This window comes from Equus przewalskii, chromosome 1, assembly GCF_037783145.1.
Source record: "Equus przewalskii isolate Varuska chromosome 1, EquPr2, whole genome shotgun sequence".
Taxonomy (NCBI): Eukaryota; Metazoa; Chordata; class Mammalia; order Perissodactyla; family Equidae; genus Equus; species Equus przewalskii.
In genome coordinates this window covers 89,189,856-89,259,599 of record NC_091831.1, presented here as the reverse complement: position 1 = coordinate 89,259,599, position 69,744 = coordinate 89,189,856, and the positions used below count along the sequence as shown (strand labels likewise).

At 47.6% G+C, this 69,744-nt stretch overlaps 3 protein-coding genes and 1 long non-coding RNA gene across 8 annotated transcripts; 2 read left to right on the top strand and 2 right to left on the bottom strand.

Annotated features, from left to right (window-relative positions):
* The first annotated feature begins 26,640 nt into the window (after positions 1-26,640).
* SFTPD (surfactant protein D) lies at positions 26,641-38,082 on the top strand. Its single transcript, XM_008543651.2, has 8 exons — positions 26,641-26,938; positions 29,275-29,476; positions 34,057-34,173; positions 34,445-34,561; positions 34,871-34,987; positions 35,373-35,489; positions 36,104-36,187; positions 37,593-38,082. The coding sequence occupies exons 2-8, from the start codon at positions 29,278-29,280 to the stop codon at positions 37,967-37,969; spliced, it is 1,128 nt and encodes a 375-aa protein (XP_008541873.1). The 5' UTR covers positions 26,641-26,938; positions 29,275-29,277; the 3' UTR covers positions 37,970-38,082.
* A 753-nt stretch (positions 38,083-38,835) lies between these two features.
* On the top strand, positions 38,836-41,647 carry LOC139082969 (uncharacterized). Its single transcript, XR_011539376.1, has 2 exons — positions 38,836-39,420; positions 39,694-41,647. It is a non-coding gene; the product is annotated as an uncharacterized lncRNA (long non-coding RNA).
* Positions 41,648-50,165: 8,518 nt separating this feature from the next.
* LOC103567060 (mannose-binding protein A-like) lies at positions 50,166-54,161 on the bottom strand. Of its 2 annotated transcripts, none has more exons than XM_008543648.2 (5): positions 53,829-54,161; positions 52,744-52,936; positions 52,210-52,326; positions 51,277-51,351; positions 50,166-50,622 (listed from the first exon to the last, which is right to left on the bottom strand). In XM_008543648.2, exons 2-5 carry the CDS (start codon positions 52,925-52,927, stop codon positions 50,249-50,251), a joined length of 750 nt encoding a protein of 249 aa, XP_008541870.2. In that variant the 5' UTR covers positions 52,928-52,936; positions 53,829-54,161; the 3' UTR covers positions 50,166-50,248. The 2 variants fall into 2 exon arrangements, with proteins under 2 accessions (XP_008541870.2, XP_008541871.2); XM_008543649.2 differs by having other exon boundaries at positions 54,047-54,154.
* Positions 54,162-59,780: 5,619 nt separating this feature from the next.
* Positions 59,781-64,284, bottom strand: LOC103567059 (pulmonary surfactant-associated protein A). 4 transcript variants are annotated; one of them, XM_008543647.2, is made up of 6 exons: positions 63,995-64,149; positions 63,448-63,540; positions 62,960-63,154; positions 62,561-62,680; positions 61,766-61,843; positions 59,781-61,272 (listed from the first exon to the last, which is right to left on the bottom strand). In XM_008543647.2, exons 3-6 carry the CDS (start codon positions 63,129-63,131, stop codon positions 60,896-60,898), a joined length of 747 nt encoding a protein of 248 aa, XP_008541869.1. In that variant the 5' UTR covers positions 63,132-63,154; positions 63,448-63,540; positions 63,995-64,149; the 3' UTR covers positions 59,781-60,895. The 4 variants fall into 4 exon arrangements, with proteins under 4 accessions (XP_008541869.1, XP_070473076.1, XP_070473097.1 ...); XM_070616975.1 differs by having other exon boundaries at positions 62,960-63,370; positions 63,995-64,091; XM_070616996.1 differs by lacking the exon at positions 63,448-63,540 and having other exon boundaries at positions 63,995-64,284.
* Between the last annotated feature and the right edge of the window lie 5,460 nt (positions 64,285-69,744).

Below are 69,744 nucleotides of genomic sequence, written 5' to 3'. Positions count from 1 at the left end.
GCCATCAGCCGGAGAGCCCTCTGCTCAGCCGGGCCCACAGCAGCAGCACTCTGCGCAAACCCCCAGCCTCCTAGATGAGCTGCTCGCAGTTACAGAGCTGCAGGAAAAGGCACAGCCGTTCCTGAACGGGCATCCGCCGGCAGAGGAGCCTCCGGGAACACTGAGGCTCCCTCAGCGAGGAGGAATTTCAGGCTCTGCTCGACATGCTGCAAAGCTCACCAGGGCCTCAGATTTAGGGGCAGGAAGGCCTCCTTTCCCAGACCCGCATCCAAGCCTCCTCTGCTGGGGGGCCGAGCCAGCGTGTCGGGGAGGAGGAGGGGCGAGGAACACGCATCGTGCTCTGGGGTGAGGCCAAGGCAGAAAGAAGTGTCCTTCCCTCGAGAACCCAAAGGCAAGTGCTCCCCTCTGTGCCGTGGTGGCACTCGACTGCCTCAGGGACTGTTGCCGAGATCCACAGGGCCACCGGAGGCTCCATGGGCACCAGACAGGGCACAGCCTCCCTGAAGTCTGAAGGAGCAAAAGCTCTGTCGGGAAAAACGGCACCTCCTCCCTGCCGTCATCCTCTCCTCGGCCATCAGGGACATCCCAGGACGGGAACCCAGTCGAGGCAAGGAGAAGAGTCTAACAAGGACTCATGCACACGTGTTGGCCTTCCAGCAAGACGGCAAGCCCAATATGACCTCGGCATGGCACGTGCTCAGAAAAGGAGAGGGGCTACATTTCTTGAACAAGTGAGTCCAGGAAAATGCGTTTCCATCCTCGCTCCGAGTCTGGAAAGCGGCCCTTGGATCCGACTTCGCTCGCCAGCTATTGACGATGGATTCAAACATCAAGCCCAGAAGACCCTGGAGGCTTTGCCTAGGAGTTTCCTTGGGGAGCACCGTAGACGGACAGAAAGTGGCAGGAAAGGGACAGTAGGAACCCCAAGCCATCACTCCGGAAAGTGCATGAGTCTCCCTCTTTCCTTCCTTGTGACATTTGTGTATGTGTGGGCGTTCAGAGCTACCGATCGTCTTCCCTAGTGTTTGACACAGAAAGGCCACCTTCTCCCTGAGCCCCCTGGCGGTCTTCTTTCAGCCGGGTCTCGTCCCGTGCCATCAGGTGCCCCCTTTCAAGAACACATCCTGGGTTTATAGGCTGTATGGAGCGTCCGTTGGGTACAATAAAGATATCTTGGAAAACTCAATGCGCCTTCTTGGTGGTGTTTGGGTCCCTTCGCCTTCTGTCGCATCTTCCCTGCACTTCTTCAGAGATGCGGGGCATGGCTCCTTTGCCTGTGACAAGGAGGGAAGGTGGTCGGGGGCGCCCAGCTACAGTTCATAGCCTCGATCTACAAAGACACCAGATTCCAATCCGTAAGTTGATCCCGCCACGAACCACTCTCCCTTTGACTCGGGGTGCCTGATGTGCAAGGCTTCCTCAAGGCTGTAGACATTGAGCACACGTGCCAGCATCCTCCCAGCACACTCTTTACGACCAGGCCATATTCAGCAGAGCTCATATCAACTCCTAGTGCGGATAATATTACGAGGGCCATAAAATCGACCCCTAGACTCTCATCTCTCTCTTTATCTCTAAATCTACCCGTCTCTCTCTCTCTCTCTCTCTCAAACATACACACACACACACCCCCCCCCACGCAGACCGACTCACACAGTCCTACTAATATGGGCACAGATCCACCTCAAAAGAACGCTTAAAACAGACCCAAAGCACTTGGAGGCATAGGGTGAATGGCAGGAGCTATTTCCTTGATTTTTTCATTCTGTTCCCAAAGGGCTCCCTAGTCCGCTCTGAGGTGAGAGATTCTGGGCACAGGAGTTTCATGCCCGTATTTCCAACTCCTAAGTGATTAGACTCTGCCTGTATTGAAACAATTCTGACCTGGCCGACTGAATGTCCATACACCTCTCTCTCGCTCTCTCTCTCTCTCTCTCTCGCTACATCTGCACCCACCTCCAGAGGTCTACAGAGTGTCCCTCTCTGTAGGTAGATCTCGTCTTGAAAAGCCCTCCCCAGCTCTCCTCCGCCAGCTTCCCCTCTCTCCATAGCTCTCCACAGACCGATCTACCCTTCCTGTCTGCAGACCCAGGGAAAGACTGTGTTTCCCTGGCTGCACGCGGTGGAATGCAGCTTCTGAAACACGAGCCGGGCCACGGTGGCGCCAGGACAAACGGGACTTGAGCTTTGGCAAGACAGCCCCGTGCAGGATGGCCCTGTTAAGAAGGGGGAGGAAGGCTGTCTCAGGGCGCCCGGAAGCCGTCCCTGGCCTTGTGGGCGGGACTTCCGCTGACCCTTTCGCTAGAGCCGAGAGGCCGGTTTCAGCCCTCTTAGCGTGCAAGGCTGCCCACCCCGAGAGCCTCAGAGCCCGGGGCTGGGCATCGGAGCCCGCAGTGTCAAGCGATGGCCTGTGCGAAGACGGTCCTGGGCGCTGTCAAGAGGCCCTGGCTGCCGTGCCCGCAGACGGCGGCTGCCGCTCAGGGAAACCACCTGCAGACGAGGCGTCCTGGTGGCAGCGGTGGAGGCGTGGGCAGCTGGTGTTGGCGGTGGAGGAGACATCTAGGCGCAGGCTCCAGGGCCCTTTCTCTGCAGAGACATCCGCGCCCAAGCGGAAGAGCCGCCAGGAACCCACAACATGGAGGCATCGCCCTCGAAGCTGCCGTGCCTCATAACTTGAATCTGGGACCCAAATAGCTTTTCGACATCCGCCTGCAACTTGCAGGCTGCCTCTAGCGCTCTTGGCGTCCAAGCATGGGCGCCTCCTAGTGAGCACCTTCATTCCGGGCCAAGAGTTTAAGAAACAAAAATGAATGCATCAATGCATCAATGAATAAATAAATCAAGAAGTAAATAAATAATCTGGAGACACCCTAGCAGGGAGATTGACCCTTTGGCCTCTGGAAGCAGGGCTTAGCTTTTCGACCGTGTAGGGGATTCTAATCTTTTGAGGAAGGCTACTCGGTTACAGCGTCATCCCCCAAAACGTCCTTGCGCCCTTGTGGACTCTCCCTGCCCACATGACACCTTCTGCCTATGGCAGCTCTCGAACAGCATCCGGCTGAAAACCTCGGGGCGACCCCACCTACAGACTGGGAAGGATCCCGTGGTTGCAGACAGCACTCCTTTGATGGAAACGAAGGGTGTTTCTTCTCTGTCAAGCGGGCGGTCTTTCTGCTACCCACACGTACACACGCATGCACGAAAACACAAAAGCACACCCCTACCCAGCACGATTTTCAAGTAACTGAAGGCATTTAGTGTCTGTTCGAGGTAGTCCCGTCTTCGCTTGATTCTCTATCAGCTTCTCGTCTTCATCTTAGCACACAGGGTTGAGTTTCACTGGCTCGGGTGACATAAGCAGACACCAGAGTTGGTTGGTGGCTGGGGAGTTGGTTGGTTGGTTGGGTCCACATTGGGCTTTCTTACAAATTCTCTGGATCTATGGAACACTCCATCCGGAAACAGCAGAATACACATTCTTCTGAAGTGCACACCGAACATTCTCAATGATAGAACATAAGTTGGGAAACAAGGCAAGCCTCGAGAAATTGAAGAAGATTGAAATAATAACAAGCATCTTTTCTGGTCCCAAGGCCAGGAAGATAGAAATTAATTACAGCAAAACAGCTGAGAAGGGGACAAAGTTGTGGAGACTAAACGGCATGCTATCAAACAACCAATGGATCATTCCAGAAATTAAAGGAGAATTAAAAAAATATCTTTAGACAAATGAAAGGGAAGACATATCATACCAGCTCATCTGGGATGCAGCAAAAGCAGTACTAAGAGGGGAACTCATCACAATACTGGCTCACCTTAGCAAAAAAGAAAAATCCCAAATAAGCTATCTCAAACTACACCTTAAGTGAATTCAACAAAGAAGAACAAACAAAGGCCAAAGTCAGCAGAAGTAGAGAAATAATAAAAATTAGAGCAAAAAACACATGCAAGTGAAACACAAAAGGCGATCGAAAACATCAACGAAACAAAGAATAAGTCCTCTGAGAAGATAAACACAATGGACAAACCTCTAGCCAGACTTACAAAGAAAAAGAGAAAGAAACCTCTAGAAAAATAAAATTAGAAATGAAAGAGCAGAAAGAAGAAGGGATACCACAGAGATACAAAGGACTAGAAGAGAACACTATGAAAAGCTATATCCCAACAAAATGGACATTCTACAAGAAATGGACAAATTCTTAGACTCTTGCAACCTCCCGTGGCTGGATCCAGAAGAAACAGATGATCAGAATAGACCAATCACAAGGAACCAGATTCAGACAGTAAGACAAAGCATCCCCCCCAAGGTAGGAGGCCAGGACCAGACAGCTTCCCTGGAGAATTCTACCCAACTTTCAGGGAGGAATTAATGCCTAGCCCTCTCAAGCTACTCCAAAGAATTAGGGAAGGCGGAGTGCTTCCTGACACATTTGATGAGGGCAACCTCACTCTGATACCAAAGCCTGACGAGGACAACACGAAAAAGGAAAGTGTAGGTCAATATCACTGATGAGCAGAGATGCAAAAATTCTCAACAAAATATTGGCAACCCGAATACAGCATTACATCCAAAATGTCATACATCATGAGGCAGTGGGATTTATGCCAGGGATGCAGAGATGGCACAACATCTGCAAACCAATCAGTGTGGTACACAACGTTAAAGAAACGAGGTATAAAAGCCGCATGATCACCTCTGTAGATGCAGAGAAAGCATTTCACAAGACCCAACAACCATTTATGACAAAAATTTAAAAAAAAAATACTCTTAACAGGATGCGGATAGAAAGAAAATACCTGCCGCTCAGGGAAACCCCCAGTGGAGGAGGCATCCTGCTGGCAGCGGTGGAGGCCTGACAGCTGGTGCAGGGGCGAGAGGAGCCGTTCGGCGAGGCTCAAGGGACTTTTCTTTATAAGGACCCCCGCATCCAACCTTGATAGCTGCTGTGATGCCACAAAGCGTTGCTTCTCTCATTGTTCTCATTGATCTCCCACGCCTGAAAACTATTGTGCTGCATTTCCACGTCTTTAAGAATCCTCCTGGGACTTACGGTTCGGTGCTCTTGCAGTCCTTGTGGCACCCATCTACCTCTCATTTCCACCTTTGTAGTTTTGTCAGCGCTTGTTCTTTTGGCATTATTTCTACTGGAGTAAGCATCTTTACTCATGATTGCCGAAACTGGGAAGCAACCCAGATGTCCTTTAGTTGGATAACTGATAAATAAACTATAATACACCCATGCAGTGAAATATTATTTAGCACTAAAAGGAAAAGGAGCTCTCAAAGTATAAAAAGGCTTGGAGGAAACCAAGTCATATTATGCAGTAATAGAATTCACTCTGAAAAGTCTACAAACTGAATGATTCCAAGTATATGGCTTTCTGGCAAAGGAAAAATTTTGGAGACACAAAAAGAGCAGTGCTTGCTGGGAGTTAGCAGAGAGGGCTGAGTGAATAGGCAGTGTTTGTCCAAGCCCATAGAACGTACAACACCAACAGTGAACCCTAATGTCAACTATGGGCTTTGAGTGACAATGATGTGTCAATGTAGGCCCATCAGTTGTAACAAATGTACCACTCTGGTGTGAAGTGTTGATAGCGGGCAAGGCTGTGCATTTGTAGATGCAGGGGGTAGTTTAGAACTCTCCCACTTTCCACTCAATTTTGTTGTGAACTTAAAACTTCTCTGAAAAACAACATAAAGTCTATAAATAAAAAAGTAGGTAAAAATTTCAAAAATCAATGTTGTTGAAGAGACTCTCTTTTCTCCATTGTATGTTCTTGGCAACTTTGTCAAAGATTACCTGCCTGTAGATGTGTGGTTTTATTTCTCGGCTTTGAGTTCTGTTCCATTGATCTGTGTGTCTGTTTTTGTGGCAGTAGCATGCTGTTTTGATTACTATGGCTTTATAGTACATTTTGAAGTCAGGGATTGTAATGCCTCCAGCTTTGTTCTTTTTTCTCAGGATTGCTTTAGCAATTTGGGGTCTTTGGTTGCCCCATATGAATTTTAGGATTCTTTGTTCTATTTCCATGAAGAATGTCTTTGGGATTCTGATTGGGATTGCATTGAAGCTGTAGATTGCTTTGGGTAGTATGGCTATTTTAAATATGTTTCTTCTTCCAATCTATGTTCATGGAACCTCTTTGCATTTCTTTGTGTCATTATCTATTTCTTTCAATAATGTCCTATAATTTTCATTGTCTAAGTCCTTCACCTCCTTGGTTAAATTTATTCCTAGATGTTGTATTCTTTTTGTTGTGATTGCGAATGGAATTGTCTTCTTGAGTTCTCTTTCTTTTTGTTTGTTATTAGAGTTTGTTATTAGAGTACAAAAATGCAACTGATTTTTGTAAGTTGATTTTGTACCCCTCAAATTTACTGTAGCTGGTAATTATTTCTAATAGTTTGCTAAAGGATTCTTTAGGGTTTTCTATATATAAGATTATGTCATCTGCAAACGGCAAGAATTTCACTTCTTCACTCCCTATTTGGATTCCTTTTATTCTTTCTCTTGCCTAACTGCTCTGGCCAAAACCTCCAGTACTATATTGAATAAGAGTGGTGAGAGTGGGCATCCTTGTCTTCTTTCTGTTATCAGAGAGATGGCTTTCAGGTTTTTCCCATTGAGTATGATGTTGGCTGTGGGTTTGTCATATATGGCCTTTATTATGTTAAGGTAATTTCCTTCTATCCCCATTTTGTAAGAGTTTTTGTTATAAATGCCTGCTGGATCTTGTCAAATGCTTTCTCTGCATCTATTGAGATGATCATGGTTTTTATTCCTCAGTTTGTTGATGTGGTGTATCATATTGATTGATTTGCAGATGTTGAACCATCACTGCATCCCAGGCATAAATCCCACTGACTCATGATGTATGATATTTTTGGTGCATTGCTGTATTTGGGTTGCCAATATTTTGTTGAGGATTTTTGCATCTATGTTCATCAGCTATATTGATCTGTAGTTTTCCTTTTTTGTGTTGTCCTTATCAGGCTTTGGAATCAGAGTGATGTTGGCCTCCTAGAATGTGTCAGGAAGCATTCTGTCTTCCCTAATTTATTGGAGTAGCTTGAGAAGGATAGGTATTCATTCCTCTCTGAATGTTTGGTAGGATTCCCCAGGGAAGCCATCTGGTCCTGGGGTTTTATTCTTTGGGATGCTTTTGATTACTGTTACATTCTCTTTATTTGTGATTGGTCCATTCACTTTCTCTATTTCTTCTTGATTCAGCTTTGGGAGGTTGTAAGAGTTTAAGAATTTATCCATTTCTTGTAGACTGTCCATTTTGTTGGCATATAGTTTTTCGTAGCATTCTCTTATAATCTGTTCTATTTCTGTGGTACCTGTTGTTATTTCTCCTTTCTCATTTCTAATCTTATTTTTCTGAGCTTTCTCTCTTTTTTTCTTTGTAAGTCTGCCTAGGGGTTTGTCCATTTTGTTTATCTTCTCAAAGCACCAGCTCTTTGTTTCATTGATCCTTTCTACTGCTTTTTTTTGTTTCAATAGCATTTATTTCTGCTCTGATTTTTATTATTACTCTCCTTCTCCTGACTTTGGGCTTTGTTTGTTCTTCTTTTTCTAATTCAGTTAGGTGTAATTTGAGATTGCTTATTTCATATTTTTCTTGCTTGTTAAGGTGTGCCTGTATTGTGATGAATTTCCCTCTTAGTGTGGCTTTTGCTGCATCCCATATGAGTTGGTATGGTATGTTTTCATTTTCATTTGTCTCCATATTTTCTGATTTTTCTTTTAATTTCTTCAATCATCCATTGGTTGTGCAATAGCATGTTGTTTAGTCTCCACATCTTTGTCCTTTTCTCAGCTTTTTTCTTCTAATTAATTTCTAGCTTTATAGCATTGTGATCAGAAAAGATGCTTGTTATTGTTTCAATTTTCTTAAATTTATTGAGGTTTGCCTTGTTTCCCAACATATGGTCTATCCTTGAGAATGTTCCATGCACACTTGAGAAGAATGTGTATTCTGCTGTTTTTGAATGGAGTGTTCCATATATGTCTAAGTCCAACTGGTCTAGCTTTTCATTTAATTCCAATGTTTTCTCATCGATTTTCTGTCTGGATGATCTATCCATTGATGTGAGTGGAACGTTAAGGTCTCCTGCTATTATTGTATTATTAACAGCTTCTTTTAGGTTTTTTAATAGTTGCTTTATGTACTTTGGTGCTCCTGTGTTGGCTGCATAGATATTTATGTGTCATTTCTTCTTGATAGAGTGTCCCTTTGGTCATTATATACTGCCCCTCTTTCTCTCTCTCTACCTGTCTTATCATGAAGTCTACTTTGTTTGACATAAGTATTGTGTCCCCCTGCTTTCTTTTGTTTGCCATTAGCTTGGAGTATCATCTTCCATCCCTTCACTCTGAGCCTGTGTTTGTCATTGGAGCTGAGATGTATTTCCTGGAGGCAGCATATTTTTGGGTCTTATTCTTTAATCCATCTTGCCACTTTGTGTCTTTTTATTGCAGAATTCAATCCATTTACAGTTATGGTGATTATTGATATATGAGGGCCTAATGTTGCCATTTTGTCACTCGTTTTCTAGTTCTCCTTCATTTCTTTTGTTTCTCATCCTGTGTATTTTGGTCTACCAGTCAAGTTACGTAGTTTATTATGTTGTGTTTCTTTGTTTTCTCCTTATTTATTATTTGTGTCTCTGTCCTACTTTTTTGTTTAGTGGTTACCATGAGGGTTGTATTCAAAATCTCATGAATAAGATAGTTGCTTTTTTGATGGCTTCTTATTTCCTTTGACTAAGCCGATTCAGTCTCTTTCCTCTTTCTCTCCTAAGTTGTTTTTCTCACGTCTTATTCCACCATGTGTTATGAGTTTGTGGTTAATATCACAAGATTATCTCTGTTTTTGTTGTTTTCCTTCCCTTTGTCTTTAATGCTATACTTAAGTATTTGTTATCCTGTTCTGATTCTGTCTACATAATTATCTCCTTACTCCATGCTTTGGAACCCCTTTCTCCCTTTTTCTTTTCATGTATGAGGGCCTTCTTGGGATTTCCTGTAGGGGGTGTCTCATGATTACAAACTCCCTTAACTTATGTTTGTCTGGGAAAGTTTTTATTTCTCCATCATATCTGAAGGATATTTTTGCTGGATAGAGTATTCTTGGCTGATAGTTTTTGTCCTTCAAAGATTTGATTATGTCATTCCAGTCTCTGCTAGCCTGTAAGGTTTCTGCAGAGAAATCCACTGAAAGCCTGTTAGGGGTTCCTTTGCAGGTTATTTTCTTCTGCCTTGCTGCCCTTAGTAATCTTTCTTTGTCATTCACTTTTTGCCAGTTTCACTACTATATGCCTTGCAGTAGGTCTTCTTACATTGACATATTGAGGAGATCTGGTAGCTTTTATTCCACACGGATTTCCATCTCCTTCCTTAGGTTTTGGAAGTTGTCTGCTATTATTTCTTTGAACAAGCTTTCTGCTCACTTCCCCTTCTCTTCTCCTTCTTAAATGCCTATAATTCTTATGTTGCATTTCCTGATTGAGTTGGCTATTTCTCAGAGACTTTCTTCATTTCTTTTTAGTCTTAGTTCTCTCTCCTCCTCTATCCAGAGCATTTCATCATGTCTATCTTCGATTATGCTGATCCACTTCTCTATGATGCCCACTCGAGTGTTCAGGGAATCCATATTTTGTTTTATCTCTTCCATTGCATCTTTCATCTCTAATATTTCTGATTGATTCTTCTTTATAGTTTGAATCTCTTTTGTGAAGTAGCTCCTGAACTCATTGAATTGTTTCTCTGCATTTTCTTTTACCTCTTTGAGTTTTTTGATGATAGCTAATTTGAATTTATTGTCATTTATATTATATATTCCTGTGTGCTCAGGACTGAGTTCTGGGTACTTGTCGTTTTTTGTCTGGCCTGGAGATCTAATATAATGTTTGATATTGCTAGAAGGAGTGGCTCTGTTTTTTTTTTTTTTTTTTTTTGCATCCTTGTGTTATTTGTTCTCAGTTACTGCCTATTGCCACTGGGTGGGGTCAACAGCCACATATTCTGAGTGCTTTGCATTCTGCCAAGATCCCAGGCAGTGGAGTTGGCCCGGGGTGGGTGAGGGGAGGGGTAGTTTCTCCTGTGTGTCCTCGGGGCTTTCTCACTCTTGCTATCTGCTCTCCTGGGGTGTTGGCTTGATGAGGTCACCCCCTTGTGAAAGCTTTCACCCCCATAGAGGTCTTCCCTATAGGCTGCAAGGGCACTAGGGAGTCCTTGATGTTCCCACAAAGGAGCATCCCCTCCCCTGTTCCTTCCCTCTTGGAGGCGTCCCACAGTCCCGGATCCCAGTCTTTAGGGGAGGGAGTGAAGTTTTCTCTTACTCTGTTCCACCTCCTCCAAGGGGGGCTCCAGCCTGTCTTCCCTCCATTGTATGGCTGTGTGGGTCTCTTCAACGTTTTTTGTGTTCTGTTTGGATGTCCTCTGTTGGAGTATCAATGACCTTTTCATTGTATGTTGGAGGAGAGAGATTACTTGCTCTGCCATGATGCTGACATCACCTCCCAATGAGCTGCTTTTTTGTTTGTTTTTAACCATGTTGCAAAAGAATTTTTATGTATGGACATCAAAATTTAAATTTCATACAACTTTATTGTTTCACAAAAGTTATCGTTTTTTTATCTCTATATAGGAAAATTTATTCTTTTTTCATCATTCATCCTTCAACAAATATTCATTGAGCTTGGATGTACGAAGGTGGATGCTGCAGACACAACCCTTGACTCCCAGAGTTGTCACTGCTATGGGACAAAAGTGCAGTGGGAGATAATATAACTAATCCAAAAGAAGTTATGTGATATCAAAAATTTTTAAAAGAGAGAAATGATGTCCAAAATGGGTTAAGTGGGGAACAATATATATTTCTCTTTTGCCCTATTCAAAATCATCCAACTAGATCAGTCAAGAGATAAATATTTTTAAAAAACAACCCACTAATTCTTGCAGTGGTAACATGATATCCAGTTAGTTTCAGACTTGGGTTTGTGCTGAGATCGCATAACTTAACTCATAATGAGTTATTTTCCAGAAAGTTTTTGGCTGAAAAGGGGAAAAAATGCAGCAGAACATCTAATATAACTCCAGACTGTTTCTTAGTGACACAATAATTGAGTATCAATGCCTAAATTTCCTCTGCTCTTCCTATGGAATTTCTTTTTTTAATTAAAAAAACATTTTTTTTTTTGAGGAAGATTAGCCCTGAGCTAACATCTGCCACCAATCGTCCTCTTTTTGCTGAGGAAAATTAGCCCTAAACTAATTTCTGTGCCCATCTTCCTCTATGTTATATGTGGGAAACCTGCCACAGCGTGGCCTGACAGGCAGTGTGTAGGTCCACACCTGGGATCCAAACTGGTGAACCCCAGGCCACTGAAGCAGAAAGTGTGAACTTAACCGCTGTGCCACTGGGCTGGCCCCTAATTTTTTTTTATTCGATACATTTATATGTTGCAAAATTATTACCACCATAGCATTAGTTAACACCTCCATTCCATCAAGTAATTACCATTTCTTTTTTTGTGGTGAAAACATTTAAGATCTGCTCTCTTAGCAATATTCAAGTATATAAAGCAGTATTATTAGCTATAATCAAAATGCCATACTTTCGATCCCCAGAACTTCTTAATCTTCTAACAGTAAGCTTATACCCTTTAACGAATATCTCCCCATTTCCCCAAACCCACAACCCCTGATAACCACCACTCCACTGTCTGTTTCTCCAAGTTCAGCTTTTTTAGATTCCACATGTAAGTGATATCATGCAGTATTTGTCTTTCTCCATCTGACTTCTTTACTTACCAGAATGCCCTCAAGGTCCATCTATGTTGTCAAAAATGGCAGAATTCCCTTCTTTCTCATGGCTGAGTAGTATTCCATTGGATATGTGTACATCTTCTTTACCCGTTCATCCATTGACAGACTCTTAGACCACTTCCATATGCTGTCTGTTGTGAATAACGCTGCAGTAACCATGGGAGTGCACATATCTTTTTGATTTTCTATTTTCATTTCCTCTGCATATATGCCCAGAAGTAGAATTGTTGGATCATATGGTAGTTCTATATTTAATTCTTCAAGGAACCTCCACACTGTTTCCGTTGTGTTTGAACCAATTTCTATTCCCACCAACTGTGTACAAGGGTTCCATTTTTTCTGTATCCTCACAACACTTGCTATCTCTTGTCTTCTTGAAGATGGCCATTCTAACACATGTAAGGTGATATTTTATTATGGTTTTGATTTGTGTTTCCCCGATGATTAGTGATATTGAGCATCTCTTCATGTACCTCTTGGATTATGTATGTCTTCTTTGGAAGAATGTCTATTTAATTCCTCTCCCATTTTTTAATTGGATTGTTTGTCTTTTTGTTACTGAGTTGTATGAGTTCTTTACATATTTTGGATATCAGCCTTTTACCCAATATATGAGTTGCAGATATTTTCTCCCATTTCAAAGAAAATTGGAAGAAAGAATTTTTTCATTTTGTTGATTGTTTCTTTTACTGTGCAGAACTTTTCAGTTTGATATGTCCTGTTTATTGATTTTTACTTTTGTTCCTTATATTTTGTTGTTCTATCCAAAGAGTCATTGTCGAGACCAAAGTTAAGGAGCTTCTTCCCTGAAGATTTAGTATGAGGATAAAGCATCTCAATATTTTTTTTATGTTGACTACACGTTGAAATGATATTTTAGATATACTGAGTCAAATAAAATATATGATTAAAGTTAGTTTCACATTTCCTTTTATTATTAGTGTAGCTATTAGAAAATTGAAAGTTACATGTGTAACTTGCATATTTCTATGGAATGATGCAGTACTGGATGGTAGTCGTGGAGCTGCTGAGCCTCTCTCATCTCCTTTGTATTAGATTCATCAACATATACCTCACTTCAATCACACTGCATTCATTAATACAGGAGTCCAGGAGCGTGTGTGTGCATATAGCTACATGTTATACATATTCAGTCACCTCAGATCAATTCTCCAAATCTTTTTCTCTTTCATAATCACTCACAGATTTATATTTAATGTCCATGAATTGTTTTGTATGTATTTTAATTCTTCTGATCCATGAGCGCAGGATATCTTTCTATTTATTAGTGTCTTCTTCAATTTCTTTCATAAGAGTCTTCTTTTTTTAGTACAGCTCTTTCACTTCCTTGGTTGAATTTCACCTAAGTATTTCATTGTTTTGATGATGTTGTGAATGATATTGTTTATTTGCTTTCAGATATTTCATTGTTAGCATATAAAAATGCAACTGATTTCTGTATGTTCATTTTATACCTGTATGTTATTTGTGTATGTTGAACCATTCTTGCACCCCAGGGATAAATCCCACTTGATCCTGGTGTATGACCCTTTTCACGTGTTGTTGAATTTAGTTTGTTAATGTTTTGTTGAGAAGTTTTGCATCAATATTCATCAGGGATATTGGCCTATCGTTTTCTTTTCTTGCAGTCTCTTTATCTACCTTGTGTCTCAGAGAAATGCTGGGCTATTAAAATGAGTTTGGAGTGTTTCCTCCTTTAATTTTTTGGGAGACTTTGAGAAGGATTGGCATTAATTCCTCCTTAAACATTTGATGAAGTCCACCAGTGAAATTGCCTGATCCTGTGCTTTTCTTTGTTGGAGGTTTTGGATTACAGATTCAATCTCTTTACTAGTTATTAGTCTGTTTGAATTTCCTACTTCTTCATATTTAAGTCTTGGTAAGTTGTACATGCCTAGAAATTTACCCATTTCTTCCAGGTCATCCAATTCCTTGGCTTGTAACTGTAGAAGTCTCTTATGATCCTTTGTATTTCTGTAGCATCAGGTATGATGTCTCTTCTTTTATTTCTGATTTTACTGAGTCTTCTCTCTTTTTTATTAGCTAGTCTAGCTAAAGATTTGTCAATTTTGTTTATTTTGAAAAAAGTATCTCAGTTTCTTTGATCTGTTTATTATTTTTTCTGTTCTCTATTTCATTTCTATCTGCTGATAATAAATATTTCCTTCCTTCTGCTAACTTTGGGCTTAGCTTGTTCTTTTTGTAGTTCCTTGAGGTGTAAAGTTAGGTTGTTTATTTCAGATCTTTCCTTTTTCTTAATGTAGGCATGCATTGCTATAAACTTTCCTCTCAAAACTGCTTTAATAGCATCCCATAGGCTTTAGAATGTTATGTTTCCATTTTCATTTGTTTAAAGACATTTTATTATTTTTTTGATTTCTTCTTTGATCTATTGCTTGTGAAAGAGTATTGTTTAATTCAACGTATTTATAGATTTTCCAGTTTTCCTCTGGTTGTTGATTTCTCATTTCGTGCCATTGAGGTCTGAATAGACACTTGGTATGGTTTCAATCTTCTTAAATTTTCTAAGACTTTCTATGTGACCTATCATGTGTCCTGTCCTGGAGGACACTTCATGCACACTTGAAAAGAAAGTGTTCTTCTGCTGTTGGACGGAATGATCTCTATGTCTCTGCTAAGTCTGTTTGTTCTAAAGTATCGTTCGAGTCCGATGTTTCCTTGTTGGTGTTGTGTCTAGATAATCCATCCTTTGCTGAAAGGTAGGAATTAAGTCTATTACTATTATCCTTTTGTGATCTATTTTCCCCTTCACATCTGTTATTATTTGCTTAATATATTTATGTGATCTGATGTTCAGTGCATATATATTTATGATTGTTATAACTTTGTGATGAATTGGTCCCTTTATAATTGTATAATAACCTTATTTGTCCCTTGTTATCGTTTTGACTCAAGTTCTGGTTTTCTCCCTCACCTGCAGGCTCTGAACTGCTTTCTGCAGGTGCTCCCCGTCTGTCAGAGCTCACTCTTGCACTGCCCTCCAGAGCAAGTACAGAAACATCAGCTAAGACTGGGGGACATGTGGGCTTAGCACCTAGTTCACTTGGGGTGGCCAAAGACCAGTTGGGGAGATCTGCAGGTGAGGTTTTCCCAATAACTGTGTTCTTAAGTGTAGCCTTCACATATTAAATTTATTCTATAGAATATAGTATGGAAATGAAAAAGAAGTCTCCTTTTAGTGAGGAAATATGGCAAACATTACTTCAGCCAGGTGATCAGAGTCAACAGCAACAGTGAAAAGTCATGTTGGTATTATGCCCCCTTGAAATGCTATGATGAAAATGGCAGTTTACCTCTGTAGTCTTCCTCCCCAAAAGCAGCAACCTCAGTCTAACCATGAGAAAACATCAGACGAACCCCAGAAAAGGAACATTCTACAAAATACTTGGCCAAAATTTCTCAAAATTGTCAAATGCATCAAAAATAAGGAAAGTCCTTGAAACTTTCGCAATCAAGAAGAGCCTGAGGGGACAAGATACGATTATTAAATTTACTGTTGTGGGATCATGAAACACAAAAATACATTCTGCACAAATCAAGGAAATTGAAAAAAAGTATGAATTATTATTAATAATAAGGTATCAGTATTGGCTCATTAATAATGACGAATGAACCATACAAATGCAAGATGTTAATAATAGAGGAAACTGGCAGAAGGGTATATGAGAATTCTGAACAATTCTTGCAATTTTTTTCTAAATCTAAAGCTGTTTTATAAGGCAAAGTTTATATTCTAACAATGGCATATTATGCATAAGAAAAAAGTAATGTATTGCAGCCCCTTTCAGTAATACAAATACATATACAGAATATTTTTTAAAACAGAAAAATATATAGAGTATGATTCCAAAGTTCAAAAATAGAAATTTAGACAATGTAGTTTGAGGATACAAACATACAAACTAACAAAATGAAAGAACACAAAGTGAACGATTAAAATTAAATTAGGATTGGGCCAGAGCAGTGGTTAAGTGCACACGTTCCCCTTGGGCGGCCCGGGGTTCGCTGGTTTGGATCCCGGGTGTGGACACGGCACCGCACGGCAAGCCATGCTGTGGTAGGTGTCCCACATATAAAGTAGAGGAAGATGGGCACGGATGTTAGCTCAGGGCTGGTCTTCCTCAACAAGAAGAGGAGGATTGACAGTAGTTAGCTCAGGGCTAATCTTCCTTGGGGAAAAAAATTAAATTAAATTAGGATAAAGGTTATATATGACAGAAGAGCAAATAGAATGATACTGATGAGGTGACCAGAAGTAATATCTGAAGTAATGGGTAGTAAGTTTATAGCTATTTATAGTATTATCCACCTTAATACCCAATGTTGATTTTCTGATTTGGATGGCTGAATTCTGGGTATGTAGGAGTTTTATTGTTGACTTTTCAATAGACTGTGCTGGAATCCATGTATTCCATTCAAATTTTGCCAAATGTCTCATAATATGTATGTTTTGGCTTCCTTGTCCAAGTCTAAAGCAGAGATCATGCGTTGCTTTTGGGTGTCATGTCTCTTTAATTTCTTCCTATCTAGAGAGTTTCCTTAGTCTTTATCATTGGCAACCAGAAGAGTGTTAAAGGATACAGACATTTTCTTTAGTAGGACGTCCTTCAACCTAGGTCTGTCTGACGCTCCGCATTCTCAGAATCAGGAAGAAGTTACGTTGTGTTCTTTTCAGTGCATCACATCAGCAGGTACACGGTGTTGACATCGGTGATGTCAATCTGACGTGATCACCTGATCAAGTTAGCGTGTGCCAGATGATGGCACTGCAGATTCATCGTTTTATGCTTCGTCATGTATAAGTATTTTATGGAAAAGTACTTTAAGCTAAAACAAAAATTTGTGTCTCATCAAACCTCCACCCGCTCAACTTAGCATCCTGCTCGATAGTTTCTAAATGACGATTTTTCTATTTTTGTGATTCTGTCTACATTTATTAATTGGAATTTTACACCAAGAATGCGCTCTCCCTTCTAAGCTATTTACTTATTTATTTACTCATATCAATATGGACTCACAGCTTCTTATTTTAATCACTGGGTTGTAATCTATTACTATCATTATTTATTTAGAAGTTCATATTGTCCCAAGTTAGACCAGCAGGAACTGTTTCAGATTATGTCCTTTGACATAGTCTGATCAATTTTTGAAGATGTCCTAACTTTCTTGAACAATAAGATTGCTCTTGCTCATCTTACACTTTTCCTGTCCTATTCTCTGGAAATATTCATTATTCAAGAAGCCAACATTCCTCTTAGTGTAGAATAGTATTCAGAAGCCAACATTCCAGTGGCCTTTAGGGACCAATATGGCTACTGGAGTGGTATTGCGTCTAGGACTGTTCAGTGAACAAAGATAGGAAATATATATATAGGCATACATAAATATATGTGCACACATTGATATCTATCAATATTTACTGATACTGACTTTTCCCAAGTATTTTATTAATTTTGATGCCATTGCAAATAGAATTGTTACTAAATTCATTTTCAGATTCCTCATTGCAGTGTATAGAATTAAATTATATTTTGTATAATGTTATGCATAATTATGTATGTATATTGATCTTGTATCTTGCAACATTGCTAAACAAATTTATCAGAGTTTTAATTTCTTAAGATTTTCTCTGTATTAGAACATGCCATCTGCAAACACAGTTTTACTACTTTCTCTCCAATCTTAATGTTTTTCTTGCCTAAATACTTTGAGTAGAACTTCCTGAAAAACATTAAATAGAGGAAGTGAGAGCAGTTATTCAAGTCTTGTTCCTGATGTTAGGGTCAAATATTTCAGTCTCTCAACATTAAGTACGACGCTTCCTGTGAGTTTTTATACATAGCCTTTATCAGGTTGAAGAATTTCCCTTCAATTCCTGCTTTGTTGAATATCTTTTTCATGAAAGAGCATTGGATTTTGTCAAAAACCTTTCTGTCTCTATTGAAATAATCATGCAGTTTTTATACTTTATCTAAAAAATGTTAAATTTATAACAAGTTGAACATATCAAACTTATAACAATCTAGTTTGGATGGAAAATAAGGTAGATATAGTACATAAAAAAACTCCTGCTATACAGACCTGTTTCTAATTTATGTTTTATTGTCAAGTTGTAAGTGAGCAAAAGTGAGGCCATCTTGTTACAGTATATGGCCCAGCCCCTCCTTTGCGTGACTACTCTCGGCTTTGCACGTACTCTAAAAACTTCACATGCTTTCCTGATTTGTGTCCTCCACTTACGTATGTACTCTGCGATAGCTTGACAAATTACACCTTTGTTCTATGGGTTTCTCTCCAGGAACAGGCTGACCACAGGCGGGAAATACACCTACAAGGTGTTGATCACAGCTGAGAGAAGAATGGAACAATGAAAGATGCTGGGGTCCATCACGCCTGAAGGAAACTCCCTCCTTACTGTCCATTTTCCCTATATAATTGCCTCGAGATTCTGTAATCTTTGAAGACGGGTTTTTGAGGCATTAGTCACCCATCTTCCAATTTTCCAGCTCATCTAATTAAACTTCCTTTCTCGATCTCTAAGTCATTTATTAATTGGTTCTGATTGTGATGAGCAGAGCAAGCACATTGTATCAATCTCCAGCACCCCAGATGGGACCCTAGCCTCTGCCTGTAGCTGGTCAACTTGGAAGAAGCTTTTTTTCCCCCAGCTGCTGGGCAGCTTTTTATTTTTTTTTCTTTTTCTGCCCCAGGAATTGCCCTTGTGGCTGGCTCCCTTGCTGACTGCCTCTCATGCTTCAGTGATCTGGAAAGGAAGGACCGGATCTCAAGCTGACCAGCTTGCACCTATAACGAGGTGAGTCATCTGGAGGCACCTCCCGGGTACCATATTCCTTTTTCCTGGTCTGGGGGCCTTGGTCAGGCCAAAGTCCATCTGGCTTAGGCACTGCTGTTTAGGGATAAAGGGAGGTACAGACTGCCTAGTATATTATCTGGAAGACTAGTCTCTAGTTTCTCTGTGGTTTGCACACCTGTATGGTCTGTTCTCCTGAGTGTATGTGTCGTTCCACTAGTCTGGGTGCCAGTTTTCCTCTGTGTCAGAATCCCACAGCACACTTCCAGTGCTTGTTATACCATCTGTGAGGATGTGAAGTTTGCGACCTTTTCTGTCAAGTGTCAAACCAGAATTGTGCGCCTCAGTGTGGACACTGCCGTTTGCGTGCCAACCCTTAGGAGGAAGCCGTGAGAGCACGGCCTGACCACCTTTCCCCCTCTGTCTGTCCTGTCCAGTGCCTTCTTTGGTGTCATTGTGTGGAAGTCAGGTTTGGGCTTAAAGTAAGCCAGATTTGGACTTTCTGCAAAATAGAAGATCTAAAAAACTTTCTGCTGGGCACCTGACCCCTACACCAGTGTTGGGAAATGAGATCTTTACTCTGCCTTAGCCTCCACCTCCTGTCTCCTTGGCTTGTTTAGCAAGAACTGTGTGCTCAGGCAGAGTCAGATTTGGATAAGTCCTATAGTTATCTGGGCACCTGGAGTCAAGCCCAGCACCCTTCTCTGGGTCCATTAATTGTCAGACACAAACTTTACCACCATGGGCACTACTCTGTCCATCCAGGGAAGAAAACAAAAGAAAGAGGACTGCAAGGGTGCATGCTGGCCTATTGGGATAATTTCACTTATGAGCCCATGAAAAAGAAAAGCATGATCTTTTACTGTAATGTAGCCTTGCCCCAGTATACACTAGGATCAGGAGGAAAGTGGCCCCCAAATGTGTCACTCAATTGTGGTACTATCTTGCAGCTAGAATCATTTTGCAAGAAGGAAGTAAAGGAAGATGAAATTCCCTATGTTCTAGCTTTTATGTTGCTATATCTGGACCAGGGGAGACAATGGACCAAGGAGGCCCCCAGCTCCTCCTCTCCCTCCACCTTTTCCCAGGCCCACTGCTTGCCCAAGGGGATATGCCAGAAGGATTACCAGGCCTAAGAGAGGGATTCTCTCCTTCTCAAACCTGACAAGGGACAAGATTCAGTCAGAGGACCCTTCCCAGAGCGGGGCAATTTCCACTGCAACAATATCCCAGAAGCATAAAAGGACAAGGGCAACTGTCCAGCTTCGTTTGGATGCACTCTCCTTTCTCTGTCTTAGATCTTTTAATTGGAAAAATAATAACCCCACCCCACGTGGGCAAATATACGTATTTTTTGATATATGACTGAATGCCTTGTTCTCCTCCTGGGATAAGACTTTCTGTGTAAAATGAATGCTCAGGTGACTTTTCCTCCAGACCAGCTAGAGGTGCAAGTGCCACCAGCACAACCCCTACAGCTCCAGATGGCCCTGCAGATGTTCAAGCATCACCACCAGGCCCAAGCCACTGGAGATCTTCAAGGAGGTAAGACGGGATGTGTGGGCAGATGGGAAGCCTGGGAAAGCAAAGAATGTCCAGCCAATACACACAGCCTGAAACAATAGCCACTAAAACAGGAAGCTCAGAAGGGCATTCATCCAGTGCTGCAGGTTAATCAGACCTTTCCAGCCACCATATACTACTCCTGTTCTCCCTGTCAAGAAACCCAATTCAGATGAATATCAGTGTGTTCAGGAGCCTTGTGCCATAAGTGAGGTGGTTCAGGACCTGAACCCTGTGGTGCCCAGACCTTACACCTTGCTAGCCAACTTTCTGGGTGAATGCGGCTATTTTTCACTTTGGGAATTAAAGGATGCATTCTTCTGCATACCGTTCACAGAAGAATCACAGAAACTTTTTGCATTTGAATGGCATGACCCAGATACTCAGGCCACTCAACAATATATTTGGAGGGTGCTGTCCTGGGGCTTCAAAAACTCCCCTACACTATTTGGGGAAGCCCTAGCTAAAGCCTTGAGCCACTGACAGCAAGAAGGACTGCTGCTGCAGTATGTGGATGACTTGCTGATAGTGACCAAGTCTGGCCAACACAATAAAGACCTTGAACCATTTGGCTGAATGTGTATTCCTGGCTGGCCTGAGCACCCATAGTACTGCTTGCCGTGAAAGTGGGAACAAGCCTGGGGGTGATGGTAGGAAGAGGCAGTGGCAACCCTTAGCCTGCTCAAGATCACTTTCCCAGTGGTGGGAGATCCTAATGTGTCCCGAAGCCCCAACGAGTGGCCTGGGCTCGGATTCACGAAGGGGACCTGCCCACCAAGCACAATCTACATACACACCCAAACACTCTCACGGCAACACAAGCACCCATAGTCCCCCTCAACTTCCAGCAGGTGGGGTGGGATCAGAAACACAGTTCCCACTTCCCCATAGTGGCAGCAGCTGGAATCTGTAGCCTAACACTACCACAAATGCCCCAGCAAAAGATTAGATCATCAAACACCACGAGAAACTACAGCAACAATTCAGACCAGAAAGAAAATAACAATTCTCCAGAAACCAACCCTGAAGGCACAGAAATTGACAATCTAAATGACAGAGAACTCAAAGTAGCTGTCATAAAAAAAAAAAAACCCAATGAGTTACGAGAAAATTCAGACAGTTCAATGAGCTCAGGAATAAAATTAATGATAAGAAGGAATACTTCACAAAAGAAATGGAAACTATTAAAAAAAAAAACAAGCAGAAATTCTGCATAGGAAGAACATAGTTAATGCAATAAAAATAATCTAGAATCCTTAAAAATAGAGCTGATGTTATGAGGGAAAGAATTAGGGATTTAGAGGATAGAAATATAGAAATGCTACAGGTGGAGGAAGAGAGAGGACTAAGATTTTTACAGAAGGGAGGAATTCTTCAGGAAATATCTGACTCAATTAGAGAAAGCAACGTAAGGATTATAGGTATTCCAGAGGGAGAAGAGCAGGGGAAAGGAGCAGAGAGCTTGTTCTAAGAAATAGTGCTAAGAACTTCTCAAACCTGGGGAAAGAACTGGGTTTACAAATTCATGAAGCTAATAGCATGTGTAATTACCTCAATGCTAAAAGACTTTCTCCAAGGCGTATAATAGTAAAACTGGCAAAAGTCAATGACAAAGAAAAAATATCAAGGGCAAGAGAGCAGAAGAAAACCTATAAAGGAACCTCTATCAGGACTTCAGTGGATTTCTTGGCAGAAACATTAAAGCCTAGGAGAGAATGAAATGACATATTCAAAATACTAAAAGACAAAAACTTTTGGCCAAGAATACTCCATCCATCAAAATTATCCTTCAGAGAAATAAAAGCTTTCCCAGATAAAGAAAGGCTGAGGGACTTCATCACCACCAGACCTCCTCTACAAGAAAGGATTAAAGATATCCTCATACCTGACACAAAAAGGCAAGGGTCTACAAAGCTTTGAGCAAGGAGATAAATAGACAAAATCAGAAAACTGCAGCTCTCTTTCAGAACAGGGAAGCAAATACTCAATTATAACTTAAAAGATAAAGTGAAGGAAAGCATCAAAAGTGACTATAAACACTTCAACTTAGTCACAAACTCACAACACAAAACAGAATAATTTGTGACAACAATAACTCAGAAAGGGAAGAAAATGGGGATGGAACCTGCTTAGGCAAATGGAGATAAGAGGTTATGAGAAATTGGACTATCTCATCTGTGAGACATTTTATACAAACGTCATGGTAACCACTAAATAAGAAACCAGAGCAGAGCCACAATTTGTAACAAAAAAAGAGAGAGAGAGAGAGAGAAAATTGATAAAGCCACCAAAATAAAATGGCAGTCAGAAATACAAAGCAAGAGAAAAAATGGAAACACAGAACTGGGAAACAAGAGATAAAATGGTAGTATTGAGCCCTCATATATCAATAATCACTCTAAATATAAATGGAGTGAATTCTCCAATCGTAAGACACAGAGTAGCTGCATGGCTTAAAAAACAAAGACCCAGCAGGTTCCGGCCAGGTGGCATAGCTTTAAGTTCTCACACTCCACTCTGGAGGCCTGGAGTTCATGGGTTTGGATCTCGGGCATGGACATACACACACTCATCAGGCCATGCTGTGGCGGTGTCCCACACACAGAGTAGAGGAAGATCGGCACAGAGGAAGATTGGCTCAGGGACAATCTTCCTCACCAAAAAAAGAAAAAATTGATCTAACAATCTGCTGTCTTCAGGAAACACCTCTCAGCTCTAAAGATAAACATAGGTTCAGAGTGAAGGGATGGAGGATGATACTCCAAGCAAATGGCAAATAAAAGAAAGCAGGTGTTGTTATACTTACATTGGACAAAACAGACTTCAAGATAAAAAAGACAATAAGAGACAATGAAGGGCAGTATATAATGATAAAAGGGACTTTCCACCAAGAAGACATAGCACTTATGAATACATATGCACCTAACACAGGGGCACCAAATCATATAAGACAACTATTAACAGACTTAAAGTGAGAAATTATCAGTGACGTAATAATGGAAGGGGACCTCAACACCCTACTTACATTAATGGATAGGTCATCCAGACAGAAAGTCGAAAAGGAAATAGTGACTTACATGATGCACTTGATCAGATGGACTTAATAGATATAGAGAGATCGTTCCAACCCAAACCAGCAGAACACACATTCTTCTCAAGTGCACATGGAACATTCTCAATGAAAGACCATGTGTTGGGAAACAAGGCAAGCCTCAATAAATTTAAGAAGATTGAAATCATATCAAGCATCTTTTCTGACCACAATGCTATGAAATTAGAAATCAGCTACAAGAAAAAAAGCTGGGAAAGTGACAAATATGTGGAGACTAAACAACATGCTACTGAACAACCACTGGATCAATGAATAAATCAAAGGAGGAATTTAAAAATAGCTGGAGACAAATGATAATGAAAATACAACATACCGACTCTCTTATAGGATGCAGCAAAAGCTGTTCTAAGAGGGAAACTCATAGCAATACAGCCCCACCTCAACAAACAAGAAAAACCTCAAATAACTAATCTTAAAGTACACCTAACAGAACCAGAAAAAGAAGAAACCTCAAGTCAGCAGAAGGAGGGGAATAATAAAAATTAGAGCATAAATAAATGAAATAGAGACTAGAAAAATAAGATAAAGGATACATGAAACTAAGAGCAGGTTCTTTGAGAAGAGAAACAAAATTGACAAACCGTTAGCCAGATTTGCCAAGAAAAAGAGAGAAGGCTCAGATAAATAAAATTAGAAATGAAAGCGGGAAATTACAATGCACAACACAGAGCCTATAGTTCATGATGGTCCATTGTATACTTAAAAATTTGCAAAGAAGGTAGATCTTATGTTATGTGCTCTTACCATAAAAACCTAAAAATTACAAAGTTAGGGGCAGGAGGAAACTTTTGGAGATGATGGATAAGTTTATCACATCGATTGTAGTAACGGTTTCCCAGGTGTGCACTTATCTCCAAACTCATCAGGTTGTTTACATTAAACATGTACAGCTTTTTGTATGTTAATCACACCTCAATTAAGTAGTTTAAAAAAAGGAAACTGACAGTCTCAGTGAAGACACAGGGAAAGAACACAAGAACACAAGTCACAAAAGAAGATAGTAGAGCGACTGAAAATGAAAGTACATGGTCATCTTGGGCTGGAATTGTTGAGAACTCTCTAGGTTGAAGGGATAAGGAATGGATACACCAAGCATGCAATTCAGTGGAATTTACTTCAAGAGAAATAAAAGGGAATGGGTCAGTGTTAATGCAATTGTTGTTGATTTTAGAATAAACAGATTGAAATGTCTCCAAGAAGTCAGGCTGTGGGGCCAGCCAGGTGGCACAGCAATTAAGTTCACCCACTGTGCTTTGGCAGCCCGGGGTTCACAGGTTCAGATCCTGGGCGTAGACCTGGCACCACTCGTCAAGTCATGCTGTGGCAGCATCTCACATAAAATAGAGGATGATTGGCAGCAGATGTTAGCTCAGGGCCAATCTTCCTCACACACAAAAAAAGGAAGTCAGGCTGGACAAGTTCCCATGATGCCATACGTCTGTTCCTGCTTCCTTCCCCAGTCATTAAACACATAATTAGGGTGTACTGGCTTAGTTCACAATTAGGCAAAGATCTGGAGCAGGTTTCAGGTCTCTAGTCCAGGCCATGAATAGAGACCAGAAGTTCTCCAAGAAAATAGGGTGAGCTTAGAAGTCAGAGGAAAGCATCAAGCCAGAAATAGAGAAGAATCAAGGTCCAAATAGCAGGGAGAGTAAGTGAGAACAACACTGTGGCACCTATGGGGCGAGAATTGAAGTCAGGGTTATGGGCCATGTGTCTGGAGCCCGGAACCAAGCTCTAACAGAAGTCAATGAGGCTAAGGTGGGGACCTAGAACTACTGTCTTGAACGTCTCCTAGGGCCCGAAGTTCCCCTCATGGCCTGGCAGCGATAAGACATCCAATGCGCACACTCAGCTGGGAGTTTCAGCAGTGATGTGGGCAAGAAGCTAGAAAGCCAAATATCAGAGGCCACAGCTTGGCTCTGACGAAAGTGCAGCTAATGAGGTCCACTGGGGGCTGCAGATACTGCCGAGCCTGCAGTGCAGCATCAGTGGCTAGCTCCCAAAGAAACCGGGTGGTCATCCTGGACCTTGTCTTGGGCAGAGAAGGTGCTCCAGTGGTCCTCTGCATGAAAGCTGTTGCGATTACCATTTAAAATCTGATTCTTCTTGTCTGTATTGGCGTAACCAAGGAAAGCGAAGGTTATCACTGAAACATGAGTGTCTGGGTTGGATCTGAAATAAAACTAGACTCTGTTGAATATAGAGTTAGACAAAGGAAACACCATATCTTGTGCTATAGTGGGGGTCCCAGGGCATTGTGAGGGATGTATTTGACAGGCTAGGCGGTGGCACTTAATGGGCTGCCAACAACAAGTACAGGGCTCCTGAAATTAAAGTCACCATAAATAAGGAAAATATAAGACTTGACAAGTAGGCTTTGTGTGGGAGGGGAGAGCAATGGTTTGGCTCAGTCTCCATGCTGACCTAGACCTTTAGGAGGCACATGAACCCCCTAGAATGGAGATGGCTGTGTGTTAATAATGAAAGAGTTCTATCATCGAGGTCCAGGGGACTCCACTATGGGATCCTGCTTCAAAAAATTGCAATATGGGAAACAAGACCTTTCCCTACCAGCTGAGGAAATCTGACATTATAGATCCTGCAATATACGAGGAGATGCCACAAGGAGCATCAAAAGCCAGGAGCAAGTCAGCGCCACCAATGAGGTGGCCAAAGGAGAGAAGTGGAGACCTGAGGCAGCTGGTGTGTGGACCTAGGCAAGGGGTTGATGCAAGAGATAAAGTCATGGGGATCTAGAAGCAAGAGATGCTAGCAACGGCAATAGGGCAGGCAGCTGCCCCACGATCCCTGGTAGGGAGTTTCCTTGTGGGCGGCTGCAACAGTGTGGCAGCAGCTCAGGGGCCCAAACTGGCCACTAGAGCAATGCACAGGCAAACATCAGCTCAGACGGTGGAGAGATGAGAGAAGGAAGTTAAGGGGAGGCCATCCCACAAAAGGCAAGTGGGGCACTTTCCTAGATCCAGAGCAGACAGCAAAAGAGTGACCCTGCCAGGTAGCAGCTCTTCCAGGCATGTCCCCACAGCCTGCAGCCCCTCCACATGCCCCACCCCTGCCCAGATATGCTAAGGAGCTCCCAGCTCTTCCCCAGTATCTGGGCAGCAATATTGAGATGAAGAAGAAGAGAAGTGGGCGTAGCAAGTCCTGGCTCTTGGAAATCTTCAAATACAGGTTTCTTGCGATAGTTGCAAGTCATTGTGCAGCTTGCTGGTCTTCTCTGGACCTTGGATTCCTGGACATCAGCAAAATGCAGACACTGATGATGCCACTTAACTCACAGGGCTGCAGTGAGGTGTGGAGGAGGTCAAGGACTGAGGGCGCTCTACAAACTCTAAGGTGGTATGCGTGTGGTGTTATGAATATCAGTGGCAGGTTTCCAGAGCCAGAGGAGAGTGAGTAAACAAGGAAGAAAATTGCCCCACTTTTTGAAGAGTGTTCTCAGAAGACCAGAGCTGGGAGGCTCAGCTTACAGGGCAGGTATAAATAGCCAGCGCCTACCAAGGAAAGGCTAGTTTGCCTGGAGATCCTGGAACCCTAGAGGACGCAACCGTGAGTACTTCTGTCCTCGCCTCTCATTTTGTTCTCCCAGCGTCTGGTGAATATCTCCCTGCCCATATGGGGAGCTCATCCTCCCGGTGCTGAGGAAGGCAGAGTCTGGGCAGTCGGTCCCGGAGTGTGGGTGTGAGAGGTGGGGTCATAGTGGGGTAATAATTGTGCCTTTCTGCCCCTCGCTCCACTCCTTTTGCTCAGTGGGAGATCTGCCTGCTGGGCTGGGGGAGGGTGGGTGAGTGGGGTGTGACACCTAGCCAGACCCCAGATGCCGTCGTGCAGAAGCCTCAGTGGAAAATGCAGCTCCAGCTTCTCCCTTGGCTCCTCTCCATCTCTGATTCCTTCAGAAACAAGGGTGGTGGCAGAGAAACAGATCAGGCATTCACAGGCCAGGGTTCTAAGTCCATTCTGGCACCAGCTGACTGTGGCACCTGGATAAACACACTCCTCTCTTAGCCTCAAATCTTTACTTAAAAAAAATACTTACTGTGAGGCCGACCTGGTGGCGCAGCGGTTAAGTGTGCATGTTCCACTTTGGTGGCCCGGAGTTCACTGGCTCAGCTCCCCAGTGTGGACGTTGCACCACTTGGCAAGCCATGCTGTGGTAGGTGTCCCACGTATAAAGTAGAGGAAGATGGGCATGGATGTTAGCTCAGGGCCGGGCTTCCTCAGCAAAAAGAGGAGGATTGGCAGCAGTTAGCTCAGGGCTAATCTTCCTCAAAAAAAATAAATAAATAAACCTACCGGACTAGGTCAATGATTTTCCAACCAATTTTCAGAGGATTCATTTTTTCAATAAAATCTTAGTCTGAAAGCTTGTCATAAACTGAGCACTACATCGGCTGAGGGGGCTGTGGCTCTGCCCTCACCCTCTGTAGTGCCAGCAAGATGCCTCCCCTGAATCCTGGGTCTGAAAAGCTGTGCGTTAGCTTCTCCAAGTCCCCTTCCCACCACAAAGGGCAGCGGTGCCTTCTGCTCCATCCTGAGCCATTGGGCAGAAAGCCTATTGCTGTTCATCCTTCCCCAGATTTGGGTGCAGGGCCCCACAGTGGTGGAAGCTGCAGACCAGGGATGCTGCCCGTGCTCCGTCGTGGTCCTTGATGCTCCTGACTGAGCCTCTGCCACGGCAAGTGCAGTGAAGCGGCAGCTGGCCTGCGAGCCCACCTGGGTGTTTCTAGAGACTCCTAGAATGCCTGAGGAAGTGAGGAATTCAAAATCAAAAGAGGCTAGTGCAAAATAGGGCTCATCCACAGCCCAGAATCGCCAGCAACCAAAGAAGGAGGCAGCTGTCTGGCCAGGAGTTCCTTCCCCTGCCGCCACTGCAGCTGCCTAGTGGCCCCCTTCTCCTTTGCACAGGTCCCTCAGGCTTTGTTCCCAGCCCCTGCAACTCCCACAAGCTCTTTCCATCCTCAACTTAACAGTTTCTCTCTGAGAGAGGAAAAAAGCCCAACATTGGGAGTGACGCAGACTCTGCATCCTCCCTGATCGCCCCTAGTTCCTAAGTCCCTCTCAGACGGTCACTGGATGCCCTCCTAGACGCCTGCTCTTTCCTGCCTCCAGAACCAGGCTCCTGTGCCTGAGTCCATCGCACATGTGCCCTTCCTCCATGAGGCCCCTCTTCCGAGTCCTCTCCAGTGGTCCGGGCAGAGCTCTAGGCATCCCAGGGTCTCTCCAGCTGCTGACTAAATGTGTCTGAGAACTTTCACCTGGGTTCTCTCTGGCACTTTCCTCATGGAGACAGCATCTAGCCCAGGAACGACAAATCACCGGGCAAACACGCAGCCATGCACCATCCTGTGCTCAGCATTCGGGACTCTGGCTCCTTTTCAGACCAGGCCCGCAGACCAGCAGTTCTAGTCCATCCAAGGCAGTGAGTGAGAGGACCAGGTCTGCCTCGTCAGAGCTGAGCCAAACACCTTAATGGTACAGACAGGGAGAAGGAGGTCCAGACAGGGGAAAGGTCCTGCCCAAAGCACTCAGTGGATCCTTCCTGATGTGACACACGGCCTCTGTGCAGAATTCTACATCCTAGCCTCCATGCCAATGGCAGCGTCCAACGGAAAACACAAGAAGGGACGACACGGGGCATCTGAGAATAGGTGGATGTCAACCCACATCAGAGTTCCAGCTGGCTGACTCATGCCCTCCCAGGCCACGCCATATGCTCGCTTTGCCCCTACGCTGCTTTCAGAGTCCTGCTGCTCTTGGTCCCGCATGAGGGGAGGGCAGGTGGGGGAAGTGCTTCTCCTGACTGTCAGGAGCCGGGCCAAACCCTAACCCGCGTCCTAGAACCAAGAGCATGTCCTTTCACTTTCTCTTTCTCTTCATCTGCCCAGGCCATGTTTCTCCTCCCTCTCTCTGTGCTGGTCCTGCTCACACGGCCCTCAAGGTCACTGGGAGCAGAAATGAAGACCTATTCCCAGAGAACAGTGACCAACGCCTGCACCCTGGTCATGTGTAGCCCCATGGAGAGTGGCCTGCCTGGTCGTGATGGACGGGACGGGAGAGAGGGCCCCCGGGGCGAGAAGGGGGATCCAGGTAGAGCTGGGACCATGGGCTTGTGCTGGTGGGAAGCGGTGGGCATTGGAATTGTAACCAACTCAGAAACTCTGGTCATTCTGCTCTGGGAGGCTTGGACACAGGCTTCTTCTCCCCAAGGGGTGGGTTTCCCCCAGACTTTCAGTCTACCTAAAACATCGCTTTACTGGTTGGCAAATGACAGGCTGCCCTGAGCCCCCATGTGCCTCCCGCCCTCACCAGCTGCTCTGACTCCTCCCCTGGAAGATTCTGATTCCTCTCACTCCAAGAATGAGACAATAGTGGGTATTTGGAGCCCACTGACCTCCGCTCCAGCACTTAACAGTTGTTCATTCTGATAAATAGTGCCTGTGCAGGGAGTTAAATATTTTTCATGTTTAATTTAATTAAATTCTGTATGAAGGCAGAGGGTAAGGCTCTGTGGGCCTGTACTCAGACCTGATCCAAAGGACTTGCCCTAAACACGTTACGGAGAGAAGCAAAGGGCGCTCGCGTTTCTTTGTCCATCCTTGTGCTTGGGTGGTCACTTAAGTAATTCATGTAATCCTACCAAAAGTCTCGCAAAGGACATACTCGTCCCACTTGACAGGTAAGAAAATTGTGACGCAGAAAGGCTAAATGACACCCAGTCTGGAAGGTGAAAAGGACCTGGGATCCTGCCTCAGGCAGATGTGTGCGTGACTGCTGGCTCCCCCTCCACAGCAAGGACCTTCCAGAGACAAGCCCCTGGGGTCTCTGAGTCTCGATTTGCTCATCTGTAAATGGGAGTGGTATCCACCACACAGTAACAACAGTCGAGCTAAGGTTTCATTTCTGTTGAGTCTTCAGGATAATGTTGCATCTTCCTGCTGTGCCAATCAGGCAAATTCTCCTGAGGTTTCCGGAGGTCCTGCTTGCTAAGGGAATTATCCGAGAAATACTGCCTCATGGGGAGGATTTATGTTTTATTGTCAAGAAGAGCTGATTCGATGAACCAGCAACAAGGACAGAAGGACCCCTGTGGTGCTGCGCTAGGGCTCGGGAGAGATCAACCGTGGTCTTTATCTTTCCGGAGTTTGCGTTTTGGTTAGGGAGGAAGGAAACTAACGACATTTAAGCTGGAAAGCACAGGCAACATCCCATGGCTTTGTAGAATAGGAGGTAAGCTAGCACATGTCTGTCCCTTCCAGTCAGAAAGGGGCTCCCAACAGCAATGGGCTGGGGCTCGGGGAAGGCCGCCTGGAAGTGGACTCGCGAGAAGGGTGGTATTCAAGGTGCCAGCTCTCTCTCGGATAATCCCGGTTCTCTCTAATTCCCAGAGGTGCCCTGAGTTGAATCCTGGGGGGGCCTTTCCCACAGCTGCGCTCTGAACCCAGGGCATGGAGTGTGGCAGAGACCTCTCTTTCTTGTGCAGATGCCTCACCCCGTGCACTTACTTTCCAAGCCTGGCCTTGGATCAGCGCTTGGAGACAGAACTGTGCACAGCTGCGCCAGCCGACAGGCTTCTAGTCATTGTGCACTTGAGTTCAAGCTCTATGAAGAAGAGATTTGATTTCTTGTCTCTTTCTTTCACTGCTATATCTCAGCATTTAAGACAGTGCCTCCCACGTAGAGAAGCTCAGGGAATACTTGTGGAATGAATGAATGTAAAATGCAAAGATGGGAGGAATTTGAGTGCAGTTAAGACTGGCCACACTGCTAGTCCGTAAAGCTTCACTTCAGGTGGCATGAGCGTGCAGGGCTAGATCCTCAGGGATCCCAGGATGCAAAGTGGGTGCTTTGGGAGGCGTGGGTGCTTGCTGCTGAAGAGAGGGTCCCTCCCCCCACCTCAGTGCTCTCATGGCCTCCACAGTTGGTGCACCAAGGGTGGGCAACCTCCAACGCTCCCTCGCAGGGAGCGGCTTTTTCCCTTGGCCCCTCGCCTTGCTGCCATCCTGGCCAGTGTGGAGCCCAAGAGAGGCTCAACCTGGGGTCGGGGCATCTCTGCTCCTGGCCCACTGCACTGTTGGGTGTGGGACGTGGTGCCCATCCTATAGCCCCTGTACTTCCATTTCATTCCTAGTGAGGATTGCAACTAAAATCAGGGCACAATGCCCCGCACAGACACTCAGCTGCCCGTCTAATGCACCAGTCCCGCACCAACACCACGTTCTCACCCCAGGCAGACCTGGCCCCTCCTGCCCTGGGAGCATCGTTTCCAAGACCAAAATGTCCCCTCTGCTCTACAAGTCTCTCTAAACCCTCCTCGCCCCGGAGTCCCATTTCCTCCTTCAGGACAACAGCGCTGAGTACGTGTGTGTGCAGGGGTCGGGCACGCTGTGATGGGACGCGGGACATCCCAGGACTTGTCTTCCTCACCCGTTGCCCGTGCCTCACAGTTTAAAATCCTGTCACAGATCCCTTGCAGACCAGACTGGTGCTAACATTTGCACCTTGCCCAGCGCTAAGCATAAAGTTAAGCTCCATAGATGGTTTCTTAATGAACAAATAAATGAAATAATGAGCAAGGGAACAAGTGAGCACCACCTGTGAGGTGTCATTTCTTTTCTTTTCTTTTTGCACATGAATGTTTATAGCAGCTTTGTTCTCAATAACCAAAAGACAGAAAGAGCCCAAATGTCCATCAAGCAAAGAATGGATAAAGAAAATGTGTTCTCTCCGTAGAATGGAATACTGTTCACCCATACAAAGGAATGAAGCACTGAGACACGCTACAAAGTAGCTGAACCACAAGAACATCACTCCACATTTAAAAAGCCAAACACAAAGCGTTGCATGTTGTATGAACACATCCCTACGAAATATCCAGAATAGGTGATGTGGACGGAAAGCAAAATCGTGGTAGCCGGGGCCTGGGAGGAGAGGGACCAGGGAGTGATGGCTTAATGGGTGTGGGGTTTTCTTTGCAGGCGATGAAAGGTTTTTAAATAAACAGAGGAGATAGTTGCACAACACTGTGAATGTGCTAAATGCCACTGAATTGTATACTTTAAAAAGGTTAATTTTACATTATATGAATTTCACCTCAATAAAAAGGAATAATCAAACTAGCAGAATGGAGTGTAACATTCTTCACTATTGATGGTCATTTGCTCCCTTTCCTCCTTTTGCATAAATCTTGTATAATTTTAGGCTTAGGCAGCCTTTCTTGAGGTAACATGCTTTTTTAAAAACTGATCATTTTTTCAATACAAAAGTAATATGTGATCACTAAAGACAAAAAAGAAGAAAATTAAAATTACCTTAATTGTACCCCTTTGAAGGAACAACTGTTAACACTTGTGTGTACCTCTTTCCTGTGTTTTTTCCACTGTGTATTACCTGTGCACACACCTGACAATGCACGTACATGTTTAGGAAACAGGAGCATATTGAACATAGGGTTTATAGCATACTTTTATCACTTAATGACGCGTTAGATAATAATTTGGCCTGTTGTCTATAGTTTCAAGACCATGTTACATAGCTTTTTAAAAATTGAGATATAGCTGATGTATTAGTTTCAAGTATACAATATAAGGATTCAATATTTGTATACATCGTGAAATGATCACCACAATAAGTCTAGTTAACATCAACCACCACACATAGTTACAAACTTTTTCTTGTGCTGAGAACTTTTAAGATTTACTCTCTCAGCAACTTTCAAATATTCAGTACAGTATTATTAGCTATAGTCACCATGCTTTACATTATCTTTTGGCCACTTTTGCCCATTTCCCCCACCCACCACTCTCGCCTCTGACAACCACCAATGTGTTCTCTGTATCTGTAAGTTCAATCTTTTTAGATTCCAGATATAAATGAGGTCATATGGTATTTGTCTTTCTCTGTCTAACTTATTTCACTTAGCATAATGCCCTCAAGGGCCATCTGTGTTGTTGCAAATGACAAGCTTTCCTTCTTTTTTATGGCTGAATAATATTCCATTGTATATATATCTCCCATTTTCTTTATCCATTCATCCCTCACTGGACACTTAGGTTGTCTCCACATCTTGACTATTGTGAATAATGCTGTGATGAACATGGGGGTGCAAATATCTTTTCAGGTGAGTGTTTTCATTTACTTCAGATAAAAATGCCCAGAAGTGGAATCACTGGATCTTATGGTATTTCTATTTTTGATTTTTTGAGAAATCTCCATACTGTTTTCCATAGTGGCTGCACGAGTTTGCACTCCCACCAGCAGTGTATGAGGGTTCCCTTCTCTCCACATCCTCGCCAACACTTGTTATTTCTTGTGGTTCTGATAACAGCCATTCTAACAGGTGTGAGGTGATATCTCACTGTGGTTTTGATTTGCGTTTCCCTGATGATCAGTGTTGGGCATCATTTCTGACGCAAACTTTGGTTCTGGGAAGGGGAGAGCGAGGAGTACATGATCCAGGGGGATGCTGACAGGATGCCTGCTGGGATCCGCCTCCAACTCTGGGAAGCCTGTAAAATGGGGATGTGGACATTCATTTCCCGGGTCACCCCTGGACTGAGAAGTGTGGAGGTGAAACATCTACGCCCTGTAGAACCTGGAAGGAATGCCACCGGCCTGACCCTACAGGTTTACGCAGAGCCAGGTTCATTCTCATTTCTCTGCTGCTGCAGGTCTGCCAGGAGCTGTAGGACGAGCAGGAATGCCTGGACCACCTGGACCAGTTGGGCCCAAAGGGGAGAATGGGTCTGTTGGAGAACCTGGACCCAAAGGAGACGCTGGACCACGTGGTGAGCAGCTGGACATGGAATGCAGATGACTGCAGGAGGTGCTGCTGCCACTAGGACGTGCGGGGAGGCATGCCCAGATCCTATCCCAGGAAGAAGGAAGAGGGTCGTTCTGAAGGTGGCACTGGGTTACTCAGGGAAGACTGGGATGTGGCTGGGCAGCATCCTTAGGATGACGCTGCCTCTCTGACTCCCATTACTGCTCTCATTTTATCACGCGCTCCCGCTTCCAAGAAGACTTAGTGTCATTCACTGGGCTGGTCCTTTTCCCCAGGACTTCCAGGACCTCAAGGTTCTCCAGGTCCAGCTGGAAAAGAGGGTCCCACAGGGAGGCAGGGGAACATGGGACCTCAAGGAAAACCAGGCCCAAAAGGAGAGGCTGGGCCCAAAGGTAGGTGGTTGGCACGTGGGCTCTGTGGGAGGGAAAGAGAGGAAGGACGCTGGCAGAGCATGATGTGCTGGAAGGCATGCTCAGAGCACCAGGAGGCCCAGACCACCGGCACTGGGAAGGCCCGGCCGGCCGCAGCCCTTCCCCCACAGCCTCACCTCGGCAGCACTTCCCTGCTGCCATCCCGGCAATAAGGGGCAGTCTCCCGAGTTCTCTCCCACCTGGAGCTGCGGGTGAAAAGCTCCAGGACTGAGGACGACACACGCTGAACACACTCCCAGCAGCATTTCTCCCAATCTGTTCCTTCCACAGGAGAAGTGGGTGCCCCAGGCATGCAGGGCTCTGCGGGGACAAGAGGCCCCATGGGTCCTAAAGGAGACAGGGGAGCCGCTGGCCAGCCGGGAGCCCCTGGCAGTGCTGGGACAGCAGGTGAGCGATGGAAGGAGCCGGGTCTGGGCTCCGGTTCCCATGCGTCCACTGAAGCTGTTGATGCCCACCCCTCTGCCCCACCCACCCAGTCAGAACTGGCGTTCCTGGCCAACGGGGGCAGTCTACATCCAAGGAGGATACATTGTTGGGCTCTGGGACTGTCTGTATCTGGGGAGAGTGTGGTGTGAGCAACATGGACAGTTTGTCTACAAGGAAGATTGGTTGCTGAGTGATGGGGACAGAGAGGGCACGTGGTTGGGTCCGGGGAACAGGCTGTGTATGGGGAGGGTGTGTGTCTGGGCCGTAGGACACTCCATGTACTGGGAGGGTGAAAACGCTGGGAAATGTGTGCAGAGTTCACCCAACTCCCCTTCTCTGATCCCAGGGTCTGCTGGAGCTGTGGGTCCACAGGGACCTCCAGGTGCCAGGGGCCCCCCAGGACTGATGGGGGAGAGAGGTGTCCCTGGGGACAAAGGAGCAAAGGGAGAGAGTGGGCTTCCAGGTAAGGTAGCCCCCATGGCTCTGGGGGTTGTGGGGGAGAGAGGAGCCCTCTCCACCTCGGGCAGCCCCTTCCCTTGGATGTCCGCCCCGTGACCTACAGTTGGCGGGTGGAAAGCAGGAGAGGTTGGCTGGCTGGGAGGCAGGAGAATTAGGCTCTGGTTTTAAACTCTGTTACTCAGTGGAGGGCAACCCTGGGCGGTTTTTCCATCTGATCATTGGGAAGAGTGTAGCACCCTTCCCAGATCATAGGGTAGCTTTGAGCATCACATAACCCAGTGGTTGAGAAGTACCTGAGGAACGTGTATTCCTGTCCCCTCAAAAAAGGAAGTGCTCTCAGATTCTCAGAGTCTGGAGTTAAAATGTCATCTGGTTCAGTGTCAGCGAGTTGCAGGGGTCTGCTCAGGGGACAATTAGCTCACAGCAGAACCACAGGAAATCCCATGGGCAGCAGGGGCCAGCACTGTGTCAGCAGAGGTGGGCTTCCTGGGGTTCGGTTCAGCAACTTAGCCCCATTCCCAATATGTGCCTGCAAGTGGGCGCCCTGCCCTGAGGCCCAGGCTCTGAGCTGATCGCAGGCTGTGCTGGACAGGCCTTCACTCAGCCTCTCTCCTGCAGATGTCACTGCTCTGAGGCGGCAGGTGGAGGCCTTACAAAGACAGGTACAACAACTCCAGGATGCCTTCTCTCAGTATAAGAAAGGTGAGTCCCTGGACCTGAGCCTGAGCTGCGCACTGAGGAACAGCCACACACGGGGTCTGAGCCTTAACTTGGAGTTGGCTGGGCCTGGGTCTAGGATTGGCTGGCACCTTGTTTAGGGCTGGACCCGGGACCGGGGCAGGGAGTGGGGCTAAGGAGAGGGCTAGGACACAGCAGCGCAGCACCTGCTCCCAGAGCTGGAAGCAGATGCAAAGAACGGGTAGGAGGATGCGGCCCGTGTCCCCAGTTCAGCGATGGTGGGAGCACGGTCAAGGACATAGGCTCCAGAACACCCCCCAGCATCACAGCCACCGTGACCCAAGCCAGATGGATGCCCCGAGCTCAGCACAGTTCTGCAGAGCTTCACTCCTGCCTACCCTGTGCCGGTCCCTCTCACAGACACGGGGACGCCCAACACAGGATGCGTTTCTTACCTCTGTGGGGCCAGGTGTGCAAGTGCCAGAGATGTTGCTGCACAGCCTACGGCAGCAGAGAATTCAGACTGTGTCCCAAGAGCTGGGGCTGAGATGTTGCCCTCGGGGTTCAAGGCCTTGGTGGGGGCCTGACCTTGGTGTGTGGCCACCAAGTGCCTCACCCTAGTTGTGCCCATGGGCCTGCAGAGATTCTTCCCTAACCCGGGCATCCTGGAGCCAGAGGCCTCCAGCAGCACACGACTGAGGGCCCTGTGCCCTTGGGAACCTCCACCTCCATCCCCAGCTGCTCCTCCTCCTCCTCCTTGACGTCAGCTTTGAGTTCACATCCTTCAGCAAATCTCATTGATCCAAAAACAGTTTTCTGAAGTTGGGCATGAAGGGGCCTGACTGGGTGAGACACAGGGTTGGCTCCCAAGTCCTCAAGCTCAAGGACTCAAGGATGAGGGGCTCCAGCACTAGGCGTGTCTCCCTCCCTCCACACACGTGTCTGCATACGTAGTCACTCACTCGTGCACACCCCTGCAAGCCAAGGAGGACGTGTGCGTGCACCTGCACACACGTGCACTTCAATACAATCCCTCTCTCCACCCTGTCTTCACACAGAGCACACACGCGTGTACACACACACACGCGCGCACACACAAATCCAGATGGCCCTTAAGTGCTCCTGTGTCCCTTCAGATGGAATCATGGACATGCTCATGTATGTACACGCACACCCACCCAGATGCACGGAACATAAACCCAGTGACAGCACACGAACTCTTGCACTGACCCTGGGTGCGACCTTGAGCGGGGGGAGAAACTGCCCCCCGAGTCCTTGTTGAAGCTCCTCCGAGGAGAAGGGCAATGGGTCAGGGTGCAGCCCGGGCTCCTGATCAGCCCAGTGAGGCTGGGGCACAGCTCTCTCTGGAGCCCTGGAGATTTCCATCCACGAGCCCCTGAGCGCCAGCCAGCCTTCTCTCCTCTTCTAGCTGAGCTCTTCCCCAATGGCCGAAGGGTCGGGGAGAAGATCTTCAAGACGGGAGGCTTTGAGAAATCTTTTGAGGAGGCACAGCAGGTGTGCACACAGGCCGGGGGGCAGCTGGCCTCCCCACGCTCGGCCGCTGAGAACGAGGCCCTGCAGCAGCTGGTGACAGCTCAGAACAAGATCGCCTTCCTGAGCATGACCGACGCCACGACAGAGGGCAAGTTCACCTACCCAACGGGGGAGACCCTGGTCTATTCCAACTGGGCCCCGGGGGAGCCCAACAACAACGGAGAGGCCGAGAACTGCGTGGAGATCTTCACCAATGGCAAGTGGAACGACAAGAACTGCAAGGAGCAGCGCCTTGTGATCTGCGAGTTCTGAGCCACGGGGTGGGGGCGGGGGAGGCGGTGCTGGCCCGGAGCCTGGCCGGTGAGGCAGGGCCCAGGCCCGTGTGCTGCCAACAGGCCAATAAAAGATGACACCTCTGCCGGCCAGGGCGTCTCCACAGAGCTGGGGGAGCAGGCAGGGCTGCTGCTGAACGCCCATCTGGGAATAAAGCACCAACCGGCCGCACACGGTGGGAGCCCTGGCAGAGGAGGGAGGGCCGCGGCTTTCTCAGCTGCGGGGGTAAAATCAGGTTCCCAAGACCTCCCTCCTGCAAAACCCGATGGCTCCTCGTCAGCCCTCCTCCCCCTGCCTCTGAGTCCGCTGACCCCTCTCCCCCCTCCTCTTTTGGCTTCCAGGACACCACTCTGGCTGGCTTTTATCTCATCCTTACAGCTGCTCCTTAGCAGCCTCTTTTGTGGCTCCTCATCCTCCTCTTGGCCACTTAATGGCCAGCGCTGGACCCTCAGCTCTCGGTTCTCTTCTCTCCCTGTGCTCCCTACAGGGTGAGCTCATCTGTCCCATGGCTTCCGGTGCCTTCTGCTTACGGCTCCCCACGTGCACCTCTGTTCAGGACCTCTCCCTGAGCTACAGACTCCTGTAGCCACTGCAAGCTGGAGTACCCAGGGGGCTGGGAGGCCTCAGGGGCTGCCTCCTGCTTCAAGGCCTGAGCCCAGACAGCTGCACAGCATAGCAGGATGACCTGGTGGGAGCATCTGCCCCCACCCCGCGACCCCGACTGCATGGCCTCACCCCCGTCGACTCCTCATCCTCACACAGCCCAGGTCCTCCCTCCATCTGTGTCAGTGTGACTGCCTCCTGGCTCATGGGAGGGAGCACTGTCTGCAAAGTCCTAACTCCCTCTGAAACGTCAGGCACAGATTCATCTCGTGCCCAGGTTCATCCCCAACCCTCCTGTGGCCTGGCAGTTCCAGAAGTTTCCTCCCCTACTCTGCCCCAGAGGTAGTCCAGTCAAATCCTCCTCCTCATTTGACGGATATGGGAACCAAGCACAGAGAGGGAGGGACTTGCACGGGGCCGCAGGCAGCTTCTACAGCTCCTCGGAAAACGGTCATCGGACCTCAAAGCTTATACTTTTGGCCTGTGAATTTTTAGGCCAAAGGCCTCTTTATGTTTAGCTGATTTCATTGACAGACTACGGCTAAGACAATTTAAATGACACCAGTGCTTAAGAAATTGGAATGACACGTGGATGAACCCTCCCCAGACAGGAAACCAAACGCTGTCTCTTTGCTCTCAGGGACCAGGGTGACTGCCCTTTCTGATCCTGCCTGAAGGGGACCCCCAAGACCCACCCCTCTTCCCAACACCCCTGCAGTCATGCCTCAGGGATCAAACAAAAGCCACAGCATGCAGCTCAGGCTCTCTGATAAGATCTTCCTCCTGTTTCTTGGAAAATCTCCATTCCCCGGAAGCTTTTGAAACAGGTCAGTTATACAATAATGAGCAAACAACTTTCCAGAACAGGGGCTGCACCTGGACACGCTCGTTGAGGGAGCTTAGAAAGGCCTTTTTTTTTTTTACTGCAAATAAGAGACAGTAACTGAATCTTGTTTAAGCCAGAGAGAGGCATTTCTTCCAAGAACAGAGAGTTCTGAGTTGGCTCGAGACGGTCTCGGGGAGCACAGGCAGCGTCGTGCTTCCCCGCTGGCCTCTGTCTCTCTCTGTGCATCCTCACTTTTTCCTCCTTTACCCACCAGCTTCCTCTGCTTGCGAGTGTCTCAACTGCCCAGCATAGGGAATCGTGTGTCACAGAGATTGCCACCCAGAGATCAGAGGCTCTCGCTTGACATCAATTCAAAACTCCTGTGGAAATGAATCTACCTGCCCCACATGTCACCCTCTGGTCCAACCAATTAAACTTGCGGCCTGGGAGGGACCACACTGTACAATACACCCACTGGGACCCAGACAAGGTTGTGCTGGTCTGGGCAGACCCTCTCAACGTGGTCACTATCCGTTCCAATACTTAAGCCAAAGCCTATTTCTTGACAAGAGCGAAGGAAAGAGTGGCAGAACTATGTGACTCAGTAGGGAAAAAAAACCTCCTGCCATGTTGAAGGCTGGGAATGTGGAGAACCCAGACGCCAGGAAGAAGCTTCAGGTCAACCTGCCCCGTGGGCCACAGGAGTCTGGTTTGCTCTTCGGCACAGAGAGCAAGTAAGGAGGTGTCATTTGGCTCTGCAGGCACAGCCTGGGTAAAGGAGAGGACTGGGGCAGCTATTTCAGAAAACGCAGGTCTACGCCATTCTACAGCGTAGGGGCCTCTCCTGTACTGACATTCCTGGGCAGCAGTCAACACAGATCTTAAGCTGTTTCAACCCCACCCCAACCACAGTAGACATGGTTCCTAGTCTAGTGACCTCGGTGCCAGAAGAAGCCAGGACTGTGACTCGTATGTTCTCAGGAGCATTACGACCCTCGCAATGCCAAGTGACTTCCTGGGAGCAGGCTGGGACCCCTCCTGTCTGGAGGGGAGACGACCACAGCAGTTTCATAAGGAAGCTCCTGCTCAGTTGAATAGGACATTCTCAAGTTGCCTACTGGTTCTCAGCCCTCCTGCCACCAAACCAGCCCACAACCCCTAATGAGCAGCAGTGGAGAGCTCTCTGGGGTTTGCTTCCCTAGGATCCCATCTTTGCCCTGAATTCCCTTATATAGAACATGGACAACCGAGTCACTTAAGTTCAGGGCATTCTCAATGACTCTTACCTTCCGGAGGCCCTTAATTCAACTTCAGTGCCATGCTTGACCTTTCCAAGTCACCTGTCTTAAATACAAGAGCAAAGAAGCCAGGTATCTGGAGATAAAATATTAATTTATATGTCAAATATTTCCCAGGCACTGGATGGACACAGCCGGTCATGCCCTCACAGACGCTGTAGCCCTGTGTGTCCCTAACATCAGAGATAAGCTGTAGAATGGTGCTCCAGCGATGGGCAATCGGGGTGCTCAGCAAGTAGACTTGGAATGAGTGGATGACTATAAAACCTGTGAGCCGGGAGAATAGAGGACAGCCATCTCCTGGTGCGGTCACCAGGACACTCCTTATAATTGTTCAGTCTAATTGTCTGTGACTATTAGGCCTCTGTATGACTAAGAGCTGGTATCTTGTGATCCATTTCACTGTTATTTGCCAACATTTCAATAAGAGAGGCCTGTGACGTGTCACCTCTGGGTGGAAGTGGATGAGGGCCAGTGCACATCTCGGAAATGCCCTCTTGTCCGATGCTATGGTCATCACAGAAGTGTTGGCAGATATAAAGTGGTACGATCCAGTGATCTGGAACCCTGAGTGAAAGTGTGGAAAGCAACGGCCTTTGGGGATCCCCTGGATCCACATAGACCATGAGCGGGAGCTGGGGGTCGTTATACGTGGCCGGTCCCTACTGGGTACCTTGTGAACACTGACACATTTGACCTCTGTTTATTGAAGCAGTGTGGTCTCCCTCAGGCGGCCCAGCTCAGAGGGCTTTGAGCCACAGAGGGACTCACGAGGGCCCCGCCTGAGCAAAATGGCACTTTTCATATTTATTTAGTAAGCAGACAGAACAAATGAAGTGAATAAGTGCAGGAGCTGAGCAAATGAAATCCTTAATTCCTACCTGTAAGTCCTTTGTAGGACTGAATAAAGTGTTTTCAAGATGTTTCCAGGCTCTTGATCTGAGGAAATAGTCACTATGACTCACGCCAGCCCCTCTGCACTCATTAACTCCCTGAGTGCTTCATTCTGGGTGTAAGTGGCTGGGCCAGCCCAGGGCCGAAAGGTCCGATGGCAGCTTCAGGCCGAGAAAACGCCTTTTGTGATCAGAGGAATGGATCCAAGAGAGTGGGAAGAGGCTGAGGGGGATGTGAATTCTCCAAGGACTCAAAGCCGAAAAGAGCTAGTGAGGCTGTGAGGACTTCATCAAATGGTTCCAAAGCTTTCATGAAAAAACAAACACCCAGAATAGCCCGAAAAATTACTTAAAAAAAATATAACAAGAGTGGACTTAATCATCTTTTGTTAAAGGGCTTTATAAAGCTAACACAGGCACAATAGTGTATTATTGACACAGGAAAAGACAAAACAATATAAAAAACCCCACAAAATCCAAAAAGGGTGGGTCCAAGGGTGTATAGATACACACATATATATATATATATCATATATGCATGACAAAAATAGAATACCAATATTGTAGGAAAATAAGGAATTGTTCAATTAATAATGCTGAGTTAAATGGTTAAGCATTTAAAGGAAAAATAAAATCATATTCTTTCAGTAACATATAAAAATCAAAATCAGAAGAAAATATAAGTAACGATTTGTGTAGTCATGGAGGAGGAAAGAGCTATCTAAGAATGACGTCAGAGAAGAAAACCAAAATAATATTATTGATACATCTGACTACACAAAAATCTATAAAACTTCTCTGGCAAAAAGTAAAACACAACATGAAATTAAGATTAAAATGCTGGTTTATGTGCAAAATACATAAGTAAATCAATAAGAAAAAGATGAATACCTAAATAGGAAAAGTGGGATAAGAATGAGAAGACGAAATTCATAAAAAGAGAGATAATGATGGCCAATAGTATTGAAACATGGTAAATTGCACAATCTTAGTAGTCATTAACAAATTCAAACCACAATATGTACCCAAAAATCTATGGGGTAGAGTTAAAGCTATCCTCAGAGGAAAATATACTTTACTTTCATGACTAAAAATCTAGAAAACATAAAAACATGAACTGAAAATACGCTGTGTTCATCTTTTTAAAACAAAATTCAAAAACAACAAGAAGAGACAAAACAAATATAAAAAGTGAAATTAATGAAACATAACATAAATAAAAATAACAGAAATGATAAATTAACCCAGAAACCAGATTTTCTAAAAGACAAATTAAAAAAATATATGCTTGGGACCCAGCACAGTGGTGCAGAGGTAAGTTCGCTTGCTCTGCTTCGGCGGCCCAGGGTTTGCCAGTTCGGATCCCGGTGCGGACATGGCACTGCTTGGTGAGCCACGCTGTGGTAGGCGTCCCACATATAAAGTGGAGGAGGATGGGCATGGATGTTAGCTCAGGGCCAGTCTTCCTCAGCAGAAAGAGGAGGATTGGAGGCAGATGTTAGCTCAGGGCTAATCTTCCTCAAAAAAAAAATATATATACATATATGGATATGTATCTCCTGATAAATCTATATAAGACAAAACACCAATTTGTAGAGGAGTAGCAATGAGAAAGGCACTGTGACCACAGAAAGAGCTTTCGTGCGCCTTATCCCATCCTTTCAGGCGCCACATCTCCTCTTTCCAGGGGTATCTCCTCCTTCCAGGCGCCATATCCCCCTCCTTCCAGGGCCCCTATCCCCTCCTTCCAGACGTGGTCAGGATTTAGTGAGGGGAGGAAAGACCGAACTTGTGCCCCCTCGGCCCTCCGTGGCCGTTACTCCGTGGCCCGGGTCCGGGTCTACACCTCTGGCCTTGTGGCTCCATGCAGTTCCTGGCTCCCTGGCCAGGGAGGGGAGGGGACCCAGCTCTTTCTCTGTGGATCGGCCATCACCCTGGTGGCTGGTCAAGAATCACTGTGTCACAGTGAGTGGTGTTCACCCTCTCCAACCATCCTCCACCCTCCGTCTCAGACTCCGCGGGTGCTTCCACCTCCAGGCCCCCAGACCCCTTCGCACAGGGAATCCAGAAGAGTGGGCCACCTGATTCCTGCCCTGGAGAGCTCAGGACTCAGACCCTCCATGTAAGGAACGTGGTCACCCAGAAACTGCCCCCAAACGGGCACAGGGAGGAGTCTGCATGGGGGGGCAAGGTGAGCTCTCCGGAGGATGTCCCCAGTGGGGACACGGTCACACGTGCGACTCTGCACATGGTACCTGATCGCGCCTGTGTGGTGGCTGAGGCCATGGTTCCTCCGTGAGCAGGAAGCGGGACAGGTCAGGAGCACTGGGCGGGCAGACAGTGCCTTCCTTCCCACAGCCATCCCGGAGCCCTGGGTGATAACTGTGGGGCGCAGCTGACTTCCAGGGTCTCGTCCAGGCTGAGGAGGGGCAGCTGATGAGCCCTGTCAGCCATGACGTCGGGGAGAAGAGAGGCAGCCGCGTGCTGGTGTTTGCCAGGTCGGCTTGAGGGGCAGCGCTCTGCAGGACCCAACCAGGGGCACGCCCCGAGCCCATGAAGTCACCTCCAGGACCTCGGCAAGAATCCCGGGTCGTCTGTCAGCTGGGCTTCCAGAAGCCCGAGGACAGGACTGCAACAGAGACTGACAGCTGGTGGCACCACAAAGTCATCTCCACCTGAGACCCCGGGGAGATCCCCACGTCCCCTGTACCGGTGCCCTCACAGGTCCTTGGCTAGCCCCTAAAGTTTCCTGAGTTACAGGTCCCCAGCCTCAAATGCCCCTGCTTTTGAGACAATGTGGGGTCACCACAAAAATCCTGAGTAAACACTTAGCGGTGTTCTCCAGAAGAACTGATTCTGAGACAAGCCCAGCTTCTCTCCCTGCTGATGCTGACGGGGGACAAAGCCTTGGGCTGGATTCTTATCGGACTTCAGAAAGGTACCCAGAAAGTCCATGGATGGGAGACCACAGTTGCAGGCTCCACAGAGCCGGGCCAGAGCAGCAGGGCTGTCCACAGGGCACGCAGGAAGGAGGGTGGGGGGTGGCACGCGGGTCCTGCCCCGAAGAGTCACAGTCCAAGTTTGGAAAGGAGACGGACATACAGACAAGGAGCAGAGAATTCCGCCAGGACCCAGGGCCTGCAGGACAGTGAGGGCTGCCAGGCCCGGCGTGCTGGAGACCCGTGGTCACCCCGCGGGAGCGTGCGTCTGGCCCTGGCCCTGCAGGGTAGGGGGTTTGGGGAACAGCGTTCCAAGTGGGGGTGAAACGAGTGAAAAGGGGAGCGGAGTAAAGCAAGAGCGTGTGCAGATGCAGACAGGCCTCACCTGGCTGCCCTGTGACCTCTGGTTGCTGCCCAGCCCTGTCTCCAGACCACCAGCAGAGGGCAGCAGGAGGCACAGCTTACCGGGCCACTACATGCAGTTCCCCCTGAAAGCAGGCTGCGCCCAGAGCCACTTTCCAAAATGAGTCTGGCTGCTTCTCTCCTGGGTCCAGCCTGCAGCTGAGCCAGGCCCCAGAGAAGGGAGTTGGGTCACCCATCTTGGGGAGAACTGAGATTCAGTCATTCATTTGTTCATTCGTTTATTCATCCAAGTTATCAAGTGTTTGTGGCTCCTAGGCCTTTTCTAGGCCCTGGGGCTGCACAGGTGAATGAAGCACAGTCTTGAAATAATCACAACAACAAGGAGAACGAACACTTGCATGGCATTCTACTATTATCCCAATTTTGCCATCAAGGGAACTAAAGCACAGAGAGGGCATGTGACTTGCCTGAGGTCACACAGCTGCAAAGTGGTGGATCCAGGGCTTGAATCCAGGCAGTCTGGCTCCAGGGTCCTCTCGATGACGCTGCTACACTGATGTAACTTAAACACATAAATGGCCAAGATGGTTTTAGATGACTGTAATTGCTAGTGAGACAATGAAACAGAGCATTGTAATGGTGTCTGGGGCTGGGCAACCTTAGATCCAGTGTCAGATAAGGACTGGGCGGGTAATGAGGGCATTTGATCCAAGGCCTGGCAGGCAGGATCATATTAGCACCCAGACAATCTCTGTGGAGCCCTAGTTGTCCCTGGGCACAGCTCAGGGCCTCTTGTGGACCAAGCACCCACACAGCTGGCCCAGAAACTCTGGGACCCCCCAGAGCCAATGCTCCCCATTGAAGGGCATGCAGATAGCGGCCTGGCCTCGGGCTGAGGGGAGAGCAGGGCTGAGCCCCTGGCAGCAGGATGCAGAGGACGGTAAGCCCTGGGTCTGCAGGTTTCCTTACGGGCACGCACACACTCACGCGTGCACAGACACACAGACAAATACCCCCAAATCAGTGTACACACAACGCCCCACTCAGAGTCTCACCTGCCCAGGGCCCCCCAGTCCCAGACACTCCCCAGAGGTATCCCAGGTGCAGACCCACCCTGGAAGTCAGGGGAGGCAGAGAGACCCTGGAAACGGGTAGGGAAGGATGTAGGTCGGCAGCTGCTTTTCACTAGCGGGGCGCCAATCGTTGAAGGAGCTTGGGGTCTGACCTACAAGGAATGATGAAGCCCCCGCTCCCTGGCTCCAGGGCTCCCTGCAAAGGTGAGATGAGGCAGGAAGCAGCTGTGGTGACTGGATTTCTTAGGCGATGGTTTCCAAAATGGGGCAAACATCTGGCTCACCGAGGGGCCTCGTGAAGACGACAGATTTCTGAGATTTTTGACTCACTGAGTCCAGAGGGGAGCCAAGATCCTAGGATCTGGCCAAGCTTTCCAGGCAATTCTGCTGTCACTGCTCTGAAGAGCTGCATGAGATGAGATGGCACAGGCACTCTGCTTGCCAGGACAGGGCAGGTTGGACCCGGGGCTGGCGGCGGCTAGCCGAGTCCAAGGCATTTGCTTAGCCAGTTAATGGCTACTTGCATCCCACTTCTTTTGAAAGAAGTGTACCCAGAAAGGTGTTTGAGCAAAACACCTGTGTTTTCCTGGACAAACCACTGGCCCCTAGCTGGAGACACTGTCTCCTCCCCACACACGTTCCCACCAGAGTGGGGAGCCCTCTTCCCAGACAGAACCTGCCAGAGGCCCTCCTCTCCTCCCAGCGCTCCATCAGCCACTCGGGACACTGAGACAACACCACCTTACAAAGGCCACGTCCCGACGCCTCGTGCCCAGGCCCCAGGACGACATTTGATCTCTTCCTGGTTAATGAGAAAAAAAAAATCCCCGATTTCTGGCAGGTTCGGAAGCACAGATCAGTTACACAATAACGAACAAACAACCAGGGCAGAGGCTGTCGGCCCTGACGCCCACACCAAGGGGCGAGGCCGGGGTCTGACTGTGCCCCCGGAGCTGGTCGATCCTGGACAGCCACAGAGAAGCGAGGCAGCTGGTCCTGGGAAGGAGGGGGATTCGAGGTAGGTGAATGCTAGGCCTTCAGGGGCACCCCAAGGCCCCTCCCTCTGGTTTGGGCATGGCTAAAAGTGAGCACAGCAGAGCTGGCGGACTCCAGAGAGAGATGGTCCTGCAGGAACAAGGCCCTGCAGACGCAGGATCCGCACGCGGCCAGAGCCGGGCCTTGAATGCCATGGGAGTGGGCAGTTGCTTTCATGCTGGCCCGGGAAGCAAATCACAGTTGGGCTGGCCGTGTCTACACTTCCACAGGAGACTGTTGACTCACAGATGTCATCTGAAGTCAGAGCTGCCGTGCCCAGAGCAAGGCGTATTGGCCATTCTCACCTGCTCGGACGGCCTTTCTGTGGACGTGAGAAATAGGTGTAGGTGCTCAGTCCACGGTTACTTTGGACAAAATTGACAGGTGACAAAAACTGGAAACAGTTCTCAGACCCCACAGCTTTGCTCCTGGAATAGGCCTTGAGGTCTGGGCCAGCGAGTGGCTGTCCATTCATCCAGGTTTTGAAGGGAAAGCCTTCGCAGACCAGTTTACAGGTGGGCAGACTGAGGCCCAGGTTCCACCATGCCGCTCGGTGTGCAGGTCAGGGAACTGTCCTCAAAGGGCAGCCTCCTGCTCCCATATCCTAAACTGCCCACCGGAGAGGCTGTTGTCCCTCCCTCAGCCATAGCTCCGCTCACGGAGACCCAGGCCCTGTGCGTCCCCAGCATGACCCCAGGGTCAGGCCCAGGCTCCACAGAGGCCTGAGCCCCACTCCCCTCCCAGGAATGCTCTGAGGCACGACCTTCCGGTTCTTACTCTGTGCAAAAGGCATCAAAGGAAGGCGCTGCAGGTCGTGTGTGTCTGCCCCGTCTCCAGTCCAAAAGCCAGCCTGGGGAAGGATACGGTGGGGCCTCCTGCTCCACCAGAACCAACTGCAGGGCTCAGGAGGTTGCTCCGTCATCCCCACTCCCGAGGTCCCAGGAGAAGGTGCTGCCCGAGGCCCCTGAGGTCTGCTCTTGCGGCACCTGGCTTCAGTAGGGCCCCTGTGCAAGAGATGCCCTCGGTCATCCAGGGAGCGGGAGAGACCGCCTGCAGAGTCTCCTTGAGTCCATCATTCCCCTCGTGTTCCAGGTCCTGGGAAGCCCGATGGACCGCAGTTTCTACCTTCGGACTCTCGTGAGAACCCTGTTTCTTAGATCAGCTCCTCCTTCTCTTGAGCTGGCTCGCAAGGGGCCCCGCTGCCTGCTGATAAGAACTGAGAAGTGAACACAGTGAGGTGGTTGTCTCCATTTCTAGATCTGGGCAAGAACGGGGGCAAGGGAATACACTGAGAGAAAGGAGCCCGAAAAGACCATCGGTGCTGGGTCAGGGGAAGAAGAAGCCTGACGGGGATGGGAGAATGTGAGCTCGTCCTGGAGATTCCTATCGCATTTCCCTGAATGGGGGGCCATCATTAGCTACTGGGAAGCAATCCATGTGAAGGACACAACTGCGTCTTCTACAGTTGTACAGCTAAAGAGACTGTCCTTCACGCACAGTATAAACAAAGGAGACGCTCATCTCAGGGCGGACCACGATCCCTACCCGTTACATAAAATAGAAAAAATTATATGATAGTTAACGTCTCTGATTTCTCATTTTCGTCCTGGCTATGAGAAAATTTAGATGTAACTTTTGTGCTTGATATGGTCGTTCTCTTGTTCTGGGTCATCCTATGTGTACCTTCTTTCCTTCTAAAAAGTTTCCAGTCTTTCCTTTTTCTATTTGCCACATGGCCTGTGGTTTCCTATGAGCCTCTGAGTTTTAAGAAGCTTCGCCTTCCTTTGGTAGGCAGTCTGGGTTTGAGTTGAAAATAGTGAATTGTTCTGCTCCATATCACAAAAATACTCTTCTCGTTGTCCCCAAGGGCGGTGCCTAAAGAAAAGCCATGCGGGATTGGGAATTCAGTGATGTGACAGTCTAGGTGTGCTAGAGGCCAGGGGCACAGGTCCTGTCACCCTCACCCCGATAGCCCAGAGCCTCAGCATGTCCCGGCCCAACTCTGTCCCTGCCTGGCAGCCCTGCAGAGGGAGCCCCCCTGGGAGAGCTCTGCCCTGTGTGCACTCTCGGTGTCCAACCCGCTCATCCATCCGTAATTCTTCAGTGGACCCTGTCAACAAATACTCAGCAAGCACTTACTGGGTGTGAGGTGCTGTCTCTGGTAGTTCAAATACAAAGGAAAATAAAATGGAAGGCTAATTTTAACAAAGAAATATTTAAGTTAAAGTGGCCCTTGGCCCACTCACGAAATATTTCCCAATCTCATTCTGTGAATGGCATTATTGGAGCTGGAATTCACTCTCCTCCCCCAGTTTGCTGAGGGGATTCTATATAGTCTCGGCCCCCCCTGCCTTGTTATTGCTGAAAAACCTCCACGGCCAGAGCAGGATTGTGGCCAAAGGAGCATCATAATCCGGTTCATCAGAATCCGATTCAGGGGAGGATTTATTTGCTGACTAGATGACACCGCGTAATTTGACCCACAGGGTATGAAACTCACCTTTGGGGAGTTTTGCCTCTTGTCTCTATTAATAATGAGCCATTGACCTATAATTGGACGAGGATGTCACAGAAGGAAGGGGATGCTGAACACGGGGGCACTGAGGCTGATGATGCCCTGCGGAGAGGGACCCGGCCTGCCTGCCGATTGCTCCCTCCCATGAGGCCAGTATGTGCCACCATATCAAACTAGTCTCCTGAAAGTATTCAGGAGTAAAAGGATGCCTTTTGTCCTCAAGATCACCCTAGTGACTAGCCCTGGGCTGTGACATGGTTCTGGCCATGGGAAAGAACTTAAGGCAGGAGAGTTTGGCATCAAGTAGTGGCAACTCTTGGAGAAAAAGGAATTGGATCAATCAGAGGCTGAGATCTACTGCCCACGCTGACGCGGATGTGGCCCTGCACTGGTCCTCCAGGGGGCAGCAGTGTCCTCGAGGTAAGAGCAGAGGGTGTAACTGCGCCCTTTCCATGGCTGACTCTGACCCAACGCTGTGCTCTTAGGCAGGACAGACGGCGTCCTTTGCCACGACTGGACCAGAAACCCTCACGCCCCACTGTCAGCCTCTCTCCACTTCTCACCCCACAAGCAAACACATTCCCTTCGTTTTCCTCCCATCCCCGTGAAGGAACGAGCCAACACCAGGTGTGGGAATACTGGCATTGGATTCTCTTTCAGAGCAGCAGAGAGCGCTGCAGGGCCCCGGGGAGGGGGCTGAGGAACCCGCCTCTTCAGGCTGGGAATTCACAGACCGCTGTGAAGGAGGAAGAGCAGGCGATGTCATTCCACAAGCCATCCTGCAGGAGGACCACACAGTCCTCCCCCCAGCTGTGGTTGTTGGGCTCGTTGCTCTTCCAGTTGCTGTAGGCCAGCCTCCCTCCTGTCACATACTCAAACTTCCCTTCAGTACTCTCGTCTGTGATGCCCAGGAAGGCAACGCCATTGGCCACATTCTGGATGGCTTTGTTCTCCTCGGCATTCTTAGGGGTGGCCACGAAGGCCCGGAGCTCGGCACACAGAGCCTTCACTTTGGAAAAAGGCATCTTTTCACCGTTGGTCACATAGAGCTTCGTCCCAGACTTTTTGCCCAAGGAGAAGAATTGCACTGAAATCACAAAGGGTGGGTGAGGTTGGCGTGGCTTGGAGCCCAGCCCAGGACAGCAGGTGAAGAAGCCCTTCTCTGGGAGCTCAGGACTCTGGAAAAGGGCCCATGCTCCACCTCCTCGGATCAGATCCCAGCGAGGAAGTGCTCCTCCACTGCAGAGCAAGTGCCTGGCCGAAAGCCTGGACTCTCCTGGAATCCCAGCCTTGAGACAAATGTCTGTTAAAAACTGTCCCAGTGCAGGTGGACATAGGGAAACGCGCTTGGGCCCCACTGCCCGGCTTGGGCTCCTGGATGAGGGAGAGGCGTGGACAGCCATCTGAGAACATTGGCTGCTGAGAAAGGCGCAGAGATTCTGGAGCTGGCAGACTCCGTGCAACCCTCCTGTGCTGCTTCCTAGCTGTGTGACGTTGAATGAATCACCTGCGCTCCTGGATCTATTTTTTCTCACCTGTAAATAAAATGGGTATAATCCCCCCAAATACGGTTGGTGGGAGGACTGAATGAAACCATGTAATGAGAAAATGCCTGCCTAGCTCAGGCCCTGGTGTATAATGTGTTCAAAAATGCTGGTTCTCTTCTACCCTCCCCCAAACCTACAGCACTATGAAGAAAAAGGAGAGCCAAGAACACACCGGGGGCAGGAAAAAAGCTTACACTTTTTGATGTGGTCCAGTTCTGATTTCAGGGTCCTTAGTTCTTGCTCTAAGTTCGCCAGCTTAGACTCAGCAACTGCAAAGCAATAGGGGGAAGGGTACGTATTTATTGAGAAGACCTAAAGTTGGAGAGCAGAGTATTTTGCAAAAAACAGAAATATATATATATATACATCTTACTAAAAAGTATGCTTATTACAGAAAAATAAGAAAACAAAAAGAAGCAACAGGGAAAAAAACTGTACTCCCACCTTCCCAGATCCACTTTAAGTAACTCTCGTAAACTATAACTCTGGAACTAATGCTAATAATAATAACTTGTAAATTACACCTCTGGATTTTTTTTTCACACACTGCTTAAATATTGCAATTTTATAATTATTTATTATAAAAGGCCCAACTCATTATTCTCCTTTTGTGAAAATTTTTCTTAATCATTCTCTTTCGTTTCTTATTTTAGGCAAGCTTTTTCATACTTTTATAATTTTGATGGGCTAGTAGATAAATATTAACAAGAGGTGATCGTTTTTCTTTCGTTGTTACTGAAATTACTTTATTTTACTCTGAACCCAGTTGCTGTGATGTTTCCCATCGTCTAGGGATCCCGTGAAGCAGAGCATTTTCAGGCCACTCTGGTGACAATAGACGTGAACCCAACACTCAGAGGACCCGTTTCCTCCTCTGCAGCCTGTGGACCCCGTCGGCTGGAGAGCCAGGCCCGTCTCCTGCAGGGCCTGCTGGGGGCGCCCGGCGGGGTTGGAAGTCTGTGCTCAGGCGCTAGTGGGAACCCTCTGGTCCCGGGAACGCGGAGGAGGAAGGCGGGTGCCGGGTCAGGCAGCAGAGCTGAGCCCCTGCCAGGGAGGCAGCAGGAGAAGGTGCACATGTCACCTGGCCCTCAGGTTCCCAGCACCACGATGCCAGCTAAGCTCCTTACCTGAACTGTCTCCACGATCCCCTTTCTGGCCCTTTGCTCCTGGCGGCCCAGGAACCCCTGTATTTCCCGGAGGTCCCAGCTTCCCTGGAGGGCCCTGCAGGCCTCTGGGCCCTTGTCCTGTTGGAAGACAAAGGAAAGGTGACCCCGTAGCTGTCACTCATTCTCTTTCTCCAAAAGCCCACTACTCAATTCACACTGAGCTCAGGAAACCATCAGTGAATGTGTGATGGCCAAAGAGGGAAGCTGTCCCTGCGTCCCCGGGGCAGCCTGCGCCGAGGGCCGGCTCCCTGAGCAGGCAGGACACCCCTCTCCACAGACAAGCACACATTTCCAGTCCCTGGGTGGACATGCGGGATCTGGAGGAGCCGAGAGGCATCTTTCTTCTGGGGAGAACGACCTTTCACAGGAGCGGTTCTGAGTGAGTTGTTGTCCTCCGCAGCGAAGGTGACCCCTCACGCCTCTGTGCTGGACCTTCCCAGGGAAGAGTCTCCCCCTGGGTGGGGTCTTGAGAAGGCAGAGCGGCCCGTCTCGTACCTGGCTCTCCCTTTTCTCCCTTGGCTCCATCTCGCCCGTCTCTGCCCGGGGTGCCGTTGGTGACCGGGATGCCACAGGTGATCACGGAACAGGTCTTCTGGGCATCCTCACAGGCTGTTTTTCCTGAGCCGGACGCTGTCACCACCCACAGAAGAAGGACAGGAAGTGCTGAAAACGGGAACATGGTCCTGACCTTAGAGTGGAGAAAGTCAAGAGAGTGATCTCATCTTGTTTAGCCAGTGTTCGCTACGGCCTCCAGCGTGCCGGGCCTGTGCAGAGCAGCCACACAGAGGGGACTGTCACAGCCCTTGGCTCTGAGTTACCCCCAGGCTGCCAGGGGACAGACCAGGGAAAAGTGTTAGAGTCACATCAGTGCTAGCACAAAGGAAGGGGCGAGAGGAACGTAACAGGGCCATTTTCCCTGGGCCCCCAGTGCCCCGTGCTATGGGTTTAGTGGGCGCATGAGAGCCCACAGGGTCTGGAAACGACAAACCAGCTTTGTTCCTGGTGGCCTGGCACAAAGGCAAAGAGGGTTCATGCCTGGATGATCTTTGGCTCCTCTTTCTCACCTCCCCTCCTTGAGGGCCAAGGGAGCCTCAGTTTCCCCCCTCTTCCCCATCCTGTGGGTCCCAGAGCTACATTCTTTTTTTTTTTTCCTTTGTCTCCCCAAAGCCCCCCGGGACATAGTTGTATGTTCTTCGTTGTGGGTCCTTCTAGTTGTGGCATGTGGGATGCCGCCTCAGCATGGCTTGATGAGCAGTGCCATGTCCGCGCCCAGGATTCGAACCAATGAAACACTGGGCCGCCTGCAGCGGAGCGTGCGAACTTAACCACTCAGTCACGGGGCCAGCCCCCCAGAGCTAGATTCTAACCATAGCAGGTGACGTGAGGCCCCACAAGACCCATTTCAGAGCAGGACCCGGTTTACAAGATCCATTCTCTCATTTCACATAAAAATCTCCTGTTTTAAACTCTGGGCCCCAACTACCCGCAGAACCACAGCTGTTTCCCCAAAAGCCTGTCAATCATCTTGCGTAAAGTCTCTGTTTTGTGACAGGGCTAAAGCAAGCTGCCAGCATACACACCTCACTTCCGTTCTTCCGTTTGCTGAAAAGACCACCCTTCAGTCTGCAGATGGTCAAGTGGATCCAGGAAAGACACAAATGCCCCAGGTCAGAGGAAGAGAGGCCCGGAGTGGGCCTGAGAACACTACCAAGGCCCCTGCCTGGATCTCACCAGGATCAAGTCAAGTGGCCAGACTCTTGGCCCAGGCCCCCACCTCTGTCCTCCAGAAATGACTTACTAGGGCCTCCCCAGGCTCAGAGGCTGTGGCAGGTAAGCTGGTCCTCCAGCCCAGGCCTCTGGCAGATGCCTCAGCAAAGTCAGGCCCAATTAGCCTGCTGACCAGGGACAGTGCTGGACTGGCCTTCAACCCCAGGTTAATGAACAACCATCCTTAGAACTGCTCTATTCTGGGCAGTTCTCCGGGGCTGCTGGCGAGGTCTCCAACACAGCGCTGGCAGCTTTCTGCTTGAACTTCCCTTCTCCTGCCCCCTCCCACACATGCGTCTTTACAGCTCGGCCACCTCTGATCCTCTAGGATCACGGATTCTCAGGATAGTTCCCTCCAGATATTTACTTCTGTAAGAGACACACGTGGACATTCTACCAACAAACACACAGTCATGCACACTCACACACACACACGCAGGGGCACATCCCTCTGTATCAGTCGCTCTGACTAGCTCACCCCTCCTCAGTGTTTAGTTTATTTGGGGGTAGGGGTGGGTGGAGAAGAGATTAAAGGCCTACAACACTGAGTCACCTTGTCACTCATCTCTCATGCGGAACATTTATCCAGTGTCTTCTTTGGGAATGACACAGGACTAGGCATAAGGGGAAGAGGAATTTGTAGATAACTTAAATTCCAAGCTGAGTGTGAACATTTGCACGAGCTGTTCCTGCCCAGAAAACTTCCCTCTGTCCTTGCATAATTGTTTGTGTAATTGTCATTCAGACTTTAGCTTAAGTATTATCTCTGGAGGAAGGGCTTTCCCTAACCCAGGTTAATTTTAAGTAGCTGCTCTATCACGAAATTGCAATCCTCTGTTTCAGTTCTCTGCCTATAATTTATCTCTGTGGAAAGTTCTCTTATCTGTTTGGTTGCATACTTTTTGACCGCCCCACTCCGGTAGAACAGGAACTTCATCAGAACAGGGGTCTTGTTCCCGGTTGTCGTGCTTCACCTAGAAGAGTGCTTGGAAACAGTCAATGGTCAATAAACATTTACAGAATGAATGAGTCCTCCAGCGTCACGCCCTCGGAGCAGCCCTCTCCACCTCTCGCCATCTGGAGCTGCCGACCATGCCCACTTTCCCCGTGTTTTTGCTTTCCTAGGACAGGAGTCATGTTGGATTCCCCTCATCTCCAGAGGTGCAGTGCAGGGCTGGGCATGCAGGAAGGATGCAACGAGAGAGGGAGGAGAGAAGAGAGGCCACAAGCAGGGGAGGACACCAGACAACCCACGGCTGCTCCACACCTGGGTTCCCAGGAGTGTCCAGCTCTTATCTCCAGAGCCTGATCGAGTGGCCCTTTTCAAGTCCCTGACGTGACCTTTGATTTCAAACTCGCACTCACTCTGTGGAACATTTAGCCTCACCAAACAACTCAAGAGGCCTGCTTTATCCTGGTGGGGAGCGGGGCCAGGCCACTTCCCTTTGGCTCTGCCTGGCGATTGGCGTTTTGGCTTCTCAAGGGTCATCAGCCTTGTGTACTCAAGTCACCATGCCCTGTTCAGCAGCCCTCCCAGGTTCCTGCTATAGAGGAGCCTGCCGGGCACCAAGAGGGGCCATTGCAAAGAAGACCCCTCTCAGAGCTGTGTTTACTGACGGCATTGACACAACTTTGAAGGGCCCATAGGCTCAGAGGGCAAGGAACATTTCAACCCACACAGCAAATGGGCAGACCTCCCAGAAAGGTGCAGATTTGAAACTGAGAGATTTACATAAAACCAGGAACCTACACGTGCTACAGTCTTAGGGGAAGGTGGCTTGGGGAGGAGGGCCGAGGATAAGGCAGGACGAGTGAGAAATGTGCACCATGAGCAAAGGGACAATAAGAAAGCCTTGACTCTGGTGGGGAAAACATCCTCCTTTGAGGACGTGTATTCATGCCTGTCCTCCCATAGACCTCGGGCTTGAATGGAGGCTATTATTATTATGATCTTGCTATGATTATTATTATCAAATTTTGCTATTTACACCAAGATGAAAAATTATTTTTCAAATGTCCCGGCTCATCACAACCTTGTGCATCACGGGGATGTAAAGGCAGTGGGGGACCCCACCCTTAGCCCAGGCTCCTCAGGGCTTCCTCAGGTGGAGACCAGGTAAATTTGAGTTCACCCTATAAAAACTACCAGACACAGTAGGAAATAAGCAGAGTGAAAGCTGACTGACACAGCAAGCCTCAAAAATAGTCTTCCAGGGGCTGTCAAGTCTACACAACAGATAAATGGACTTATTTTTCTTAAAATTGGCATCTGAGCTAACACTTGTTGCCAATCTTCTTCTTCTTTTTTTTCTTCTTCTTCTCCCCAAAACCTCCTGGTAGGTAGTTGTATATTCTAGCTGCAGGTCCTTCTAGTTGTGGCATGTGGGACGCCACCTCAGCATGGCCTGATGAGCGGTGCCATGTCCATGCCCAGGATCCGAACCGGTGAAACCCTGGGCCACCAAAGCAGAGCTCAAGAGCTAACCACTCCGTCACGGGACCAGACCCTAAATGGATATTTTTAAAAAGACAGCATAAATAATGAACAATAACTAAAAATTAAATAATGAAATTAGTGAGCTAGAATAAGGAAATAATTGGAGAGCTAATAATAATATAAAAAACTGGTTCTTTGCAAAAAAAAATAATAAATTTGGCAAATATAACCATAGTAGTTTAGATTATGCTTCCTGACTTTTCACTTCGTCTTATCAAAAAAGTACATATCCACGGCCTTTGCCATGGAACTTTGCAGAGCCTCCCGCTAGAATTTGTGGAGTGAAGCCCCACCCCTTTGAGGTTTGGCCGTGTGACTGTGAGCAGGAAGGGAGCAGCAGCTTTAAACGTGCTTGCAGGTTTAACCCGGTCTCTTCCTGTTTTTTCCAATCATGGGAAGAATGTGTCCCTGGTAGCTGCTAACATCAGAATAGTTAAGTCATGTGGAGCAGACATGAACCCAGCTAGAAGGCTGGAGTAAAACTGGCTATTAAAGTCCAGCCATGTGCTAGTGGTTAACAGCACAGTCTCTGGAATCTGACTTCCTGTATTCATGGCCCAATTCTACCATGAGCTGGCTGCACGACCTTTGGCAAATCACTTTGACCTCTATGTGCCTCAATATTCTTATTTGTAAGTTGGGGATAATAATACCATCTACGTAATAGGGATAATGAGGATTACGTGCATTAACACAAGTATAGCGCCTGGCACGTAGTCAGTTTAATGAGAGTATCAGCCATTAGACCAAGTGAAGTACATCCCAGGAATGCAAGGATGGTTCAACATCAAGCAATGAATTCACGCGACTCATTAATTTAATATGTAACAAGTTTGAGTCTCAGTGCAGAGATGTACAATCCTGAAATTTGAAGCTCACCTTGTTCTTGAAACTAATGCATGGTCTCAGAATTCTTCATACAGAACCTTCCCAATCACCTGCAGTGCAAACTTTCTAGGTTTAACACACGGTCCAAACAAATCATTACTGTCCTCCAGTTTTGTCGTAAGATCTCAGTTTCATCTCTGGGTCATCACCACCCTGGCCATAGTGTGGTGGCTTCTTGAAGTGAAGCGTGGGCAGAGGCTGATCTCTTATTTCTTAGTGTGTGTGGGGAGGGAGTAAAGAGAATGATGCCGCCAAGGGTGAGCAATACCTGCTCATGGGAGGAACCACGTGTCAACGGGGACTCTGCTGCTTCTCAGCTCATCCAAACTGGTTGTTGGGTGCCTTTGGATGACCATTTACAAATGACAGCTCCTCCCAGGAGCTGGTTTTCAGACAAGGAACTCAGTAAGAGTGTCCAGCTGCATGCTCCCTACCCTCAATGTCACATCAGTGGACAGTTCAACTCATGGTCTCTTGTTCTTCAAATCCTTGTGTTCCAAGGAGCAACCTGATCATGAGTAGGTTTAAACCCCAGCTAGCTTCTGTGACATTAGCATTCACACAGCCCCTGGGAAAATCGATCCAAGTGGTGGAAATCCACATTGCCCCGGAACACCCCTGTTCACAGTTCTATTTTCGCCTTCCTCCACCTCCCCATCCCTCAGCATGATCAGGACCTCTGCTGGTTCAGTGCTGCAGCAATTTTTGAACACGAGAGAATCTCCATTCCTGCCATAGGTGACTGAACCAGAGAAGGCGAAGTAATTAGGGCATTCCTACTTGCAAAGATTAGGAGGATAGGACAGTCCCCTCCACCATGACACAGGGAGATGAGAAGGAGAGATAATTTTCACTATAAGAGTACAGATGCCACCCAACATGGGTCAGGTCCTTTCTCTTCTTTAGTCTTCCTTATACTGACCAAGGGGATGGGAATTACTAAGCCATTCATGTCACGCAGCCCCCTCCTTGGAGGTCCCATGGTGGGGTCCCTGGGGCATTTCTTCAACCTTAAGAGATGAGGTACTTAGAGCCTCTCAGTCTCACCTGTGGGCTCTAGATGTCAGTACCCAGGAATGGGAAATGACCCAACCCACACTTGACATCCCTTTGATGTTAACAGACCAAAGGAAATGCCCCCCAAAAACCATCTGATAAAGTTTGATACACATTCATGATTAAAATGAATCTCAGTAAACGAAGAAAAAGAAAGAACTTCTTTCCCTTGATAAAAGGTGTCCATCAAACCCTAAAAGGGGCAATATGACTATCTCCAACAACATATAGGACTCCTAGCTCTTATAAAATGGTAAGAATTACATACTATAAATATAAATATAAGGAACAGGCAAAATTTCAGCCATTTGCAAATACAATCATATATTTATAAAATAGAAGAGAATCAATTATATTAGAAATATTAGGGGGAAAATGAGAATCCCAAAAGATGGTTAGATATAGGATCAACAAAAAATAAATCAATAGTTTTCTTATGAACTAGGAATAATTGATTTCAAATGTGATAAAAATAATATTGTAAAAATAGCAAATAATACCATAACGTAAGTAAAAATAAACCTAACAAAAAATGAGAAGACGTCAGTTTTCAGAGGTTTAGACTATTCATCTATAAAATTGGAAAATATGCTTTTCCTTCTTGCTTTTTTGAATTTGGGGGAAGACTCAATAATTCATGAGCTAGGCCCTAAGCACATGTGGCAGGGTGACCAGATTAAAAATTAACATTCACGTGACAATGAGAAATATTTCTGCTCATTCCCATCTGGTTTTGTTGGTTTTGATCTAGAAACTCTTCTTGCCCAGGAAAAGAGGTATATGCAATGAGGAGAATGTTCTAAGACGTGAAGGTGGGAAAAGTAGGGGCTCTTCTGGACACGGGATGTGCATTTGTTTGTCTTCTGAAGAAAGTAGGGACATGGTCTGATTCCCACTCAGCTCTGGGGTGTGGAGGCATGGTCTCACTCCACGCAGACCTAAGACTGATGTGGCTTACAAAGGTCTAGGACACAGCCCTGAATACCATCAGCTGAGGGCCATGGAAAACATCCAGGTGGCTGAGTGGGGAAAGGAAGGCATGACATCACCACCCACAAATGGACCATATGGACTTAGATCAGCAGTTATCTTAATGCCAGCCATCAACATTGATGCCCATATGTTCTTCCAGATGTTTTGTGTAGTTCCCCATCTGCCCATACAACCTGAGGATGGAGAGAAGTTTGCCCCTCCCACCCAACAAAGAAAGCCTAGTCTGGGATTGAATTTCCCATTTTTCAGGTAAGTGGGAGCTCAGAGCCAGAGTTAATTTGATTCATAAGCATAAAGAAATGTGATCTCTCTTGAACCAAAGCAATGGAAATTTATGTTAACATATTCATGATTTATTATGCTTAAATCATCTCTGTTCAGCGAGAGGGTGGGGCAGTTATGAGCATGAGCTTCAGGTCCAGGTAGATGGATTTGAATCCAGCCTCTGCCACTTGCTCCATGTAATAAAACAAAACACTTAACATCTCTAAGTTTCAGTCACCTGATATAAAAAATGGGGAAATAATGTTGGTCCCACGACATTGTGTAAAGATTAAATAACATTTTGTAAGATATATTGGAAGTGCTTGTCAAGGTGCTTGGCACATAGTTTGTGCTCAGTAAATAGTCAGTGGTATGGTAAGTGGTGTGGACACCTCACTGAGCTCTGACGTGGTGTGGGGATATGCCCAACAGCAGGAGGTTTCTTGTGTTATGTCTGGGGTGGGGGTGAGGTCTTCCCTAGAGACGTAGGCTGGCTGCTTTTAGCCCAGGGCATTGAGTTGGCACCCCAAGACTCAAGGAATTGGATAATACATGACAACCACTATGGCGGGGTTGGCCTCCCCGGTGCTGGGGCACCACCTGGCACTCTGACCTCATGGAAAGACTGACCAGCTGTGCTCCCAGAGGCCCCAGACTGCCAGAGAATCCCAAATGTGTCCTTAGGTCCACACATTTGGAATTTCCTAGAAGTCCGCCTGTCTCTATTATTATGCTTGACCAGAATTGCTACATCTTGACGAGGCTGAGCATGTGGTGGGCTGCAGAGAAAGAGTAGAGGGGGCCCGGAAGCAGACACCTTCTCTGTGATTTTGGAGGGTCCTTCCATCCCAGGACCTCACTGTCGTTGTCTATAAATGAAGGAACTGGACAAGCAGAGTAAGAAGGAAGTCTCCATCTCTCACCAAAGGGCAAAGCTAGAGTGGCTGCCTAGCATGCAGTGCGAGAAGGCGCTCCAGGGGGAATGGCAGGCTGATTAGTGATCATGGGGGAGGAGTCAGGGCCCATCAGGGTGTGGAAGGGCTAAGAATACCTCCAACTCTAAGAGACACAAATACATTTTGTTGTAAAGGAGTTACAGCATCTCACAGAGCAGGTGGATCCTCAGGAGGGAGGCTGAAAGGCAAGGCAGGGCCCTGTCTATCCCGTGGCCTCTGCATCTGCTCAAAACTCACAGATGGCCAGTCTGTACTGCAGGCAGCTCCTGTCATTCCACTGCCCATCTGTGTACATCTCCACACACTTCTCTTTGCCACGACCCCTGGGCTCCCCTGGGTACCAGTTGGTGTAATTCACAGGGGCCCCATCCAGGTAGTAGAAGTCTCCGGCGGTGGGGCCCTCTTCCAGGCCCAGGTAGGCGTAAGTGTTGTGCTTTGTCACGAGGCTTGCGATGGCCGCATTCTCCTCCAGACTCTTCGGGACGGCAATGCGGCCACCAGCTCTGGCACATGACTCTCTAATGGCATCAAAATCGACCACCTGCCCATTGGTGGAGAAGACCTTCTCTCCAACTGCCAGCATGGACCCCTGCAAACTGAGGGCTGAGAGCAGAGGAACCGGAGTCAAGCCACTGACCTCCTTGTCTCTGAGTCCCCGTCCCTCACTTGGGCTCTCTACCTTTATGCTGTCGTCAAACTCTTCATCTCTGCCTCTGTCTCTGTCTTCCTCTGTCTCCCTCTTCCAATCCTAGTCTTTCTAAATTCCCCTCTAAGCTCTCATCATTCTATTCATTCATTCATTCATTCATTCATCCATTTAAGCATTACTTATTGACTGTTTATCATGTGCCAGAAACCGTGCAGTTTCCAGAGACTCAACAGAAAGCATCATAGGCAGAGACCTTGCTTCCCCATGTCTACTTCTGTCCCTTCCAGGCCATTCAAGAACCTCAGGAATTGGAAGCAACATTCTTTTCCCCAAGACCTGTGTGTCCACAACTGTTTGTCGAGTTTCTAGGTTCTGGTGTCTGGTGTTGAGGATGAGGGGAACTTATGGCAGAACCCCCACCCTCGAAGGCCCCAGGGGCCCCCTTACCACCCATTAACTGCAGGATTTGATGTCTGATGTCATGGAGTGTAGTTTGGAGCTCCTCATCTGGATAAGCTGGAGGCCCTGAAGAGAGATCCCCACCCAAGATGAGGGGCAAGCCAACAAAGACCCCTCGTGCTGCCAAGTAGGCATTATGCCCCCTGCAAGCCTGTCCACACCCACTGCCCAGGCCCCAAGCTATAAGGGTCCACGACATGGGGGTGTGTTTTCATACAGCAACATGCTTGTCCTTTGTGCAGCCCTGTGTACTCTGAGCCCCCTGCCTGCTCTTCCTTCCTGCCATGTCCTTTAATGGCTCCGTCCACCCACTTTTGCGGGTTTGTGTGGTTTCTGGGCAGGGTCCCCTCTCCCACCCTCCACCAAGGGCAAACGTGCTTCCCTCTGCACTCTCCTGATGGATCTTGACCACTACTCAAAGCTGCGGGGTTTCCCTCTGCGTGTGGGGCTCCCAGTCATACCATCTGCCTGGATCCTTGGTCCATATAACCCCGTACACCCTTCAGAATGCCCCCAGTGCTGTCCCGTTTCCCACACCCGATGCCCTATATCCCCACCAGCAGCTGTGATGCATGAACACTTCCAACGCCCATGAGTCCCCGCCTTGTGGCTCCTACCCAGACCCAGATTTCTCTCCTCCACCTCACACTCGCTGATTTAGGCTGAGCCATATGCCCTTTGGTGGCCTCTGTGGTTTTGTCTGATCCCCATCAGCCCTCCTGTAACTGACCATGTGGGCAGTGTGCCTGTGCCACCACTGCCCACCTGCCCCATCCTGCTCACCTGGAGGGCCCCTCTCGCCAGGCTCTCCCTTGTCTCCACGCTCTCCAGGGGGACCAGGGGGTCCAATCAGCCCATCATGGCCAGGGGAACCTGGCATTCCTCCAGGGGGGCCAATGGGGCCTGCAGAGAGAGGAGGACATGGATATATGGTACCTATCACCCACAACTGGGCTGGAGCTGATGTGACGGGACCCCTGTGATCAGCCAGGCTGACTCACCTGTCCCTCCATGGGCACTCTGAGGATGGACCCTCCAGGGCTGCTCCAGTCTAAGGGCCCCAGGAAACTCCCACCATGTCCCGCCATCTAGCTGACCCTTGGACCCAGCCCTGGACAGACGGACCTTCTGAAAACAGGTCCCTGACCCTCAGCTGAGGCAGGGGGGTCTCCCATCCAGTACCTGGAGGTCCAGGGTCTCCTTTGACACCATCTCTCCCATCTCTGCCAGGCAGGCCAGGGGACCCCGGAATGCCAGGGACGCCAGAGCATGCAGCACAAAATTCCTTCACATCACACTTGGTGCCAGAAACCGCCAGCAAGATGAGGGTGAGGGTCAACGAGCACAGCAACATGGCTCCTGCTCCAGCAGCTCCCCCTGCAGAAAGGAAGGGCCGTTGGCCCATCGGAAGTATTTGCCACGGTCTCCCTTTGCTGTTCTTTGTCCAGATTCAGGCATATGGCAGAGCCTGAGGGCCAGGGCTGGTGCAGACAGGAGCTCTGGGAAGATCCAGACTGTCCCTGGAAACCCCCAGCATCATCTGGTGTCTGACATGGTCTCAGACGCCATCCCTCTGGCTTGAGGCGGTGGGACCTGGGCAGGGAGGAGAAGTAGAGCGAGGAGCTCTGGAGAGTCAGAGGACCTGATTCTGATGGAGTCTCTGCTCGTACCTCACTGTGTGACCGTGGGGAACTCACTTCACCCCTCTTGACTTCAGCCGGAACTTCTAAGCCCTGAGATAACCCCGACTTGTCCCTCCGAAGCTGTTGGGAGGAAAGATGTGGCTGCTCACTACCCCCGTCTGTCCCTCACACCCCCAGCTACCCTCCTTTCAGGTTCTAAGGGGTCATATTCCTGAGGATGAACAGAGACGACCAGGACCCATGGCTTGGCCACCCCAAGGTGGTCACCCACTCTTCCCCTCGCCCCTGCTGGGATGTCCCCTTCTCCTTGGCAGGCTGTTCTCTCCCCCTGGCAGGCCCTGCCTAGTCCCTGGTGGGAAAGGACCTGGTCAAGGAGCACAGCAAAGCACGAGGATACTTGCAATCCCCGCTTCCTGCACCCAAGTTACACCTCCGGGGAGCAACTCCCCGTGGTGCACAGGAAGGTCCCCTCCTTCCCAGCGTGGCCCTCAGTTAACCCTGTGGCTGCTGGGCTGGTTTTCACTGCCTGAAACCCATGTCCTGGGGGACCCCTAGGGGATGGGGCTAAACTCACCCCCACGAACAGAGCCTGGGTGGCACTCAGCCTCCAGGTCAGAGTGGAGAGGTGGACAGCACCATTTATACGGACCTGGGCTCCCAGGCTTCCTCTCCACACGGTTGAGCCTCCTGTCACGAGGGCCTCTACTCCGGGGAGGGCCGGGTCGGAACAGCCATCCTGTTTACACAGCACACTTTCTCACGGGGCACTCAGGCTGGAGGGCCACTTGGGACGCCTGCTGAAGAGAAACTCCAGGTCCACAAGGAGGGAACTTTACCCTGGGCTTGAGGCCCCCCACTCTCGCCCCAGCAGCTTGCCAAGGAGTGAAGGATGAGAGCTCTTACAGGATCCATTGGAGGCACATGGCAAAGGGAACCCTCAAGGCCCCAGTCCTGGCTGACGACACACGCTCAGTCCCAGGATCGCCGTCCCCAAACGCCCTCCAGCAGGAGACAACATACCAGAGCCAGACTCTTTTCCAGGGGAGCAAAGGGGAAGATCAGTGACAAACAAGGGTGTCCCCATGTGCCTCCTTCCTGGGGCCATTCTGGCTCCAGAGGCTCTTTAGCTCTTGGAAGGATCCATGTGATTCCAGGCCCTGCAGAGGCCATGGCTCAAGCTGAGGGTGGCCAGGTCGAGCTGGAATAACTGTCTGTCAGGGGACCAGCCTCACCACTGAGCCACGCAGGCCTCCCAGCTCCTGCTCCTGGAGCCTGCGGCTGAGTCAGTGGGCACGCGGTTCAGAGTCACAGTAAACGCTCTACGTGCTCCTCCTTCCTCTGCCCTACAAGGCTCAGTTGTGGGGAGGCAGGGCAGCGTCTAGGGCCCCAGGAGAGCAGCAGTTTCTGTGGTTGGCCGTGGGTGATGTCTGACAACCTGCAATGGTGATTTCTGTAAGTGTCAGCAAGTCATGTGACGCCCTAATCGATGAGATCCCCTACTCAAGCCACCTGATTAGGAGGGACCCTCTAGCTGCAGGGACGGGAACAATGGGGAACCAGGACCAGAAAAGACTGCCAGGCTCACTTGTAAGTGATTTGAAACATCTTCAGGTCTTCAGGGAGAGCGGGAGCTCAGTCGTGGAGCCCCCTCGCAGGAGCAGGGGCCGGTGGAGCCTGTTGGAGCACTGAGTGCTTTCAGGTTTCCTGCTGCTGCCGGCTGCCTGCCCAGGGTGGGTGTTGGGCCGGCACGGGAGGGGAGCCAGGGCCAGGCCAGGGCTGGGGTTGGTGGGGCAGTCCCACCAAAAGCACCCCAGCTCAGCTTAGGGGACGGACGGTTGTTCTGCAGGCGGAGGAACAGGACAGAAGTCTCCTTGGATTGACTTGAAGGATCTTGGGGGAGGCGGCGGGGGTGTCCAGGGCCACGTGGCTGATGGGGAGGACGTGGATTCAGGAGTCAGACACTCCTGAGCTTCAACTGGAACGGACTTTTCTGCCGCTTATTATCCACGTTGCCTTGGTTAGGTTGTACAACTTTGAGCCGTGGTTTTCTTCTTTTAATTATTATCTTGGAGCAATATCAAACTTCCAGAAAAGCCACAGATTCTCTTCTGAACCTACAAGAGTAGGTTGCCAACATGGCACTCCATCGCTCCACCACTTTAATTTATATTTCATACAAAGATGTTTTCCTACACAGCCACAATGTAGTCATCAAAATCAAGAAATTAACGCTGATTCAGACACTAGTCTTATCAAAAAGTGATATAATATTGTGGGGTATTTTACTTAACCATTTAAGTCACTCGCACAGCTTAATGCCAATATATAAAAAACGAGTCATACAAAATTCTAATAAAACCACTAATCTAGTCAGCTGCCTGGTCTAACCTCTTCTTCGTCCTGTGCCCCTCTGCTCTTCCCTCTGCAACCTCTAACAGGAAAGGCTCCGAGTTCACAGAGTTCAGTGGTGATTTTCATGTCTCTCTTTCTTTGATCATGATTTTGCTCTTGTCTGGAGTGTTGTAACTGCCCTTTCTGCCACAAAAAAAAAAAAAAAAAAAAAAAGAGAAGGAAGAAGAGAGAGAAAGGGAGGGAGAGAGAGAGATGATGATGAAAGAAAAAGAAAGAAATTAGCATTGATACATTAACTCCAAATAACCTTCAGGCCCTATATAAAATTTGCCAAAGGCCCCAATAATGTCCATTATGGCAAAAGGATCCAGTTTCGAATCACATGTTCCATTTAGTTGTTACGTCTCTTTAGTTTCCTTGAATCTGAAACAATTCTCAAGTCTCCCTTAACTTTTGTGATCATAATATGATTTTGGAGATGTCAGGGTTAGTTATTGTGAAGACTGTCTCTCCATTTGGGTTTTCCTGATGGAGCGTTTTGTGGTCAGATCCAGATTCGGCAACTCTGGCAGGGATGTCATAGAAACGATGCCTTGTTCTTCCCATCATATCCTCGTGGGTGGCAGACAATTTCAGTTTATCTCAGTTATGGCGACGTTCACTTTGACCATTTGATTGAGATGGTGTGGGCCAGACTTCCCCACCACAAAGTTACCTCTTTCTCTCTTTCTAATGAACGACTCTTTTCGGGAGGTACTCTGGTACTATGTAAAGATCCCATTCCTCCTCAAACTTTCTCTTTATTTCATTGACTCATGAATCAATATGCATTCATGCCCGAGGCACACCAAACACAGGCCAGAAGGAGGAGGATGCGTGAGTCTGTCCACTCAGGATGCAGGTGATAAGGGGGTGTATGACCTGTAGAGAATTTTTAAATGACACTATCTGTAGAGAATTTATTAGCACACGGCACCAGTGACTCTTAATGATGTCATCAATAAAATAATCCTCCCCCAAAAGATCATTTGTCTTTCTTAGTTCTGGCACCTCGTTCCAGGCCAGACCTCGTGAGGACACCCTCTTCACACTGCCGAGGCTCAAGCAGCCCACAGCGCGCCACCTCATTGCAGGCATCTCCCTCCACTCGGTGTCCTCCTCCCAGCGGCAGGACACCCTCCCCAGCAGACACGTCCTCATTCAACGTGACTGAAACCAGAAAGAGAGAAGAGGCGCAAAGTGGAGGTCAGGCACTCGCCCTGAGGACGGCCGCGGACTTCTTGCAGATTTGAGACCTCGATCTTAGCTGCTCAGGAAACTCCTCGCCTCCCCCCCTCCAGCTGCCCCGGGGTCCAGCTGAGTAAGGAGTCTGCACGTGGCTACCTGGAGCTCTCTCTGTTTGGATCATCACAACAACTCTACGAGGTATACAGACAGTAAATCCTCTCTTGAGAATGAAGTCAGCTGAGGCTGAGAGAGGTTGCGTGAATTGGCTGGGTCACCCGCACAGGATTGCTACCCAGGTCTCCTCCAATCCACTTTAAATCTCTACCATAATATCCCCAGTCACCCTGCATTCTACTCGTACCTAAAGGCAAAGAGAGAAGCAAGTTCACTTACTAATTACATATAGTTCAAGGTCGAATGTCAGGGAGCCAGGAGGCAGCTCAACACGTGAAGGGAAAGAGAATTAATACCATTATTCCCCGATGCGATCAACACATTGAATACATGTTTGCATATTATACACACACACATGACATTGGTGCCTCCCCAATAAATGTCATCTTGTTAAAAAGCAATACTTAATAAATAAATCTATTTCTATTGCCTAAAAATGACAATTTGTTTAAAAATTTACATTACTTGATTTTCTTTTAATTTTTACCAACACAGCCTTCTCATATTTCTCTCTGCCCTTAGGATTTGCAATACCATCCTGTGTGTCTTCCAGTCTCCAGACAAGCACATCATATTTTAGGCTTTTTTTTTTTACCTTTGTTGAAATATAATTGACAGATAACATTGCATAAGTTTGAAGTGTAAATGTGTTGAGTTGATACACTTATATATTGTGAACTGATTGCCTCAGTACGGTTGGTTAGCACCTCCATAACCTCACATAACTACCATTTCTTTTCTGTTGTGAAAACATTTAAGATCTACTCTCTTAGCAATTTTCAAGTACATAATGCAGTGTTGTTAACTAGAGTCACCATGCTGTGCATTAGGTCCCCAGAACTTATTTATCTTATAACTGGAAGTTTGTACCATTTGACCAACAGCTCCCTATTTTCCCCACTCCCCAGCCTCTGCTAACCACCACTCTACTCTATTTCTAGAGTTCTGGTTTTTGAGATTCCGCATATAAGTGAGATCACACATTGTTTGTTTCTCTGTCTTATTTCACTGAGCATAATCCTTCCAACCACATTGTTGCAAATGGCAGGATTTCCTTTTTTCTTATGGCTGAATGATATTTCTTTGTGTGTGTGTGTATATATATATATTTACACCACATCTTCTTCATCTATTCACCCATAGACAGACACTTAGGTTGTTTCCATATCTGGGCTATCATGAATAATGTTGTGACGAACATGGGAGCGTAGACACCTGTTTGGGATCCTGCTGTCATTTCCTTTGGTTGTACACCCAGAGGCCGAATTGCTGGATCATATCGTAGTTCTATTTTTATTTTTTTGAGAGAACTCCATACGGTTTTCCAAAGTGGCTGCACCAATTGACATTCCCACCAACAGTGCACAAAGATTCCCTTTTCTCCGCATCCTCACCAACACTTGTCATTTCTTGTCTTTTTGATGAAGCCATTCTAACAGTGTGAGGTGATCTCTCATTGTGACTTTGATTTGCACCAAACTGATGTTAGTGATGTTGAGTGTCGCTTCATGTCCCTGTTGGCCATTTGCATGCATTCTTTGGAAAACTGTCTGTCAGTTCTTCCTCTGCTCAGTTTTTGATCAAAGTGTTGGATTTTTTGTTATTGAGTTGTATGAGTTCCTTATATATTTTTAATATTAACCTCTTATCAGATACACAATTTGACACTATTTTCTCCCATTCAGCAGGTTGCCTTCTCATTTTGATGATTTTCTTTTGCTCTGCATGAAGCTTATTAGCACCACTTGTTAATTTTTGCTTTTGTTGCTTTGTAGTTTAATTTAATATCAGCCAGTGTGATATGTCCAGCTTTGTTTTTCTTTCTCAGGGTTTCTTTGGCTATTGGGGTCTTTTGTGGTACCACACAAATATTAGGATTTTTTTTCCTATTTCTGTGAAAGACGCCATTGGAATTTGGATAAGGGTTGCATTGAATCTGTAGATTGCTGTGGGTAGTACGGACATTTTAGCAATATTAATTCTTCCCATCCATAAACACAGGATATCTTTCCGTTTATGGTGTCACCTTCAATTATTGCATCAAAGTCTCATAGTTTTCTGTGTACAGACCTTTCAGCTCCTTGGTTGAATTTATCCCTGGGTATTTTATTCTTTTTGATGCAATTGTAAATGGGATTGTTTTCTTTATTCTTTATTCCTCTTTCTGATAGTTCGTTATTGGTGTATAGAAATGCAACAGATTTTTGTCTATCGATTCTGTATCCTGCAGCTTCACTGAATTTTTCTATTAGTTGTCACAGTTTTTTGGTGAAGTCTTTAGGGTTTTCTGTATTTAATATCACGTCATCTGCAAATAGTGACAGATTTACAGAAAGGATGCCCTTTCTTCCCTTTTCTTGCCTAATTGCTCTGGCTGGGACTTCCAATACTGTTTTGAGTAAGAGCGGTGAGAGGGGGCATCCTTGTCTTTTTCCTGATCTTGGAGGAAAAACCGTTGGTTTTTCCTCGTTGAGTGTGCTGTCAGCTGTGGGCTTGTCCTATATGGCCTTTACTATGTTGAGGTACATTTCCTCTATACCCACTTTGTTGAGAATTTTTACATAAATGGAT

Excerpts from the sequence above, each read along its gene's own strand:
- SFTPD (XM_008543651.2), top strand. The coding sequence starts at position 29,278 with ATGTTTCTCCTCCCTCTCTCTGTGCTGGTCCTGCTCACACGGCCCTCA. Across the intron at positions 34,562-34,870 it reads AGGAGAGGCTGGGCCCAAAG|GAGAAGTGGGTGCCCCAGGC; the intron begins GTAGGTGGTTGG and ends TTCCTTCCACAG. Across the intron at positions 34,988-35,372 it reads TGGCAGTGCTGGGACAGCAG|GGTCTGCTGGAGCTGTGGGT; the intron begins GTGAGCGATGGA and ends CTCTGATCCCAG.
- LOC103567060 (XM_008543648.2), bottom strand. The coding sequence starts at position 52,927 with ATGTTCCCGTTTTCAGCACTTCCTGTCCTTCTTCTGTGGGTGGTGACA. Across the intron at positions 52,327-52,743 it reads GGGAGAAAAGGGAGAGCCAG|GACAAGGGCCCAGAGGCCTG; the intron begins GTACGAGACGGG and ends GTCTTCCAACAG. Across the intron at positions 50,623-51,276 it reads ACTGGACCACATCAAAAAGT|TGCAATTCTTCTCCTTGGGC; the intron begins GTAAGCTTTTTT and ends TTGTGATTTCAG.
- LOC103567059 (XM_070616977.1), bottom strand. The coding sequence starts at position 63,182 with ATGGGCCAACGGCCCTTCCTTTCTGCAGGGGGAGCTGCTGGAGCAGGA. Across the intron at positions 62,681-62,959 it reads AGGAGACCCTGGACCTCCAG|GCCCCATTGGCCCCCCTGGA; the intron begins GTACTGGATGGG and ends CTCTCTCTGCAG. Across the intron at positions 61,844-62,560 it reads TGGCGAGAGGGGCCCTCCAG|GGCCTCCAGCTTATCCAGAT; the intron begins GTGAGCAGGATG and ends ATCTCTCTTCAG.